This window comes from Leptosomus discolor, chromosome 4 (assembly GCF_034619465.1).
Source record: "Leptosomus discolor isolate bLepDis1 chromosome 4, bLepDis1.hap2, whole genome shotgun sequence".
NCBI lineage: Eukaryota > Metazoa > Chordata > Aves > Leptosomiformes > Leptosomidae > Leptosomus > Leptosomus discolor.
In genome coordinates, this window is record NC_141394.1 from 48,275,166 (window position 1) to 48,347,254 (window position 72,089).

At 38.8% G+C, this 72,089-nt stretch overlaps 1 protein-coding gene across 1 annotated transcript; it reads right to left on the reverse strand.

The window, feature by feature from the left end:
- Window positions 1-662: 662 nt before the first annotated feature.
- Window positions 663-59,497, reverse strand: MTNR1A (melatonin receptor 1A). The gene is made up of 2 exons (XM_086464071.1): window positions 59,305-59,497; window positions 663-1,531 (listed from the first exon to the last, which is right to left on the reverse strand). Exons 1-2 carry the CDS (start codon window positions 59,495-59,497, stop codon window positions 663-665), a joined length of 1,062 nt encoding a protein of 353 aa, XP_086320197.1.
- Between the last annotated feature and the right edge of the window lie 12,592 nt (window positions 59,498-72,089).

Consider the following 72,089-nt stretch of genomic DNA (forward strand, 5'->3'; position numbering starts at 1 on the left):
TCATGCCCAAACAGCTTCAGCTGATGAATCATGGCTCTTTTCTTTCCTTGCTGTTTATCCTCCTGCCCTCGTAGCTTTGAAGAATATCAGTCAGGTATATTTCTCCTCCCAAAAGCTATTTTAAAATTGAGAAGTCAATCGAGAATGCCATTCCTAGGAAGGCTGATGAGATTTAATCTCAAAAAAATGAATAATCGTGTCCATGTTATGAGCAAAGCAATATAGGTAGAGGTACTTATCAAAAATTCTAATGAATTTTCAATTACCTTGATTTCTCACTTTACATTTCCTAACATATTTCATAAAGGTCAGGTTTCATCTTTCAAAAGAAGTTCTCAGAAATTTTAGAATCAGGACCATAATGTTGCCAGAAGCAGCAGGCAGAAAGTGGTAGGAATAGTTTTGTGATTTCTTTCATTGAGCCAGGCAATGTGGATACTTCTGTTTCAATCTCTTTCTAGTTTTTTATCTCCATTTAAGGAAAAAAAAAAAAAAAAAGGTATCCATGAATAACTTTTAATTGTGTTCTCAAATACCATGCAAGGAATTTAATCAAAGTGCTTTCAGTGTAGAAGAGATATTTCACTATACTATTTAACAGTAGGACTAATAAAACAGATACTTTATTTGGATGCTGTTGAGTGACAATAAGATTCCCATTGTCAGACAGAGTCCACCTTCACTTGATTGTTGTTTGTAATCAATGGTGAAGGTTTACTTTTCATCCTGTCTCCTGCATCATTAGAACTATCCTGGAAAAAAACCTTTGCGGTACAAAAAGTGACAATAATTCTCTTGTATTCTCTTCTGAAGTTCTGGTTCAGGAGTCCATATATGATAGCATTAAGGCAGCTGTTGAAATATGCCATGTAATAACTGGATACAAACAACCACTCTGGAATCCTAGGGATCACAGTTTCTGGATTGACAGCCACAGCCAGGCCTATAAAGTTCAAAGGTGCCCAGCAGACTGCAAACAGCACAAATACCACAAACATGGTTACAAAGTTTCTGAAGTCATGTGGTTTCAGCCTGGGGTTGTTATCTGGTTTAACCCTTCGCCTTACCTGAATAACCAGGATCCATATTCTCAAGTAACAGAAAGTGACTATGGCTATAGGAAGCAGGAAATGGAAAAACACAACTGCTATTGTATATGCTGAGCTCACAGACTGTGCAAACGTACATGAGTAAATCCTGGGGTCATACTGTAGTGATCCCACAAACAGGTTGGGCACAATAGCAACAAATGTTAGGACCCAGATAAGAACAACATAGCACAATGAATTCTTGTCACTGTACAACTTGTCATATTTGAGACTGTGGCAGATATAGCAGTAACGATTGATAGCGATGCCTGTAATATTGAAGATTGATCCAATGACACTCAGGCCCATCAAGAAGCCACTAATCTGGCAGTGAAGGTATCCCAGATTCCATCCGTTGTGAAATACAGATGTGAGGACCAGTGGATATGGGTAGATTGCTACAACCAAGTCTGCAACTGCCAGGCTTACAACAAATACATTTCCTGAAAAATAAATATAAAAAGGCAAGTATTAGTTTTTCTTTTGCTCTTTCCTGTCACTGCTACTTCAATATATTAATGAGTGGCCTTAGTGCAACACTTTAAATATAATCAGTTTCTACTTTCTAGATCACAATTCATTGTCATATATCAGAAATAAGACATTCATTTTTAATCAAAGAAAGAAGTAGCTTAACTTAAAGATGCACCTTTTAAAAGAAAACAGTCTTTGCGTTTAATTAACATGACTTAATATTTTCACCATCTCATTTATTTGGCTTCTTCCAATCACACAGACTCAGAATTCATATCAAATTCAAATATTCATAACTTTAAGCCTTGCTTCTTTGATTTTAAATAGTCTCTCTTGAAAAATCAGCAGAAATAATATGATTACTAACAAATTTCAAAATTCACATTTACCTTCCATATTTAATTTAATTACCTTTCCTTACATTACCCCTCAAATTTTCCAGTCCTGAAATAAAAATCTTTTTTTTCCCATTCGTATTTCAAGTTTCCATGACTTCAACGTGACTTTTAAAGTGACTCTTTTTTAATCTACTGCCTAGCACTTAACTAAACTTCTAAGAGTCTAGCTGAACACAAACTTAGTTGTCTTTCCTAAATTGAGAGACATACTCTTCAGTAAAAGAAGTGGTGCTGGGCAATGACCTAGACAATTCCCAGACACTATTGATGCCACAGTCTTCTCTGCGTCCAAACTGCAAAATTAAGCAATGATCCATTCTCTTGGTTCATGTTCTAATTAAAACAAAGTGAGGTTATTTTAGACCATGTTAGTTCTTGATAGAAACCCTCTCTGTTCTTGAAAGACAGTAAAACCCATCATAACTACATGTTCTGAATTAATCTTTTGAGCATCGATTATATATTCTTTTAGTTGCTTAAACGATAACTCATCTGAATGCCTCCCAACTATTCTAGCTTCTAAGAAGGTCACAAGATACATTGATATAGCTTTTATTAATTTTTTAAAAATAACTACTACGTGTATTGGTCTAGTTATTCATGTCCATATTCAGAGAAAGCTATAAATGTGTGTACATATATAAATGCATGTGTATGCATATATACATAGGTATGTGTGTGTTGGAGATTATATTTTGGAATTTTGAGATTATTCACTCAAGATGAAATATGAGCTCCTATTGTAACCTGGACAAAAATGCATTGCTAGTTTTAGATAACGCAGAATTTTGTTATTAATCCAAAGTGGGCTTGGTGAACTATTTTATGCATTTATTTTGAGCAGAAAAAATACAAATAGATAAAAGGTTAAAATAGGTTAAACGAAAAGATAAAAGTATCTATGGACCAGTAGGGCATTTTGGCTCCTATAATTCTCAGAACTATTTTTTTAATGTATTATCTCAAACATTTTAAAATGCATATTCGCTCACTAATCTTATGCTTTAAATGGCCAAGTAGAAATATTAAATCTGCAAACACTTACAGAGAAAAACATAGAAATTATCTGGCTCAGGATGCTACTTACTCTTTTTTGTTGAACTTCTTCTACATGCACAAAGTACCACATTGATATTTATACTAATGGCAGCTGGGGCAAATGGCCTCAGCTAAAACATTGCTACACTAGTTTTCATAGATTTTGTATCTAGATTTATAAACAACATTCTCTTGATAGTGTCTGCAGTTGATTCTTCTTTTGTCTGGGAATTCACTGCCAGACTGAAATATGCTTATCCTGAAGCCTTTAGCACAATTCCAGATCATTTCAGCACAAACAGCAAAGCTCCTTTAAGCAGGAGAATAGTGAAAAACCCACTGCTTTCAGAATTTACCTTTGATATAGTGGCAAGCAATACAAGAATGGATAAAGACACTATAAGAAACTCAGAGCTCTGTGTTTATCTTATGAATTAAGAAGTGGAAAGTGAACGAGAAGTTGCTGCTGGCAGGGTATTTTTCCCTGCCCAGAATGTTGCAGGTTTGATGAAATGGCACCATATAAACTCCAGATGAGACAAAGAACTGGGACACTTATTTAAATGTAATACTTAGAAGAATCCTGTTTATAATTGCTTATAAATTTTCTGCTGACTTGGAGACTGCCCATCTCAAGCTTCTCCCTGTCATCCATTGAAACTTCTGCTGGTGCTTTCCATTAATATTGCTGATATCATTATTTACCTGCTTGAGCCAAAAGATTCAAATATAAGAACAAAGCTAAAAGCATGTGGGGATTTTCCCTTTGTTGAAAGAAGACAGATGATATACTTTTCTCTGAACATTTTTAGCAGCTCTGTGCTTTGGAAGCAACTGAAGCTAGGAAGAGTAGGCACTCTGTCTCTGAACCAGCCAAATTTCAGGCTTCCATAAACTGGTATGCCATGCTTGTCCCAGCTTATCTTCTCAGTTGGCTGCCGTAGAGCAACAAACTGAAATTCTTGGAAATATAAGCTTTTTCATATGGAAATTGGAGGCTAGCAGGATATCCTGGAAGCCTGCCTTTTAAAAAAAATCATGAGCTTGGGAACCAAGTCCCAGACTGACAACTCATGGTTAGCATCTCACCTGGATGACCAAAGCATTGGGCTAGGAACTGCCTGGAAACCAGATACCTGCTTACAGAGAGGACTTTTAACCTGCCTTCCAGGAAGGGTTATCTTCAAACTTGAGTTCAGACACATTTTTCTTGTGAGCACAGAAACTTTGTTGATAAGATAGAATAGAAAATTCAAGTAAAAATTTATTTGGGATTAGTATGTCTGTTGTATATTTTGAGGTTCATTGTTTCAGACTGAAGTTGGATCTGAAATGATGTTGAGCTTTCATATGTTATATAATATACAATTTAAAAATACGATCCTAGATTTAGGAACCCACTATTAGTGGAAAATATTGATATTTTATGAAATTCCCATATATTTGATGGCATATTGTGAAATTAAACACCTGTGTTTGTGGAACACTTGGTATTGTAGAGGTAAATACCATCAAAAAAGTGGGAACAATTATTTTTTATCTTCAGAGTTGGGCTTGAACAGAATGCTGTAACTGAAGCCTGAAGCTCCATATTGAATCCTTTAAAAAACCCACAAAATCAAAATCTTGAATAACTCTTCCTTGAACAAAAAGTATTAATTCTCCTTAAAGAGTGAGATCATGTTGCTGTGAAAAAATATGATTTATGTAATTAAAGAATGCATTACTGTTCATTAACACCAGTTGGCCAAACTGAGAAGGTAGAGGCTGAGTTTCTTGATTTTGACACATCAAATAAACTTTAATAAACTTAAGCAGATGCTGTGCCATGGATGTATGTGTGAAGAAAGAATCTACTGGTAACCAGCTTCAGCAGGCTATGCTTTTACATGCAGTCTAAAGCAACCTTCCACTAAATAATTTCACCACCCTTACTGGAAAAAAAAGAAAGACGCCTTTCTGCTTAGCTAACACATAGCAACATCAGACCTACCTGGTGAACAAAAAACTGCATTAAAGCAACAGAAAACAAACAAGTGCTCTCCTGGACAATTTTACTTTTCCAAGAGCAAAATATGACATAAACTGAGTGTAAAAACCCTCACAGATTATGAAAAAAATGCTTATAGGATTAATTGTCATGATGTCAAAATAAATATAAGAGCAGCAAACAAGAACTGCATGATGTACTTGTATCAGTAGCAACTTGTATCTGTGTAACATATACAAATTACTATGTGTTTTGTTATTCCCTAGATTTAGTGCTAAGTATGTCCTGAAGTTACTGTGAATTAAAAGTTTCCAGAAATTTCTAGCAATTTAAATAAGCACAGAATATTAATGGAAAAAATTACAGTTACTTATTCTAAGTGGTGCTGAATGTCTCCCATAGAGTTAGACTGGAGGGCTGAGCACTTTGCCAGCAGATCAAAAAGGACTAATTCTTTCTGCAGTTTTAGGAGAACTGAGGGAGATGTCCTCTAAAGAGCTTATTTCTCAAGTGCTGAGACTGTAAAGTATTTTAACTCTTCCAAAACTTGTAGCCTAGGAAAAAAAAAAAAAATTGTAAAAAAGGAAAACAGCTTATCTATGGAACAAAATAACAATATTTTTAAGCATTAGGGACTCCAGCTAGAATTTTACGGTACTAAGGAAATTTGAATGAATTTTAGAGAAGATCTCATTTTGCTGGCAACATTGGTAAGGCTACAATTTCTCCTCCTTTTTTTCCAAGATATTTCTGTACCTTTTAATATTGGTTGCTAGGTCACTATTTCTGTTCACCTATTTCAAATTATGTCCTGTATAAATAACGTATTGGCTTCTTACAACAAATGCTTTCCAGACACCATCGTGTTTTCATCATGTTGTTACATTTTGAAGTCTGTAGCATTATGTTTCCTGTTCCTGCATTAGTGCTTCAGGTTGCACCTAATTTAGCTAAGAGGGATTTAAAGTCTTTATGGTAACTGGAGATGCTTTTGCTTTTGGCTAAGACTAAACAGTATATGCAGCTATCATTGAAGTTCTGTACAAAGCTTTTGTTTCAGTGGCCATCAACTCAGACCTCTAATGTGTACTTCTTAAGTATATCTTTAAGAAAGAGGGTAGTGGTAACATTTGCAATCTTGGACCAGTTCTAAGATCAAACTTAATTTCTAACTACCAGGTCCATGCCATTCTTATCTACTGTCTTTTTATCACGTGTCAGATATTGCCAGTTATGCTAACAGTAATTTCTGATTGTTTCATAACTAGGCTTAACATGATGCTTTGCTATAAATTTAGATCAAGCTTACTAGAAGTTGTGATGTATTCAAATACCATATTGCCAAGGTTGTTATGTCCACAGTTTCTATATATTTAATGGCACCAAAGTTTTTATTTACATTTGAAAGCACTGATTTCTGATTATTCTAATACTTCTACTGATTTTCTTCAAGGATAGCTTACAGATTTTTTTCTGGCATTTTGAAATGTTTCTTATTAATCCAGCCCTTGCTCAGAATGTTAATTTGGGATTTTATGTTGCTAGCTGAAAATAAGATTATGTGCACACCACTGGATGCCTGCAGCAGTAGAAAATTTAAATGTGGTGCCTCATAGCTGTAACTAAACGCTGCATCATACTGACAAATTTACATCTAGCAAAAGTAACAGCATTCATAGATAGCTGGCAAAACACCTGGTTTACAAAACTAGTAACTCTCCTTCGCAACTGAATGGTAGATTCTAGAATATAAGAAATCACACGAAATAAGGCAATGGGCTAGTTTATGAAGAACTCAAAATTAGAAGGCTAAGTGTAATTTTCAATATAACATGCTTCGTTTTGCTACTAAGAGCCGAACTTTTTCCTTAGAAGGGCATTTCATTAGGCCTCTGCTTCTCTCATGGTGTCCCAAATGACAAATATTAACACTAGATTTGTTTCATATTCCATGAACATTTTTGCCCTGAATGTTGTTCCATTAGCACCAGTATTTCACTTGTAAAACATCAGAAACAACTACAAAATCAAGGAGTGAAAGCTGATTTTTGTGAGTGCCTAATGCAAATTTAATAAAATATCCTTGTTCATGTATCTGGAGACTACAGCTTAGCTCTACAGGCGTCAGTAACCCTTCTCCCTGAGACCTGAACCAGTCATAATGTTTCAAGAAAAGGAAGATCTTTCCATAATCTTTCCAGGATCAATTTAATATTGGAAAGTTGCTGTACCTAGCAGCACAGTTCGGGTTTCCACAAAGGTCTCATGCAATAAAATGATTAAATGGAAATACCTGTAAGTGGGGTCAATGACCACTGTTTCTTAGGCAAAATCCCAAAGCCATGTAAGGTTACCCAGACAAGGAAGCATGCAGACAGCCCCAGCTTGACTGAAGAAAGATTGGAAAGGTTTAAGAAACTAACAGTCCTTGTAGCTCAGCATCAAAATGGCACAAAACAGCTGAGCAAAAATGTAGGAATAAATATTACATAAGCTCCAGTCACTCCTGGGAGCTTCATTCACTTTACAGATCATAATATCAACTCCCCTAGATCTGAAAAGCCTATTTTTAAACTAAAGGCACTATTTTTAAACCTGGCCTGAATCAAGAAGTCCACGTGCACATGAAATTTGAATAGCGTGATGGGCCTGTGGGTTTTGCTTCTCATTAGCAAATTAACCCTGATGCTGCAGATGGTGATGCAGAGAAATTTGAATGGCTTAAAGCCCACAATGAGCCTTTAAGCTTTAAGCACTATTCTCATTCCTTTTAAGCTGAAAAAAGACCTTGTATTATCTCGCAATTTTCTTAAAACCTCATTCAAATGTACACCTCTGTCACATAATAGAAGGGATTTTCAGACCCTCTATCATCTAGTTGGGACACTAATGAAACCAGCTGTGTAATTACAGACATGGCAATTGCCTACAGCTGTAATGATGTCAGGCAGGTAGCCTGTTAGGTAGCACTGAGGAGAGAGTATTAAATATTTACAGTTAGAACTCATTTATAATCTTACTAAGGTAGAGATTCTGAGTGTCATAGACAAGTTCAGATACTGCAATGACCTAAGTAACCTCAACTTCTAACTGCAGTTGATAGACATTTGGGGTGCTGAATTTTACTGGTCTGGTAAAGAACTACATAACAGTGTATTTGAAAGATAGGGAAGCATAGATTCGTTAAAGACCATGTTATCAGAATAATCCATATTGTAATACTTTATTCCAGTGTGCTGCATGTTGAAGAGAATCTGACATAATCAGCACAGCATAAAGGAAAAATCATACAGATGCACTCTGAAAATGATATACTGTATTTAGATTATAATAATTATCATACAGAAACTTCCAGTGAAGCTGCAGCAACAATTTAATTTGAAATGCCTATGCCATCTTCTGGTCAAGAAAATTAGATGCATGAAAGAGTAATTGCCAGAAAATGGCTGTGAGGAATTATATAATACTCAGAATAAAGGAATGGAAGATTTTGGTGTCAGGTCCAAGTTGACTGTAGCCAAACAGTATGTAGAAGTGATTAAGTAGTTTTGCAGATATGACAAAAGGCATAGAGTTTTCTGTGACTTTATCACCTACCACCTTTTTCTGCAGTCCCATGGCACACATAGTGAGACGGATACTGTTCTCCTTCTTACAGTCTAAAAATATTTGTCAGTGCTATTCTTGGTGGTTCAGTCATGAGAGGAAAGTGATGTGAGCTTTACTGTCAGGCAGAGAAAGGAATTGTATCCACATGCTGGGTGAGTGCTACAGACTTGGGGCATAGCTTGCCTCTGGCAGTTTTGTATGACATGTCAGGGCTGCTTTGAAAATGTCTCTTGTATTGGACCTCTCACATGATAGAAGTGCTTAGTTTGTACAAGGCTGTTGATTAGTAGGTACGTGGGATATTGAACATCTCAATACTGGCAAGACTGAGGTATTTCTGGGTATGCCAAGAAGGGTAATGCTGTCCACTGGGTGAATTTATGTGACATGAAATATAAAGCATCTGAGAAAAGTAGCAGTAAAGACAAGGCCTCAACTACCATTGCACATTTAGGCAGCTAATGTGGGAGCAGATAGGAATTGACTGAAGATCTTTTGTGGATCTAAACTCAAAAATCTAGAGGTGGTCAGGGTTTGGGTCTTTTTAAAGGATTTTTAAGAAGAGCAGTTTTAAAAAGGACTATAAATAATAGCAGTTGGAGCTACCAGTGAGCTTCAACATAACTAGTCTTTCTGTTACATTATGCAGTGCCATGAAATATTTCGCTTTGAGACTACATAGTAAGTTTGTGTTCAAGATAGTTTGCTTTAGAAGCAGCAGCAAATTGAATAAGACTTCTGTTCTTTTATGGAAAACTCTAAAATTTTATCAGAGTAATATCTAGCTAATACATACTTACTTTGGTAACAAGATTGTATTAAACTGGCAGTGTCATACAATCTTGTAGATTTATAATATAGAAATAATAGATGAAAGTGACTCTTGTTAAATAAGTAGTCCTGAAAATGAGTAATTCAGTTTTTTAAACACTTCATTGACAAATCTCCAGTATATGTTGATGAAATAAATAGTTTAATTGCTGTTTGACAAAAGTTTGAAGTGCCATATGCCTATTTTCTGATACTCAGAATGAATTTTGCTGTAGTTACATGTCTCACTCAGTGTGTAAACATATGCTTTTTCAATTCTATGGGTGTTTTTCACCAAAATGCGAAGTCATGACAACTAATCCAGTCAGATGTAATTCTGTTCAAATCATTCATAACTTAGGTTTTGTTTGTCCACCCAGACAAAGGTGAACTAAGACATAACCTAAAATATCACAAACGCTTGTAATGACATTGAAGTGAATAAAGAAACCCTGCTGTCTTGCAGCTGGATGTTAGAAATCGGGGCTGGCAGACTTAGTGGTGGATGTCTCGAGTTCTGCAACCCTGGTTTTGGCTCTGGTATCTGTTCTTTCTACAGTTCACTGGGCTGGTGTGTTTTCAAGGTCAGGACATCCATTCCCTTTGAACATCAGCCCCTTCTACCATGATGACGATATTTCAGAGACCAAATGGATTTGCCTGAATAACTTATCCACTTTTACAGAAGGGAATTATATTACCGCTTCTGATTTGATCTTTTCTATCTCTAATTTCTATGATTCATTTGTGAGGAAAAAAATCCTGTGGAACAGCCTGTTTTCCAGCAAGGTGTCGCCTAGATGTTACAGAACACCAAGGTTGTCATCACAGTTCAGCAAGCTGTATGAAACCGATTAGAATAACAATACTGCTGATGTCAGAGGATCACGCTACTGAACTGCATCTCAGCAGAATCAGCATAAGACTACTTTTTCCCCCTTCAACTGTATTTGCATTAGAGACTAGGAGTAAAAGGAAGGACAAAAATGGTACTGTCACAGTAATATTACAGCTCAGATAAATAAAACTAATAATACAGTTCAGAGACTAAAACAAATGAAAGGGGAAAACCAGGAAAAGGCAGAGAGAGATGCTCGTAAAATATAATTATATTTTGTATTTATACAAAATCTCATAGTTTAGTCAGGATCAGTGCTAGAAAATGGGAAGATACAGCCTATTCCCTTCCAAGTTCTAACATGTATTTTGAGAAAACAAGTAGGAGAAAACAGGAGTGTGAAAGTGCAACCACACAACTGACAGCAGACTGTATTATACTGTATATAATATTGGAAACATGAAATCCCTTTCCTGAATCTCTCTGAAAGTCACTGTTTTATGTAACAGGATTTTGTGGCTGAATTTGTCCATAGAATTATTCATAGGAAGAAAAAGAAGTTAAATTCTCAAGATTACAAAATAATCCATTTTCTTTCTGTTATGACTAATAACAGTATAGGCGGTCATTTAGCCAATCTCACATTTAACTGCAGAATCCACAGTAGACAGCAAAGTTAATGAAATGAGTTCTTAAAACAGTCTTCCCAGTTCTTTCTCCTAAAATCAGCAATCGTAGGAAATCTGCCAGGAAAATGGAAAATATCACTTCTATATAGTTAGACACGTGTATTTACTCTCCCTTCCTCTATCCACTTTCTATTCCTTTGTTCCTTTTCTCCCTTCTTTTATTTGTTCCATCACCATGTCTTTTCTCTCTTTACCACCTTACAGCCCAAAATCTTTTGCGTTTCTGACAGAAGCCTTTTTCCTTCCTTCTTTCCCCTCCTTTCATCTCTCTGTTTGTCCCAAGTTCCTTAAAAAAGGTGATTATCACATTACACTTCCACCTTAGCAGTTCAATGATTTTTAGAGTGTATTTCATTGTGTCATTATCAAAAACCCAGCTGCCTTCAGTTCTTCCTGCCTCCCTTTCATTTCTTCATTTTCTCTGTTGTGCTACAGCAAAAAAACAGAAGTTGAATGGTCCCAGACCACAGGGGGCCAAGTGAAATGGTATCAAGGGGAATTCACTAGAATAAGTGTTATTCTAATTGCAATATTGGTGGGGTTTGTTGATGAAAGAAACCGATGGTATCAAGAGCTCTTGCTCTTCTATAGCATCAGAAATGCATTTAGCACTGGAACAAACAGTGCAACTAGGACAAAGAGCTGGAATTTGTATACGCAGGCCTGCCCTCTCTTATTTTGTCTATTCTTCTTTATGAAAAGGAATTAGGAAAACAACTCTGGATTAAAAGAGAGTGAAAGCCCCATAATGTGTAGTTCCTCTTCTCCTATAAAAGTTTTTATAAACCTTGAGCAATTTACTTCAGCTATTGGACCAGAATAGACAGTTCTAGCCCAACACTGGAACACCTACACCATCCTCCCGTATCTGTGTACATCTGCAGCCTGCCAGGAGAATCCCTTCCTTAGCATGCGCTTTCGTAAATTTGGGAGCATCCACACTAACTGCAGGGTTCTGCACCTGCCACACTGGGGTAAAAATGTGTTAAGAAATAAAAATTAAATCTAAACTGGTTACACTGAGTGCTAAGCAAATTCAAAATATGACAAAGTAATTTAGGATTCAGACAACTTTCTTAAAGCATATCAGTATGAGAAATCTATTCAGGATTACTGCAACAAGCAATTAAAATGAAAATTGAAGTGTGTCAAAAGCTTAGAAGCATTAGTGTATTTTCCCCCTTTGTATTATTTAAAATAACATGGATTTAGATATATGACACAGGATAGATTTATAAGAAATTAAAGAAGTAGTAGTTTACTCATTATTGCCCTGATTCATACAGGTAATTAATTATCACATTTCAGCACCTGTATAGTATACTGTATAGTATAACTAACTCAGAAATAATGTTTGTTTGCTTATATTAGATGTGTATTTTAAAATAACTTGCTGATAAAACCTCAGGCTACAGCTGAAATTTGATATTAGAGAAGGAATGAAGACATTGCCCTACCTTAAGTAAAATTTTAATTTGTATCAAAAATTGGCAGAAATATGTAGTTTATCTGCACCTAGACATTTTTTTGTTGTTGTTTTTCCTCCTAAAGATATAATTTCTAGTGCTCTAACAGAACTAAAATTGATCTGGAGAAAACAGTTTCTCCATTTTCTAATGCTATTCCCATTCCTAGTAGCAATAGTCTACAGAGATCTTAAGATAAACTTTAACATTTATGACATTTAAATGTCCGTACAAATATTTTCATTTATTTTAAAGCTTCTCAGGATTCTCATCTTTGTACAGCTTACTTTCTTCATTACAAAAAACAACAGGCAGTACAGATGAAATAACAGGAACAAATTGACTACAAATAATTTATAGAACTTTAAAAATATTAAGTCGTTATTCCTTTAATTCTTCAGACAAATAAAAACATGAGTTTTTTTTCAGTATTTCTTGTGGGCAGCCTAAAATACACACTGTGACTTCACTGCAGGGAAATAATGAAGATATCCTAAATTCATACCAATAACTTTACAGTACACAAAGATATGAGAAGCACTGATGCACACGTACATCAGCTAGTTATTCTGCAACAAAATTAATGATGGCATTTAAAAACATTAAAATTGTTCAAATAATTTTAAATATAATATTTAGAACAGGAATTATAACCCTACCTAAGCTTTTCATAGTACAAAATGTTTGGAATGTCCTCCATTTAGGCTTCACGACCTATGGGTCAAGTGGTAGTTACTGCTTATGACAGAATACGGAAACAGGACTCTTGGCTTGGATATACAAGTGTAGTTAATATCTCCGCTTAAATCTTAACTGAATAAACTATTTTTTGCCATCAGTCTGAATAATAAAACTTCCACAGATGTTGGCTCTAGTTTGACCAGGCTCTAGAAGGTACAATGAGGAGGGGAATTCATTTATTGTTTGTTGCTTTTTGTATTCCCTGCATGATGGAATTTTTCACACAGTACAGAATAAAATTTCCAAGCAATAATTATTTGTGAGAAACTAGTAAGAGAAATATTCAGGTATGATTGCCCTTTGACATCATAGAAGACTTTAGGTATTTCCACAATGTACCCTGATGTGTTTACATAAGTAAGGTCAATCTGTTAAAGTATTTTCCTTCTTTTTAGTAAATACTGATAGACAACTCAAAATATTTCAATATACTTTTGGTTATTTAATTAGTAAATACATGACTTTTATATTTAATGCTTCTTAGAAATGAAGCAGGGACTATGCCTTTTATCTTAACAGTATTAGTTCTTTACTAAGAGCTCACTTATATGGAGACATGTAATTTAGCATGCTGATGAATTTGCCAAACCATTACGACCTTAGAAGTAGGCTTTTGACTAGAAGCAATTGGCTAAAATAATGATTTAGCTAACTCCACTGACTTCAGACAAGTTGAAGTAGTGTAAGTGAGCAAATAAGTGACTCTGTGTATTGAATATATCTCATAAATTTATTATTGAATTATAATGTCTCTCCATCTTGTTTTAGTTACTTGCCTGTTCTCTGGGTGTTTCTTTCATGAAGGGTGATGTGGAATTCTTCAGAAATCATTTATTTTTAATTATTTTTAACTTATTGTTTAAGTCCAAACTTCCTGTCTATCAGCGAATGTAGATGAAGGACAATGAGGCTACGGCAGTAGCTAATAGGAAAGAAATATACAAATGGTGTTGACTTTCAGTACCTACATATGTCTTCCGAACTTATCACTCAAGGTTCTTACTACAACCTGTAGCACCAGAAAAATCTGTCCAGTGATGAAATAAATCAAATAAATTGCTGAAACCAATACTTGATGTCAAAAGTACTGGATTTTGTATTATGGTAATTTCAGTACGGTAGCATTTAAAAGTTGAGTTATGATATCTCATCTGAAGTATTTGTATCCATTGATTCTTGTTATGACTCAGAAACATCCTAACTGCTCACCTTGAGAATCCAAACACAGTTTGTAAAATCAAGTTCAATACCACCAGTGTAAAAAAATGTGAACCCTTTCTCTGTGCAAAAATAAAATAGATTTGGAAAACTATACCACCAATATAATCTTAGTCTCATAATATTATGTATGTAATACCTTGGCTGTTGGAGCTCCTTTACTTTTTTAGTGCCTATTTTTTGTCTTACACTCCTTTCTATCTTTGTTTAAATGTTAGAGAGAATCTTACAGAAAAAGCTTTTAAGCAAGCTGGAAAGCTAAATACAGATAGCTAAAGATAGTATCCTTTTAAATATTCAGTAAAAACTTTGCCTGTTCTCCCTCTGAACCTTACTCCTGAGGTCTTCATCTTTTTTTAGGTACAGGTTTTTAGTGTGCCAACATACTTCATTATTTAACAAAATTTAACAAACCAGAAGTCAACATTTCTGCTTAGGAAGCTAAAAATAAAGAAGGCACTCAAAGAAAGGTGGGATAATTACCTCAATGAATATTAAAAAAAAAAAATCCCTATGCTGAAAGGATGCCAGAAAGAAAAGGTTCTGTACAATAAGTGTATGTCAAAGATTCAGTGTATTTATACTGTGCTGCAAAACCTGACATGAAGTTTATTATGAAGAGGAGAGAGTGGTAAGTAAGTGGTAAGGCAGCCTCAGCTTCAGACAGTACTGAACAGTCTCTTTGCTTTTCTTTACTTTGGTCTATTAGGGAATAATCACCTTATCTTTAAAACATTATCTTCGTAAAATGTTCTACAGGTGACAATGCCAAGAAAAGGGGAGAGAAAGAGTCTTCCACATTTCAGCTAAAGCCTCCTAGATTTCCTTACTATAGTTTCAGAAACATCTGTATTTAGCTTTGTAGGTGAAAAGATTTCTTCAACAGTTCTGAAAGTGAAAGACAGCTTGAGCTCCTCAGAGAGCCACTTTAGCTGTACATGGGTATGAGCACAAAAATGTTTGCTGTAGCAGATTAAAGTATTTTGTAAAGTAACAGCAGAAAGGCTTCCCTAAAAGATGTGAAAATTCTTCACTTTCTCAAAAAATATGTAAACCTAGACTAGCTGCCTTCATTTGTGTGAAATAAAACTGGTCAGTCCATGATGCAGAAGTAACTATTTGGTAACAGTTAAAAAAACTCCTTCAAACTTTTTATTGAAATTGTGTGTGTCAGTTGCAATCACTGATGGGTAACAGTAGTATTTGCTGTCATTATATTAATTATATTATTATATTAATTTCCTGATAGACTTGAATTTATATTTTAGAAAAGTCCAAGTGGATTTCTTTTATAAATTACAATATCTGGAATAGGACAGGGTCAGTTCTTTATGACATTTTCAGGTATATTCTATTAACAAGGTCAAGCTTTCTGTAAATTTGGTGTGGCAAGATGTTTAGCTAGTCAGAGCTTTAAAATACATAAATTAACCTTCTCCTTACAGTATGCTCAACAAAGAAAACCATTTAAGATAAAGAAGAATAAAAATAAACCAGTTTCTCCCTGCCTTTTTTGTACTTTCAAGGCAGATCCCTTCTTCCAGGATTGATTTCAGTCAGTTCAAGGACTTTGATGGTCTCCTGTGGTCCTCTTCTCCCCATTTTCAGGCCTGATCTGTTTTGTGTTCTCAGCCATCTCAGTCCTTGCTGTAGCTGCAGGCTTTTTCTTCTTGATGCCTTCCTGTGCCTGGTCTTCCTCTTGGCCAGTGCTTGCTTTTATTGACCCTGCTTCTGAGGGAGAGAGTCATCTCCCCTTTTTTCTGGGGGGTAAACTGCACCCAGATATGCCTTTACTAACAGAAGGGAGCACGCAGAGTGAGAAAAAAGGAAACACATGCCTTTAGTCAGACTTAAGGGAGAGAAGAACAGTAGTTAACTTTTCATCTTCAAGACAGTTCCTGAAGATGCCTCTTTTAAGTCTGCAAGGAATGAAAACCCTATGCCAAACTAACAAGTCAAACAAATGAACAAACACATCCAACTTTTTTCTTCCAGGATAAGAAGAAACTTAGCTATATGAGATTTTCAGTGGATGTATAGAAGTTAGCAGATGTATAAAGCAGGGGCAGGTTCAGCAGTGTTGACAAAGCTGTTGGGTTGCTAGTTGTTCAGTATCTTTAGGCAGGCATAACTGAGGTTCAGTGCTTATTAATCAAGCACATAATGTGAAGGCAGGAAACAGATGTTAGCTTCTTACTATTTGCCTTTACTAAAGGGGGAATTTGTGTTCCATGGACAAAAGACACACCAGAGTCCAATATTTTGTGCCAATTCGCAGTGATTGGCTTGTTTTCTTTAATCTGTTCTAGTGCCTAAATTTTTGTGGAACTAATGCTGTGGCTCCATGTTCCATACCAAGCTCTTAATTTTCTTTGTATTTGTCAAAAAGAAGGAAAAAAAAGACAAATGTCAGCATCTTCACATAAAACTGACAAATTGCTCTAAATATATTTTTCTTTGATACAAGTCAGAGAATCTACGCCTTACCACATCTCTAGAAGGAAAAGTAGCTAATCAGTTATTTACAGTCTCAGGTGGGACCAGCACTAAATGGCACACAGAACTGGATTTTGTCCCTGCCTCATTGTACAACTTTGTAATTCCTTTTTGTCCTATGAATCTGTATTCTCGTCTGGCTTTTGTATTCCTCCTTTTTCTCAACTTTTTTCCATATTCCTCTTTTCCAGTATCTATATATTATGTATTTATAATCACTCTGTGGACAAAATCTGTATTCTCAGTGTTACATATGCTATTGCATCTAACAGTATATAGTTAAGAAAAAACGCTTTTTTGATTTATTACTATATTTCCAATGCTGTGTTCATACAGATAATTAACATTTAACATACAGAAACTAAGATTATTTGTGACAATGAAGCTTTCCTCCCTGTTCTACCTGATTCTGAGTGAGCAAAAATAGGCTAAAATGCACAGGATGATGATCACCCAAGAATGATAAAATTCTGTTATCCTTAAAGGACATAGAAATTAAGTTTCTGCAGTTTCTGGTAACAATCAGGATTGTAAAACTAATTATTTTCATGAACATTTGTTCAACATCCAGTTCACTGTTGAGAAATGCCAGACTCTAAGCATTAGAGGCTGCCTTTTCACTGTGAACCTAGCTGCTCTTGCTCTTCTCCTGTGGAGACTTTCTAAAACACAGTTATGTGGTGCGGGAGGGAAGTGGAGCAGATCTTTCTCCATCTTCCTATCACAAATGCATCCAGGAGCTAAAGCTAAGTGTGGTAGTCTAACATGTTTAACATGCTGACATTGTTTTCTGTCAATATGTATATACAGCTTGTAAGATTTTGATCTATATGTATTGCTTGTATCTGTGTGTTTTCTAATGAGTTTAGAAACAATAATTGATGCAGCTCAATGGCTATATTCATATGTAGTCTTCTAATGATGACTATTGAACAAATATGGGCCATAAAAGACTGGAACTAATCTTAGCTATGTTGTGGAAAAGAAGCATGGACTGCCATGCATTTGTGGTTCCATAAATAGGGTTACCTGAAATCACTGCTGCCTCTAGTTCATAATAAAAATTTAATTTTAAATATAAATTTGATTATAGTTAGTACGAGATTTAAGATTTAAAAATCATGCTATCCATGAGTTCAAATTACAAATCAATCTCACAGCAACTTCAGTTGAACAAATATAGAGTATTTGGACTATGGTTTGTGGTGTTAAATGACTGCATTAATATTTTAATGTGATAAGCCTATTGTTCATACATAAAATGATTCACTGAGAACATCAGTTACTATATAGTGATCTTTTAGTATTCCCTACAGCACCTTGCTCATTGAGACTATTAATCTTCATAAAAATGAAGGGAAGGAATCCTAATGTCAAAAAAACCCAATGATAGAAGTCTAGTGAAATTCTCAAACCACCACAAACACATCCTGCATTTTCTGTTTCTCATGTTCATTATTATAGCACACAATAGAGCCCTTCAAGGAAAACACCTGCAAATTTCCATTAGCAGTAATTGCATTTCATTATTTTAGTCACCTCCTCCCAAGAAAAATTAACCAGAGTGTATGATTTCAAAGTAATACTTTTCTAGAAGAAAATTCCGAGAAGCAATAGAATTAAAATATTAGCTGTTGGCTATTTAAAATGTTGCTATAGTCAACTGCTTCAGAATTTTTTTAATCAAATTCTGAAAAAGCAGCATGATTACAAAAAACTTTAATGGGACTTGAATAGCTCTATTTTTTTAATTTCAACACAGTATCTTTTTAAGTTTCAACATACTAATTCATTATGATGCAGTCTCCAAAATAAACCAGGCATAACTTGTTTCCTTGTAAAGTTAACTATTCCGCAAATTGAATTAATTTATTTGCACTCAAGTGTGTTTAAGAGTGAATAAAACCACCCCAATAGATTCACTCATATAAAATTCTGAACAAACCTTTGAAGAAGATTCGAGGGTAAACACGCCAGTATCACAACTCTTTGATTTTCCCAGCAAAGGTTGAAGAAAATAAAATAGTTCTTTATACAGGAATCAGAAATATTTCCCTTTCTAAGCTGAACTTTGTATGCAGAAACAAATTGAAATTCTATATGGAAAAAACTCACACAGTATACCAGAGAAATGGATGATGGTGACCTGTCCCTCACCCTGGAAGATGTCTTTCACACAAATTGCTGATTAAGTGCTTATTTTAAGTGTCTTTTAGACACTGTGCACTGTTGGCTGATGGATGGTGCTTTGCCTTGCTATAGTGTAAGGTCAGTGCTGGCAGCAGAACTTCACCTACTTTTCACAGCTCATTTCCTGAGCAAAGGGATTATTTTTAAAAAATTTCATGATTACTAGGCTGGATTGAGAGGTTAATTTTAAAACCCTAACATTTAGTACCGCCAACTTTGTGTCTTGTAGATTTTGCTAAAAGGTCAGAAAAGCAAGTCTTCTATTTTCAAAAGAATGGTGGCATTCATAAGCACAGAGCTGTAACAAATTCTGGGCTTCCAGTAACCTTAAGAGAGCTGCAGCATGGTCATGTCCAGCCTGGCCTGAGCCAGCAGAAAATATTGAAGACATATCACTTCTACAGACAGTATATTAATGGATTGCTTCCAAAAAAATGCTGGGGTTTTTTTCATTCTTCTGCTTCCTTCTGTGTTCTTTGATTTCTTCTCCTCTTCTTCTTCTCATAGTTTGAAGCACGAGCAGTGGAAAGTATGTTAGTTCTAGAAGATGAGCTCTGCTTCCAGAGCACAGATGCTCCAAAAACAAAAGGAATGAGGTGTTTGGAGATACCTTAATCACACTAGGAACAACTCTTTTCCTTCCTTTCTTTCTCTTACTGATAAATTGCTGGTGGACGGTATATGGGGAAAGGCAGCCTCTGAAGAAAAATGTTTCATATTCCCTAGTCTAGTAGATATGTGAAAGGATATCACAGTGTCTACCACTGAGTGACGGACAGCTTTTTGTCCTCAAGTTTTTATGTCATGCAGTTAAGAAAAAATAGGTGCCTTTGCCAATGGCATGTGTCAAGCTAAAGTAAATTTGATTTCATTTCTTATATAGCTGCTGAAAATCTTCAGAAACCATACTATAAATACCTTATACTGGTGATCTTGACATTGTAAACGCATGGCAATATCTCATGGAGGTTGTACAAGAATTACCATAAAAATTATTATAATTGTTAAATATATTAAAGAGTAAAAAAATACATATGTTCTCTAGCAAAAGTATACCATTAAACCTACTTCCAATATTTCAGGTTATTTTTTATTCTAACTGGCAAATACTTTGTATGTCATTTAATACTGGTGCAGTGTTGTGGTTTAACCTGGCAGGCAGCTAAACACCACACAGCTGTTCGCTCACTCCCCACCACCACAGTGAGATGGGGGAGAGAGTCGGAAAAAAATGTGAAATTTGTGGGTTGAGATAAAGACAGTTTAATATGACAGAAAAGAAAGGGAATTAACAACAACAACAATAATAACAATAATAATAATAATAGAATATACGAAACAAGTGATGCACAATGAAATTCCTCACCACCCGCCGACTGATGCCCAGCCAGCTCCTGAGCAGCAGCCCCTGGCCAGCTTTCTCCCCAGTTTGTATACGGAGCACGACGTCATATGGCATGGAATATCCCTTTGGCCAGTTTGGGTCAGCTGTCCCGGCTGCGTCTCCTGTCAGCTTCTTGTGCCCCACAGCCTCCTTGCTGGCAGGGCAGTATGAGAAGCTGAAGGCCACTGCTTAGCAACAACTAAAACATCAGTGTGTTATCAACATTATTCTTGTCCTAAATCCAAAACACAGCACTGCACCAGCTACTGGGAAAAAAATTAACTCTATCCCAGCTGAAACCAGGACATGCAGTCACTGAAGTCAACAAATCTGTCAAGCCTGACATCTTCTCTTGTAAAGTTAACTGTTCTGTGAATAGAACTGATTTATTTGCTCTCAGTTGTGTTTAAGAATGAATACAAGTAACACAGTAGATTCACTAGCCTGAGGGAATCTTCCACATATAGCCCTGTATTCTTAGGCACAGACCAGCCATAAAAGAGAACAAAAAGTGAAAAAGACAGTGTTTGTGCTAATATGCATTCATGTTACCATCTCTAAAAAAGACACCATGTTAGAGAGGAATTGTAACTGCAATGATCATTGCAGGAAAAGTACTGCCATTGGATATGTGTCCACCTTCTGGTACATTCAAGACAAACAGAGGTGATTCTGTTACACGCCATTTCTATATATTTTCTTACGATTTTATTGGAGGAAAACTTTCAGGTCCAATTGGGTTTGCTTGAATTAATCAACATAATCACAGTAATTTTGAGGAAACCATAAAGGTTTACAGGCACTGAGAATAAAGCTATTTTGCTGTTTCTCACACATTTGACAATGTGTCCTTATCAAGGCCTAATATCAGTCATTAGTAATCTCCCATAGACTTTCCAAAAAATAAACAGATGGGCTATGATTTTATTACATTGAAATTTATCCTACTATCTCAGCATAATGCCTGGGTCAAAATAGAAACTCTTACTAAAAATGATGTTTACGCCCTTGACAAGTTTAATTTTTAATTTTTAACTTTTATTTAACAAACAAAATCAGTTTAAATATCAAACAGCAGGAGCATTTTTAGATCCATGCATGTTGCATTTTCAGAAAGTCAAGAGAATATAAACAATCCACCAGTTCTATGGCCTATTTCTCAGCTGTGTTGTTTGTTGTATGTGCAGACACTGGATGAGAATGTTCTTTAAATCACTTCATTCATCATGATATCATATCCACATTTCTTGGTCCTCGGCAATTTAGGGACAACATGCACAAAGAAAAAAGAACTCAAAAATGAAGCACGTGTAATTCTCAATTTGTAATGATATATGCTATCTCTGTAGTAAGTATAACCTCAGAGGTATACAGTGTTTCACCACAGGAACAACTTTCTGTTCTATAACCTGAACAGATGTTCATTTTATGAAACATTGGGCTTTTAGGGGTCTGTTTATTTCTGATACTCACAAGTCCCGTGCTATTGGGAGCTGCAGCAGTTCAATATACATGAAACTTCTGGCCAGTTGTCTGAGCTACAGGTCTGTGAAATAATAATTTTTATTTATTTGCTACACACATAAAAATACAATAGTGTTTCAGAGGATATTGTAATGTCAACAGTTGGAAGTCTTTTTGTTAGCAACATTTTTATTTTGGCTCAGATCTTACTTTGTATATTTAAATTAAAATGTTTTAAAAAAGAGAGAGAGAGCTTATATTGTAATTTAGGAAAAATCTTTATTTTCTTAGCGATTATTGCTAATTCATAATACTTTTCTTGGTATATGTCTGTGAACTGGAACAAAGAGATATACACTGAAATAATAAACAGCCCTTGTAGTCAGTTATACCAGAATGACTCAGTGTAAGAAGAACTGCACAGAGGGAAGAGATACACAGTAGAGGTAAGTTGTTCAGGGTCCTCAAAGCATGCCTATTAGCCACAGTATGCCTAAATACTTGATACAGACAGGCACCAACGCTGGAGGAATTGTACTTAAGCTTCTAAACCCTTTCTTTCTCCATTAAGCTAGAAAGTGTACAGACAAAGGCTTTGGTTCAGGTCCAGATCATATCTATATGCAAAATGTGTCTCTGGAATTACTCACATCCACAGGAGACTAAATTTCAGGATCCTCAGTTAGTTTTAAGTTTTTCTGAGACAAAATTGTCAAATCAGTCTCAGTTTGCATATTTGACAGCAGAATTCTGCCCATTGTTTTTCTGAGAGCTAGGTAGCATACTACTTGTGAAAAACTGCAAAGAGCCAGCCAGAGCCATCATTAGAAACGTGTTTTCTTTAATTCAAGGATGCCATTAATTGAGTGAATAATTTCGGCACAAAGAAGATTTCTGTAGCTTCATGAAGTTTAAATTTACATTTTTAGTATGTTTTACAAAAACCCTAGATAGCTTTCAAGTGTGGATTAAAATATACGGGAAGACTTTATTCAAGGCACTTCTTTTCTCATGCAATAAATTGCACATAGTATTTACATACCTGCCAAGTTCCACTCATTTCAAGTAAGACTAATAGCCAGCATGCTCACAAAATTCAATGCTCAAAGAAAAGTCAAGTATAAAGCAGTGATGAAATCTGTAAAAAAAACCTTTGTTGGAAAAACAGTTGGGTGTCCAAGTTGAAGTCACGAATCTCTTCTGAGCCAATATTCTGTAAATTTATCATTTTAAATGTGCATCCGTGAGTGAATCCACAAAAAAATATTTTAATAAAGTAGTAACTTAATGACTTGAACACAGCGCAGCTCTCTCATAATGCTTGCATCTTTAGTTTAAATGCATTCCATCTTCAAAAGACCAGTCAGGACAGATGAGTTGTGAATATGCAGAAGTAAGTAACTCAATGTTTTCGATTTTTGGTAAGAGAAATTATATACTGGATACCAGTTGATCAAGTAGTGATTAGTATTTCGTCTCAAAAAGAAAAAAAAATTAACTTCTCTACAAAGTACTTTTTTTTTTAATAAATTACTATGGAAAACTCTTTAATAGTATTCCAAAACTGACCAAATAGGTGTACAAGCAGCAAACCAAGGTATGATAGTACTGAATCTTTACCATCACTTTTTAAAGGTATCTTAGGGTATTACGAAAGCTGTGTGTAATATTTCTCAGTGCTTAGTGTGCTATTCTAAGGAGTAAGCAAACATGCTTCCTGCACTGTGAGCTGCAGTGGAAAGATGGCTATGAGAAAAGTACTCTCCAATCTATTTGCTAGCCAGGACACAGACTTCACTATGATTCTTACTACTCTGTGGGGAAGTGGCTGAAACAGTCTGTAGTCAACTTAGCTGCATTTGAAATGGCCCTAACATACGATATAGACGTCAGAAAGGACCATCCAGCTGTGCTAGGAATGTGCATAACATAGACTTTAATTTTGTTCATATGGAACCAATTGCGTAGGCTGGCTACACAATCAACATATAACATCTGTAGAGTGGGTTTAGTAATGATTTGACAGTAGAGGCAACAGTGGTAAGAAGCCGCAGAAGATTAAATCATAGCCCTTTCTTACAACTTTAGTTAAGATTTTGAAAGCTGCATTTAATATTTTGACTTATATATGTTGTCCATCAGTTTTAACTGGAATTGGCCATCTAGCAGCTTGAAGTAGCTTTACTCACAAATTACTATTTTACTCTATCAGTAACTTGTGTTAAACAGTCCTAGCTGTTATATTAGACACTATCCTGAAGTTGCTGGGTTAGAACCAAAATGACAGCACAAGAAAAAGTAGAGGAAAAAATATTTTCCCATCTATATGAAGAAAGCAAAGTAGAAAATTTCTGGAAATTTTTCATATTTTATACCTATTGATAGTCTTTTGCTGTACAAACTATGATGAAAAATAAGGTAAAATTTATTGACAAATACATTTGCTAGCAGAAGGATCAAACTTAGGTTCTAAACATTAAGAAATCCTTTTTTTAGATAAGATCAGTAGCTATCATAAAGCCTCAAGAAAAACACTTTAAAGACACTCCTGTCTGGCTGTCCTCCTCTTCCAACATTTGAAACTTTTTTAATCAAATTTGAAAGAGGGTCTTTAAGACACTGCTGCAAAGTTTCTACAAGTTGTGTGAAAAATTGTAGCTGGCTAAAGGAATAGGGTAGGCAAGTCAAGGGCCCAAGGTGATAGGAACAGAAGGGACACAGCAATCAACAAAACAACAGTGCTAAAGTGGAATTCCTTTGAGCATAGGAATGTAAAGAAGGAAGTGCCTGCAGAACAGCCTTGTGGGGAAAGTTCTCAAGGCTGTACTGGAGAATTAGCACACTTGAGTGCCTTCTGAAATGCCTCTATGCTGATGCACACAGCATGGAGAACAAACAGGAGGAGCTGGAAGTCTGTGTGCAGCTATAGGGCTCTGACTTCATTGGGATAACGGAGACATGGTGTGATTTCTCACAGGGCTGGAGTGCTGCAGTGGAGATATATAAGCTCTTTAGAAGGTGCAGGCTGGGAAGACAAGGAGGTGGAGTTGCCCTTTATGTGACAGAGACAGCTGGAATGCATGGAGCCCTGCCTTGGGACGGGTCAGGAGTCAGTTGAGAGCTTATGGGTGAGGATTAGTGGGCAGACCAACATGGTCTGCTGTTGTAGTCAGCATCTGCTACAGACCTCCTGATCGGGAAGAAGTAAATGAGGCTTTCTTCAAATTAGATGAGGCCTTCAGACAACTGGAAGAAGACTCACATTCACAGGCCCTGATCCTCATGGAAGCCTTCAACCACCCTGATATCTACCAGGACAATACAACAGGGCTCAAGCAATCTAGGTTTCTTGAGTGCATTAAAGACAACTTGCTGGCATAGGCAATTAAGGACCCAACAAAGAAGGATGCTATCTGTATGGACAATTAGGAAAACAACCAATCATGGCAGAGACCTGCATGGGTAAGCAAGGAGCAATTAACTGAACTCAGACATAAAAAAGAAGTGTATAAGAAGTGGAAACAGGGGCAGGTCACCTAGGAGGAGTATAAAGTTGCTGTCCAGTCATGCAGGGATAGGGTTAGGAAAGCCAGCTGGAGTTGAATCTGGCAACAAGAAAGGATTCTGCAAGTACATAAACAGCAAAAGGAAGACTAGGGAAAACTTGGGCCTGCTGCTGAATGGGGCAGGGGAACTGGTGCCAAACAAAATGCCAAAGGCCAAAGTGCCTTCTTTGCCTCAGTCTTTACCAGTAAAACTGGCCTTCAGAAAGCTGAGACCCCTCAGACCAGAGGGAGCGTTCATCCTGGAGAAGAGAAGGCTCAAGGGGTAACTTACCAATGTGTATAAATACCTGATGAGAGGGAATGAAGATGAGGGAGCCAGACTCTTCTCAGTGGTGTCCCATGATATGACAAGAGGTAGTAGGCACAAATTTAAATACATAAAATTATCTCTGAACATAAGAAAACACTTTCTTACTGTAAGGGTGGTCAATCACAGGCAGAGAGGTTGTGGAGATATTCAAAACGCAACCGGATACTGTCCTAGGCAACCTACTTTAGCTGACCCTCCTTGAGCAGGGTGTCAGAATAGACGACCTCAAGAGGTCCCTTCCGACTTAAATGATTCTGTGATTCTATGAATTTCTGTACTTAACAAAAAAGCATTATCACCTTGATAGTGAACACTCAGAAAACTGATAGGAGGTGGTCTTCAGTTCCTTAAACACAGGGATCTCATGTAATTTCTGAGACCCTAGGTTGCCCTTACTAGCCTCTTGCTGCTGCCTCAGGAGACAGTGTCCCTGCAGGTCCAGTTTATATGTCCCAATCCTGTGCAGACATCTGTCTCAAATATCACATGGCACCTCAGATGGCACCTAGGTTTAAGTACGTCATTTCAAAGTATGTTAAGAAAGTAAGAAGAACGTCCAAAAAAGCTATATAACAAACAGGGAGAACTAAAAGAAATAATTTATAGAAAGGAATGGCATCTTTCTTTTTTATGTTCTTAATTGTTGGAAAATGAGTTTCATGCCTCGTCTGAGATGGCTTAAAAAAGTATGCTCCAAAAAAACTGAAAAGATAAGCATGAACTTTTAGGATTTTGGCAACCAAGTGGGTTTGTGTCATATTTACTCAAAGGTGAGACATTCCTGGAAAAATGAGATAGACTAGACTCAAAAGAAGCTTTCACAAAATATTAAGAAACACTCTTCTTTGAAGTACTTCTTTGTAGAAAGTGTTTAAAATAGACAAAGAGAAATCGATATTTCTATATAAAGTATGTATGTCACATTGCTGCATCAGAAAAGAAAGGAACACTGTAGTAGCAACATGAAACCAAGACTATGCCAGATCTTTCATTTCTGTACTGATTCTCAGCTACTGTACTACTAATTCTCTCAATAGCATTTTGTGCCATTAAGGATTATCTGTAGTACTATGAAACAGGAGGCCTAACCCTTCATACAGCAGAGTTCAATTTTGTGGAATGCAGGTTAATCCAGCTTGAATTGCACTTAATCTTTGTTAGTAGATTAACAAAATATATTTTCTTGTTTCTTCTAGATTACATGGAAATGTTTGTACAGATTAAGAACTGACATAGCTTAGAGCTGAATAACAAAAGCTGTTTTGGTTATGATTTCAATACCAGAAAAACACTGTATTTGCAATTGACAAACTCTCTAGGAAATAGGAGGACACACAAAATCAGAAGTCACAGAACAAAATGAAGGTTTTCCTGCATATATACTGGAGGCTTCTCTTTGTTCCCTTCTAGGTTAATGATTTTACCACTTCTATGTATAATTATGCAACTACAAGATAAAAATCTAAGTGTTTAATTACACACATACACAAAACCATGCTTACATACACATATATAGTATTATATACAGGTACATAATGCCAAATCGTCTCTGGTATAAATATAGCACAAGAAATACAGTGCAGGGAGCTGTGATAGATACCTCTATGAATATCAGAGAAGTTCAAGTCCATATCAAGTTTATGGCAGAAGCCTGACTCTATCACAAACTAAGTGGAACCCTGTTAATTTCTTTCGGTGCATGTATTTGATCATAAATCATAGTATAGCCAAAGTTGTTGCATAATAATGTTATAAAACAATGTGACAGAATACTACAAAATTAAGCTATTTAACATTCAGAAATGACTTTAGCAAAGCTTTTGACACTGTCTCCCACCACATCCTCATAGGTAAACTTAGGAAGCACGGGTTAGATGAGTGGACAGTGAGGTGGATTGAGAATTGGCTGAAGAACAGAGCTCAGAGGGTTGTGATCAGTGGTGCTGAGTCCAGCTGGAGGCCTGTAGCTAGTAGTGCTCCCCAGGGGTCAGTACTGGGTCCAATCTTGTTCAACATATTAATCAATGACCTGGATGAAGAGACAGAGTGCACGCTCAGCAAGTTTGCTGATGTTACTAAGCTGGGAGGAGTGGCTGACACACCAGAAGGCTGTGCTTCCATTCAGTGAGACCTGGGCAGGCTGGAGAGCTGGGTGGAGAGGAAGCTAATGAGGTTCAGCAAAGGCAAGCGTAGGGTCCTGCACCGATGGAGAAATAACCCCATGCACCAGTACAGGTTGGGGATTGACCTGCTGGAGAGCAGCTCTGCAGAGAAGGACCTGGGAGTCCTGGTGGACAACAAGTTAGCCATGAGCCAGCAATGTGCCTTTGTGGCCAAGAAGGCCAATGGTACCCTGGGGTGCATTAAGAAGAGTGTGGCCAGCAGGTCGAGGGAGGTCATGGTCCCCCTCTACTCTGCCCTGGTGAGGCCACATCTGGACTGCTGTGTCCGGTTCCAGGCTCCCCAGTTCAAGGGAGACAAGGAGCTACTGCAGAAGATTATTAGGGGGCTGGAGCATCTCTATGAGGAAAGGCTGAGAGACCTGTGGCTGTTTAGCCTGGAGAAGAGATGCCTGAGAGGGGAACTTATCAGTGCTTATAAAAATCTAAAGGGTAGGTGTCAAGAGGATGGGGCCAGGGTCTTTTCAGCGGTGCCCTGCTACAGGACAAGAGGCAACGGGCACAAAGTGGAATGCAGGAAGTTCCACCTGAACATGAGGAAAAACTTTACTCTAGAGGGCGGCAGAGCACTGGGACAGGCTGCCCAGGGAGGTTGTGGAGTCTCCCTCTCTGGAGATATGCAAAACCCACCTGGATGCAGTCCTGTGCAACCTGCTGTAGGTGAACCTGCTTTAGCAGTGGGGTTGGACTAGATGACTTCCAGAGGTCCCTTCCAACCCCTACCATTCTGTGATTCTGTGATGCTGTAAATTTCCGCAACAAGTCTCATTCATTAGGGATATATATATTCCCCTTGAGCATACATCAGTCTCATTTATATTAACTGAAGTGATTTATGCATGTTTAAAAGTGAGGACGACATTTAATAACTTCATCAGCAATTGCATGGACATGTGTTCAGACAATCCAACCACTTGTTTCTGGAAAACATTGTCTGAAACATTTCAAGCCTTGCTAAGTAGTCATGTTTGTTATACATTATGTATGAACCTATCCAAAACATATGAAGTGCTCTGTTTTATGTATCATTCCATTATAGATATATTACTTTTTTACATACGTGGTACCTTCATTTATATAATTACACATCAAGCCCTTACTTTGTGAGAGGCACTGAAATTTTACTGCTAAGAGAACTGTCAGAAAAATCTTTACATTTGTAAAAGGATAAATAAAAATAACAAATCTTCCCAATTATTTAAAGTAGCTGTATAGAATCCTGTCTAAATTCTGTATTTGGCTGTCTCTGTATAAAGTGATCTACTTCCAGATGACTAAACCAACCGATCTGTTTGTATATCTCTTTTCCTTCATGTTTGGATATATTTGCACTTTAGAATATAAACTCATCGAGAATTCAGAGACTTCTGAAAATCTTGCCATTCTTTCCTTTTTATATTTCTTCTTAAAAAAACCCAACCAATCAAACCTAAGTCATTCTGGGGAAAGGTGTCAGTCTTTTGCTTGTTATGATCATCTTTTTCTCCCCTCTGACCCCTGAATGTAGTTGCATCCCTGTCTTCTCACTTACCAAATGAGTATCAAACAAAAGTTTATATTATTCTTCACTTGTCAGTTCATCTTTTGTCACCAAGTAGGACTAGCACAGCATCATCTCGTGCTGTACTATAGCACTCAGACAAGGAGTAACCAGTTACATTGAGTGATTCTCCTGGACGACACTTCTATTTATTGTTCATCCCTTTTATTTTTCGCTTGCGTCTATCAATACAAAAAACAGATTAATATGCATCTCTGGCCTACATAGAGCATTCCTACACCTTTTCCTGAAACTAACCTACTGAGATTTGGTCAATTTAAGAAAATAAATCAAAGTAATAAGGTAGCAGATGTCTTCATAGGAGAACCTTGGACTAAGGTGCTACAATGGGCCTCAGGGACATGGGTGCCCAGATCTCACTCAAGTTCAGTGTGAAACAGAAATCTAGTTTCTTTGGGCTTCTTTAAGAATCTCAATCACATTTTTTGGCAGTACAAACAGCAGGTTGTATTAAGCAGTTGTAATAAAAACAACCACAAGGACAGTTTATAAAATTGCAGTAATCATAAGGAATGAGCAAAGAAATGATTAGCAGCTATGATTAAAAACATTATGGTTCTGAAAACTCTGGAGATAACTGAACTTTAACTGACAGTACATAGAGAAAGACAGCAGGTAACACCCCATTGCTTTTAACACTTTCCCATAATGCCATATGCCTTTTAGTATTGGAGACATTCCAACTTCTGGGTTAGGGTGGTTTTTTGTTTAGTTTGAGGAGTACACTTGCACACACCTGTTGTGCTCCATTACCCATGACTTTTACACTCTTCTACTTTGTGTTCCTGTCTGGAAGAAAACACAGAATTTTCTAAAATCTCCAGATTATTTCAAATAAAACATATTTGGATATATATCTGGATGCATATATTCAAAATATTTGGATTCTGCAAAGGTCTAAGAACACCAAATTTCCTTTTTTTTTTTTTTATTTTTTTTTTTTTTGGTGGAAAAGCAGAACATAGAGTATCGAGTTCAAGAAAAAAAGCTGGTGGACTCACTTAGAAAAAGGCAATCACAAACATAAAAGATTTCTTTATGCTCATGAAAACTATGGTATGTTTCCTAGCAAAGATGAACTGCAGTTTCTGTGAATGAACATGCAACTATAAAATGTTCATGAGAATTTTATCTGTAGATGGGAATGAAATGAACCAGCTACCATTACCTGGGCAAAATTGTTACTGTATTTTAATGGATTTTCAGCTTCTGTAAGGATTAAAAAAATCAGACTGTATCACATCTTAATATCAGCTGACTGCTTAGTAAAGAATAGTTATGAATCCCATGTTCTCTCAGACCTGAGTACTGACTCAATGACTCAGTAACAACATTACTACAGTATAACTAATCACTTCCTGCTACAACTGGAAAATCTTTAACAAATATAATTATAAGCTACTGCATTCTTATTCTGAGAAGTGATGCATAAATTGTAATATATTACCGTTTGGTTTGCATTTAATGGTCTAAAACCATGGAACATTTTTCCCCTCTAGTGTCTGGTAGTGGAAATTACAACTAGTTGAATGCATTTTTGAATAATTACAATTTTTTAGTTAATTTATAAAGTTTTTTTTGAATTATGAGCATGTTAAAGTCTTAATTAGACCTAATGGGTTATTTTGAAATTATTTCCTAGTGAAGAATTAATATCAGACCAAATTCTCATACTGAAACCAAGGAAAGTTTTATTGTTGATGTCAATGGGCTTTAAACTCCTTACTAAAATGAGAAACTGGGGAAAAGACATATCTTCAGAAATTTCAGATGAGTTAAAGTAACATCATACTACTGAGTTAGAGGCAATTATAGCAAATACAGATTGGAACTCATATTTAAAATGTGGATATTTAACTTTTGGAAAAGTTCTACACCTTCAGATCTATCACTATCATCTGCACTACAAAGCAATGGTTTCTGGGAATAGCCAACATCTCTCAGTTTGCAGTCAGAGCCTGATCTGCCCCATCCAAGCTTGCTTCTATAGGCTCTATAAATTTAGTACCATGGATTCATAGATTGATACTGGCACTTACTAGAGCAGCTAAATTCAAGAAATCAAGAAGAGCAATTCAAAGTGACTACTATCTCTATCTGTCATGTATTCAAGCCCTAGAGGGTCAACAGAGAAAAGCAGGGTAATCTAGGAACTTACAGTAGATGTTTTGCATATGGCATTTTCCTGTCCATATAGGGTGCTTTGGAGAACAGACGGTCAGAACCATTAATTGCTGCTTTGAATGTCACTATAGTGACCAGATTTTCTCACAGGGCTGAGAATCTGTTCTCTGAATACACCCAGTAAGTGGTAAATATTATTAAAAAGAAATCAGACTAAACAATGGAATGTTTCTAATCTTCTGCATGAAGCATACATTCCCACAGAATTTACAATCTATTGTACAATTATATTAAACTAAAATCCTTCGTGTGTGAATGGGACCTAGCTTGGATTTTGCTGCTGCTTGTCAGACCCCATGAGAGGCATCTACACTTGGAAGTCTTTCTGTTTTCTCCTGCCATTATTTTAGTGAAATTTATTATCCCTTTGCACAAATCTTACCTCAGATAACTGCATTTCTGTAACTTTTCCGAATTGGTGTTAATGGCAATGTTTGAATATTGTTTCTCTTGTGGGGGGTTTCTGGAGTTTGTTTGGGGTTTTTTTTTTTGGCTAAAGATGTGCTGACTGTCAGAGAGAGCAAGCTCATTCTTGCATACCCAGCCTACTCTCCAGCTGACATTTCTCAGGAAAGGCAAAAGGAAGAACATTCATGTTCATTTGGTCATTAGAACCATGTGTATGTGAGTACACACACACCATTTCTTCTCTTTTACCATTCTCAGGCAGGTAACGGGCGTAAGGTAACAGAGGGATCTTTTTTGGCTATGCAGTAGTGAGCTAAAAGCACATGCAGGACTTTGCACTTCTTCACGAACTTCATGAGGCTCCTGTCAGCCTGCTTGTCTAGCTAGATTGTCAAGAAACATGTTTTTCTCTTATTACTCCTCAACATGTACTTTTCTGCTTTTAAGCAGGGGAAAAGATCAATATAAAATATAAATGATCGTCAGTAAGGAAAAAAAAATGTGTTCATACTATTTAAGAAGTAGTAATATTTACTTGAGAGGAATATTGAATTTGAGGGGAATATTGTAAAAAAAAATCTTTATTTAAAAGTATATATTCTGCAATCAGAAACATTTCTTTATAAACAAAAAAAACTCTAGAAATCTTTATCCTGGACTCTAAAGTTTGCACACAATATTTTTTCCAGAGGTGAAAAATAAGACTACCAGCTTCAATTATTTTATTTTCTAATCAATTAAAAAAAAAAAAAAAAGGTACACGCAAGTAAGAAGTTGTATCCTTCTCTCCTTTGCCCCTCTGTACCTCTGCTCCAACTTGCATGTCTAACATTCATTGTTCTGGCTCCTGATGTCTTCATAATGGTGTCCCATATTGCTGTATATTTAGTGGGAAAAATGAAACTTCATACCTTTTCAACGAAACCTCTCACCTTCCCCTTCTCTGTTATAATTAATAGGCTTTCCTCTTCCTCTCAGTGATTCAGGCATGCCATATGTTTGTAAGAATGAGTAGTTATCCCAGTGATAAAAGTAAAAACTTACTAGCAGAATGGAAAAAATAGCAACAGATGTTTGTTTAGTGAGAAAAAGATGGCTTTTAGAAAAGTCATAATAGTGTTTATTTTTATCAACCATCTGTATGGCATTCTTATAAACCTCCAAGACTTCGTGCAAAAATACGATGGAGAATTCTGTCTCAGCAACCAGCCTTCTTGAGGTGTTTCCATTGATTTTATAGAGGCCTCTGATACTGTACTCCTAACTGAGGTACTTTGGTTGGTACTCTACAGCAGAAGACTTGAACGACACTCCAAAGAGAGATGTAACTATGATATGCACTATGATTTAAATCATAGATACAAGAAAATAAGAATGCCAAATACTACCCACCCATTCTTGTTTAAGAAGTAGAGATGTAAGCGTTTGAAATTAATAACAAACAAACGAACAAACAAAACCAGTAAACAGAGTCTAACATAAGATTTCTACACTGCTGTCTAATCTCCCAAACATATTACTGAAATTTCAAAAGTCTGTAGCTGCCACAGATCTGTAGACTTCTTGGTGCCTACTCCTTTGACACAACACTGTATTTTCCCTGTTCAGGAAATTGCCTAAGTATTTTTTGGCCTAAAAAATATTTGTGGAGGATACATTCAGGAGAAAGAACTCCTACATATGACAGATTGTTTTATTATGACTCGCCTATGAAGGCAACAAGAAAAGATGTACAATTTTTAGAGACATTTTATAAATAAACTTGAATGCAATACTGAAGTCCGTTATTGTTTAAAGTGTTTAGCATTCCAGTATAAGAATGAAATCAAATAGTTTTCAGTTAAAGAGGATGTTGGTCATCTTAATGGAGACATTCTTACAAAAGTATATCAGGCTTAACAAAAATGAAGAAATTGTAATCCAAGAGAAGAAAGTTTCAATGCCCTGTAGCAATCTCAGAAAAATATGCTTTACGTACATCAAGTAATTAATGTCTCTTACGGAACTTGCAAATTGAAAGATACTGCAACTTATTATTTTTGGTGCCCTTTAATGAAGATAATTTCCCTACAGGGAAAAAAGTTCTAAACAGTTTGATGCAGTAACACACAAGATTTTTATTGTGGTATTTACCCACTGCCAAAATCACTTCAAATGGATTATTTTCAAAATCTCGAGAAGCAAAACATCTTACCAAGCTTGGTTGACCTGTAAAAATCTGACGTTTGTTGAACCTTTGGCTAAATACTGCCAAAGGAAGTATAAATCAAATACTTTGCCTAAAATGGCTCTTTAACAAAATCCTTCAGAGTTTGCTGTAGACAAATTAACAAGCAATTGGCTGCAGAGGGAGTTCTCTGTAGATGGCAAGCTAATGAATTCTGACAGGTTGAACGGTGCAAAGATAATGGGCTGAGCTGTCCACTGACTGTAAAGCAGAAGCTGATTAAGACTTTAGGAAAACACCCCAACAAAACTGGATCAAAAGGAATGATTTATTTGATTTAGGGGTTGAACTGCAGGGGTTAAGTTTCTTTATTAAAGATTGATTTGTTAGTCCAATTCAAGCACCTGAAGTTTTACACTGGTATCATGACTTGTTGTGTAATTCATGATTGTTCTAATATTGCCGTTCACTCCTCCTTCCCAAATATGAAGGGTCACACAAAATTTACTTCATCTTAATATTGTCTTTGAAAAAATTTCAGACTCAATTAGATATAAAGAGTTACTGTTGCATAATGTGTTGGAAAACTTTTTCAAAATAGAGTACCTGACATCATATTTCAGGAGACGAATCAAGATAATAATAAATTACAAAAAGAGTTATCTATCAAAGAACAGTTAAGCAATTTTTCTTCCAGAAGTGTCATTTTGTGTCTTTAAATCATGGTTGATGAAACTAAAACTTTATGTAAGAAAGGTGGCAGGACATATGTGAAAAGGCTGGATGACTTTTGTCAGGCCTAGAATCAGTAAAATACATGTAGGGCTCACTAGGTAGAAAATAAAATTTTGCTTCTAGAGGTATTAATTTGTTTAGCTTATGCACAAAACTCATTAATTAAATCTCTCAGAAACCAGCAACAGAATAAACAATATTTGCCCTTTCTGTCATCAGCAGAATGAAAAGCAATTAAAAAGACTTATTTTCTTTCCTTTTTTTTCTGTTACTTTTTTAGATGTCATCTGCAAAAACTACACTGAACTGTTCTAGACAGTGATTTGTGTAATCAGCCAAGGTTGGATCCTGTTATCACTACTCAAGTATTAACAGACCAAGGTGCTTTTCTTGGTCATCATTACAAAAACTAAAAAAAATTCCACAAACCTAAACAAGAAAAAAAAGAAACAGAATCTGAATCTGGAGGTGAATTTGGCAAGACATCAAACTTACCAAGCTTTCATAATGAGGTTCTGAAAATTCTGGTAGAGTTATGGATTATTAACATCAGTAGGGTGCTGGAAACAACTTTCAGGGGAAAAAAAAAAAAACAAACAAAACTTCAACAAGAAGACAAAGACTATTTTCAGTGAACAAGTATGAAACCTTCACTGTTACTGCTCAAGGTTAAACCATATCTTACTGCTCTCAAACTATCAATAAAAAAACCTTACTCTTCTCAAAAAAGATGTAATAATATTATGAAATGTTAATCTCTCTCAAAACATAAAAATATAATATAGTTTGAAATTAAATATTTTGCCTTCCAAAACTGTGAACATGCCAACATATGCAGATATTTTTTGTCAAACCTCAGTAAAATGATTCACATGATCCAAAGTAGGATTCTAATTGGCAAAATTCTTTTCAGATTTTTCTTTATAGAGTTTTAAGGGAAGGATAAAGGGCAAGTTAATATTTCTCATATAATTTTATGGGAAAAGATTATTATAAGCTATTGGAAAATGATTATGTGTTTTTAATCTTTGTATGCGACAGACATGTGACAAAGGCCCCTCAGAGATTGATGATAATATTTTTGAGCTCTCTTCATCAATTCCACAAGCCATTAGAAGCAGGAAAAGAAACAACACTTCCTGAAGAGAATGAGGAGAATGAGAAAGTAGTTACTGTATGCACAGATGCAAAGTTAGTGTTTAATCCATAACCTTACTGCACAGAAATAAGCAAGAAGATTCTGAAATATAACAATAAATTGACCTAGGAAATATTTTTTCAGGGTCACTTTGGTAGAGCTGATCCTGCGTTAGGTAGGATAAGAGGCAGACTGGATGACCCCTTGAAACTCCTACAACAGCTATTTGCTCTCATCTCTATAGAATTTGACATATCTAGTACTTTGGAGAGCCACTAATGTTTCATTCGGAGTGCACGAAAGACTAAGAGATTGAAGGGAGACAGAGTGGAACAGATCAAAATCTCCAACTAGAAAAAAAGTCAATATATATTTTAAGTTCCCAAGCACCTTAAATTATTTGTTTTAAAGTCATGCATATGTGTCCCATTCAGAACTCAAGTGCCATTATAATGTCATACATGATTTTTCAGCCTTCAATCTGCCAGGTAGAAATCAGACAGCAATCACTGTGGCTATACAGTTTCCAAACTGTTGAAAGTACTTATATGAGACATTTTTCCATTCTGGATAACTACAATATAGATAGAATCTAAGAAGACTTCCTGCTTCGTGCAGGTGTTAATGATATCATTGGTAAAACATATATGACAGGAAGATTTGGCTTGACAGTTCAACAGGTAGTTAACCTCATCTCTCTTCTGAAGAGAGATGATGTTCTCTTACGACAGTCATGCTCCTGGAAATTTTGGGAGGAAAAAAATCTGCAAAAAGTGCCATTCAGCTGAAAAGACATGATTAGCGAAAGGAATCACTGGCAAAAGAAAACCAAAACCTGAAGTCATTTGCTTGCTGGAAACGGTCAAATTTGTCTTTTGCAAACCATTCATTTGCCTTTAGAAAGCAGAAAACCCATGTTAGCTTAAAAACATCAATAAGAGCTCTCATATGAAAAAATTCAAAGGTGGGGTAAAACAGATACTAAATTGTGGAATAAAATCACCTGGAAATTAACTTTAAAATAACAAAATTAAACAAATCCCAGAAAATTTAGCACTGAAAGGTCCTTCTGAACTTTGGATTGCAATTAATGTGCAGAACTTTGGTCTGTCAGTACTCAAAGAACAGCATCACAAACTTTATTTTGATGTAAAGCTGCTGCCTCTATTAATAGGACTTCTGTGACAATTCAAGCAGCTAAGGATAAGCCAAAGGGGAATGCAGTGTGTTGGAACCAATTTTGATTTTAGATAAATCCATGGATTTGAGTGACTGGAACATGGACATACTAGGCATGTAGATACAGTGACATTAGAAATCTTCCAGTTACCACTTTAAAAAACATGTCTTAGGAACCTCATTTTGAATACTTTGTTTACCAGAAGAGTCAAGTCATTTGAGCAGAAAGTGCCTTAAGCATCTGGATAGAAAATACATTTGTCTCTTCTTCTCAAGTGTAACTGGCACTAAAGCTAATTTTTTTTTCCTCTAGATGTTTAATACATCAATCATGCTCTGCTTTGTGGAGGTGTTTCAATAAGATGAAGACAGAACTATCTGAAATAACTGAAGCAGTCTTCAGACTTGTTGCAAATTCAGTGGCAGCATTTTGTGTGTCCTGAATATCTGCTGCTCTCAAAAACATTTGAATCCTAAGTTCAGTTTAGACAAAAAAAAAAGAAAACAAAAAGACAAAAAAAGATCTTTATAATGGCTTTTAGTTCCAGGCATTCCAATAGTGACACACACAGCTGAGCCCCAGACCTGCAAAACGTTTAAACAGAAGTCAGCTTCAGAGATAAGCATTGTTTGAATGGGGCATTCACATCCTTAAAATGTTTGTGTTGAAATGGAACTGCACAGAAAAAGAACGCGGTCTGAAGAAACAACAAAAAACCAGCAGTGATCACCTTCCCCCTTCTTCACTTGTACAAAAAAGGTCATATGAAAAAAAGAAAAAGAAACTTCAGCTGAGTCCCCTGTGAGGTGACTATATTTGAAAGACAGGAGGAATCAAGTTTCTAAAAAGGTCCTTAGAAAACTGTAAAGCCGTGCTAACCTACCCAGATTTTCCTGAAGTAGAGATAGGACTGTTCCCCAGACAGTAGTTCCCACAACACAAAAAAATCGCTCCATCTCAGGGACAGAAAAAGATGACACTCACTAATAATTACAGATCTTCAGAACTGTATACATGCCCATAACAGTAGAGGAGGTATGTGCACCGCACACCCTTCAGCTGGAAAGTTTATCTCAATACCACTGTAGAGTTCAACTGTCCTGCTGTTCTCTCCACATTTCTGAACTGCAGAGTCCTGGTGAGTCAGGGACTTTGGTAAGGGGATGGAGAGAGTAAAAGGTGATGCAGAGCATGCACATGGATAACAGACATTGCAAAACTCCAGTTCCTGGTATGCAACTTAGTCTTTTACCTCTAGCAGTTTCTCATGTGCATATCTTACTATGGGTGATTCTTATCCACCTTACACAGCTTGAAGCTGTAAACAAAGATGTCTAGAGGACTGCTTGGCCAATCCCAGTGTTCTCTCCAAAGCCTCTACAATGATGTGAAGCACACTGAAAGTGTATAAGGAGTTTTAAATGGCATTATATGGAAATGCTGGAAATACATACTTTTTGAAGGGAGACCACTTAATCTACTCGATAGCATCCAGTCAAGTTCTGTTTTGGCTTGAGTAGGTAGACGTCCTACTGAATAGGAAAATACATAGTTTCTTATGGCTTGAAATTTAATTAAAATAGGCATAGGTCATTACAAGAGGGTGCAACTGCAGCTGACTGTCACAGCTGTAGGAGCTGAGAACATTAACATCAGTTAAGGATCTGTTTGTTTGATTTAAAGCAGATTAAGGAGTGAACTATCAAACTCTGTGATGGCACAGACACCCCATTTTCACACAACAAAACATGGGCAATGCCACTGCTATTAAAATCTACTGTGAAACTCTCAATTCACAGTAAAAAATCAGCATAGCTGAATCAATGGGGCAGATGGCTTTGAATTTTCACAGAATCACAGAATGTTAGGGGTTGGAAGGGACCTCAAAAGATCATCTAGTCCAACCCCCCTGCCAGAGAAGGACCACCCAGAGTAGGTCACACAGGAACGCATCACACAACCTCTCTAGGCAGCCTGTTCCAGTGCTCTGTCACCCTCACAGTGAAAAAGTTTTTCCTTATGTTAATGTGGAACCTCCTGTGCTCCAGCTTGCACCTGTTGCCCCTTGTCCTATCATTGGCCATCACTGAGAAGAGCCTGGCTCCATCCTCCTGACACTTGCCCTTTATTTATAAACATTAATGAGGTCACTCCTCAGCCTCCTTTAAGCTAAAGAGACCCAGCTCCCTCAGCCTTTCATCATAAGGGAGATGTTCCACTTGTGCTGGACTCTTTCAAGCAGTTCCCTGTCCTTCTTTAACTGAGAGGGCCAAAACTGGACACACTATTCCAGATGTGGTCTCACCAGGGCAGAGGAGAGGGGGAGGAGAACCTCTCTCCACCTACTGACCACACCCCTTCTAATCCACCCCGGGATGCCATTGGCCACCTTGGCCACAAGGGCGCATTGCTGGCTCATGGCCACCCTGCTGTCCACCAGGACCCCCAGGTCCCTTTCCCCTACGCTACTCTCTAACAGCTCTGTCCCCAGCCTGTACTGGTACATGGGGTTGTTCTTTCCCAGATGCAAGACTCTACACTTGCTCTTGTTGTATTTCGTTAAGTTTCTCCCTGTCCAGCTCTCCGACCTGTCCAGGTCTCTCTGAATGGCAGCACAGCCTTCTGGTGTGTCAGCCACTCCTCCCAGTTTTGTGTCATCAGCAAACTTGCTGACAGTGCACTCTATTCCCTCATCCAGGTCATTGACGAATATATGGAATAGTACCGGTCCCAGTACCAACCCCTGAGGGACTCCACTAGATACAGGCCTCCAACTAGACTCTGTCCCATTGACCACAACTCTCTGACTCCCTTCCTTCAACCAATTCTCAATCCACCTCACTACCTGATCATCCAGACCGCACTTCCTCAGCTTAGCTGCGAGGATGTTGGGGAGACAGTGTCAAATGCTTTACTGAAATCAAGATAAACCACATCCACTGTACTACTATCATCTATCCACCTGGTTATGTCTTCATAAAAAGTTATCAGGTTGGTCAAACATGACTTCCCCTTGGTAAAGCCATACTGACTTGATATGCCTAGAGAAATTTTCATCCGGTAGATGAAATACAGCACTGAAGTGAAAAGAACAGTTTGAGTTACTCGGTCCATTCGAAATGAGGTTTGAAGACAAATACCTCAGTAAATTTATTCTCACACACTGAGAAGGCAGAAAATCTAAGCAACTGCAGCCAAAGGTATGCAGTTTATATAATTAAAAATTATATTTATATAATTAAAAATGAAATTATTATTGTAAGGGGTGCTGCTCCAAGCAATATAAAAGATGTCATGTAACAGGGATATACATTTCCCATCACATATGATATGCATAGTATATATACATACATTTATACACTGAACAGGCTTTCAGGCTGCCACATCTCTTACCCAACTGTAATACAAGTTACAGCTATGACACACTTGGAATGAATGATCAGAAGAGGATTCCAGAATACTGCTGTGATCAGACTTCAAATAATAAACAATTACATGAACGCCATTCCTAATTACTTGATTGCAATCCTTTTAATAGGGAACTCTTTTTTGGTCCTTGTGCAATGTTTACCACATAGAAGCTCAATCCAAGACAGGGGCACTATAGATAATCATGAAATTGGTAAATATTATTCCTATTGCTATGTAATTTCACTTCTGTTGTCATAAACTTAAGTCTCTTTCATCTTTTTCCTATGGTTTAGAAAATAATTTTTCAAATTAGTAGGTAAGGCTTATGGAAATGAAAACAAGAGACTGTTTCCAATTTCATTCTTTCCCCTTATACTGATCATGATTGATAGTTTCAGTATTTAAACTACTGCCTATCAATAGAGGGACCACTACAATGCCTTTTAGAAAATCTCTGTTTACAGTTTACAGCTGTATTAACAAATCTCTGTGTCACGCTAGCAGCTTGATTTGTGGTTTACTCTATGTGACCTCAGCTTTGCTATTTAGTTTCTTCAGGGACAAGATTTTTTTCAGGTGTCTGCCTGATTTGCTGTTGGTTTTATGAGAAAGAATATTTGTCTGCTAGTCCTAGACTAATATTTTAATGTAAAAAGTGTGTTAATTCTATGATGATAAGTTAAAGTCACTCATTGTCTCTTAAAATTAACATCTATTTGAAAAACATGTGTCAGCAGAACAGAAACTTTCTAGAAAGTTTTGATGTCTGCAGTTTACGTGGCAAAGACCATAACTTGTAGCAGCGAGCATTACTAGCTTTTCTTGTAGTGATTTTAAAACTATGCCATGCCTATATTTTATGACTACTCTACAGCTGTCAGTAGAATTTTCACACAAGGATAGCCACCATCAACTGGTATTTCAACTTGTTTACAAGGACATAAACAATTTTATTAGAAGTTAAAAAATTCACAAGGAGACCTGAATTTCTTACTGTAAATTTATTCACAGATAATCTGCAGTCTTCTGAACATGGTCATCAGACATGCTGGTCTTAGGAGAAAACAAAGCTGCCTGTAAATAGGAAGCACCATAGGCTTTCCCAGCAAGTACAGCAAAGTGGGTTTTGGCCAAACTGAGGGGTTGATCACTGATTTCACATATGTAGACTTCAAAACAATGTTAACTTCATTGATATGAGCAATCTTAGCAAGCAGAAAAATGCAACTCAAGGCCATCTCCTGCTTTTAGCAGAGTCCAGTATCTTCTGTGAAGCTGCTGACTTCAACAGTACGGAAAGCTATGGAAACGTGGTGGAACAGGTGACAACACTTATTTCACCTGGTAAAATGGAGATTTTAGTGACAGCTTTAGGCATTAGTGCAAGAAATTAAAGAAGGTGCACTCTGGGGCATATTAGGCATTATTTGAACTGTCATTTGAGACACAAAGAGTGGAAATATTCAAAAGCTGTATTTTCACTGAAGCTAGGCAATACGAGGCAAAAAAATCAATTAAACAGCATGGCTAAAGTGGCTGACAGAAAGCTAAAAGAATTCACATGAGCTTTTGAACCTTGTATCACTAGTGACCAACTCGTATGTTTAATTCAATGATCTTCATGATGTACCTAGATCAAATGAGAGGTAAATGGAGGTAAAAGTTTCAAATGGCATTATATGGAAATACTGGAAATAAAGACTTTTGAAGAGAGGCCACTTAATCTATTTGATGGTATCCAAAACCTGTAATCCAGTAACAAATGTTTAGTTAGAAAAGACTGTGCTGTAGCAGAACCCAGCAGATCGGGTGAATCACAATCTCATGATCTCCACTAGCTTTGCTATCTAATAATGCCTCTCAAAATGATATATTTTGGATCAATTAGAGAAACAATAAACCCAAAATTTTCTAATGTTTATCTTCATTGTATCATCTCAGCCAAAAACAGCTGTGCAAACTTAAGAAGGAAATTGCCTCAGTACATAATCATGAAAGAACATCTAACTAGACAGTTCATTTCAAGGTAACTTTTTGAAGGTGTATTGGACATATAATCTCTGAATAAAACACTTCTGTGAACAAAAGGCATTTAAAAGGAAGGATATTTGGAGAAAAACTCAAGTGTTTTCTTTTAAAGTTATCATTCTTGTAATATGCAAGGTACATTTTCAGAATTTCACAAGCTGCACTGCACTTCTTTTAAAAACGTATGGGAAGATCAAGACTGAATTGCACACTGACAGACTCGTAGACCACTCACAAAAAAGGAGGGCGAGTAACAAACTTGAAAGTCAGAAAAGAATATCTGTAATTATAATATGGGATACATACAACAGTCTGTACAACTGAGTCTATATACAGCCACACGTTTTGAAGTAATGGGTCACAAATGTAGAAAACAAAATCACAATCTGCCATATTCAGAACAGATAAATTCACAAACTTCTGCCTCAGCTCTAAAGTACTACAGAACAATGCATATATAAATTGGAATTCAGAGAGACCTAGCATCCTTTGCATCTCTATTTAAAGAATGTATTTCTCAAGCTTTTTACAGGGACTGAAGCTAATGTTTTGCATTATTATGGATACTCACTTTATAGAGAAACAGGTCTCCCTCACATAAGGTAGTCTGACATTGTCCTTGTAAGATGTCAAGGGATCCAAAAAGCTTGAGGTGAGATGACCTTAGTGGAAGCAACATTCCAGAATAAGAATAGTTCTTAACATTTTTTCTTGAAAAGTTCTACAGTGCCATCGAAGCTGAAAAGCTTCCTTTTGCTAAGCCTAAATATGCTAAACTGGGCATGGTCTGAACAAATGCATCCATCACTGAAAAAAAATCTAATTGTGCAGTGTCTGAAATTCTTTGAGGGGCTAGAGGCATTCCTGAGCACTGTACATTTGTAATGACTCATACACTCCTTTAAAATACACAATATGGATTTTGATTAATATACTCAGAAATACACCTAGAAAGGGAAGAACCATAAGTAGTGTGAATTTGTAGTGACAAAGGTGAATAGCGCAGCCCTAAGGTACCCTCCTACCTACCATTTGCATTGATCTTGAAGATCCTAACACAGCTATTAAGGAGTAAAAGTCTATGCACTTAACCACAAACATTTAAGATTAAATAATCAAACAGGTGGTGAAAACAAATTAACTATTCTGGATAAGGAAAATGGATATTGACAAAAAAAAGATGAAGAATCAGCTAAACTGGGCACACCAGATACATGGTATTACAATTTTTTTTCGTATTCTTTTAGGGATAAAGGCAACTATGGAATAGTGGAATACTTTGACAAAAGAACTAAGAGACTAATTCAGGGACATGACAGGCATCCATGCAATAGCTAAGGACATGATACAAACTCAGAGAGAATATGAGGAGGCACTGAAGAAAGCAGCGACAGAAAATAACAAGTTGGATCAGATGACATTGACGACAGTGAAAGAAATCAAATGCATTAACTATATGTTCTTTCCATGGAAAACCAAGCCAATTGACAGAAAAGCTACAGTCATAGTCTGGTACTAAGGCTTCTATATGGCACAGAGGTGCTGTGGAATTATATTCCCTGCACAGTTATTTCAGATAAAGAATCACTGACTGCTGAGACAAAAGACTGTTCTAGAATGAAGCTGGGAAATGTTCATGGGAACATAACAAAGTATTGGAACAAGTAAATTCAACAGCAGAAGTGGGATTCTACATACAAGTCAATATCATTCAAACAGTGAAGTTCAAAAATGGTTTAGGAACTGGGCTTTTACAATATGACAATAGTAGGTGTAATAGGAGACAGATAGTGCTAACATAAGAAAGAAATAGATTCTCAGCTGAGAAGAAATTACTTATCATTGCATATGCCTCAAAGAAATATCAACAAATATATAAACAATATGGGTCAAAATAAAGCAGACTGCAGTCAGTTCCAGATTATATTTAATTTTCCTGGAAAATACTTCCAAGGTTATGCTGAACATTACTTCAGATGAAACCAAATTGATCTTAAAGTCATATTCCTATTTCAGTTTGTATAGAAGGTCACCCTAGTCCTCCTTCAAATGCGTGATTAACTCTGCCTATTGCATTACTATACATAACTGCCTATTCCACCCGTATCTTAAATCAGTATGTGATCTAATATCTTCTTGTCCTGGACTGATTTTCTAAACTCCAAGTCTCATTTACAAAGTATTACAGACTCTTAACAGAACTTTGAAAGCTCTGAAAACTCAGCATCTATAAGATCCCTTGGCATCTGCTGCATCTTCATTTCCAAAGCCAAATGCCTCATGTCTAATCAGGCTTGGACAGAATCATCTCCAGGGAATACACAGGTCCTTAAAAGACAGTCATACAGCTGAGTCCAGATTTTTCTAATATTAGAATTTTGAAAAATCTCATGTGGTTGGAATTTTTTGTTCCATACTTAGAAAGGACTTATTCGTCTTATTTCATTATGTATAGTTTGCGTAATGTACACACTATTACTGGTCAAAGGGCTTTACAGTGTATCAAAGAAAACAGTTTAGACCCAAACAGTAGTTAGCCACATAAGTCATTGGAGACAGATGAAACTTGCAGTGATTTTTTTTTTTCTGGATTCACAAAACTAGCAAATAGGAATTTCAGGTGCCTATGAATTTCAGGTTCAAAATTATTCTACCATTTGCTCCACTTAACTGAGACTAATTTCAAGACTCATATGAATCCCTTTTTTCACAGCCCCTCCTCTCAGAACAGTGCCAGTACACCATGAAATTTTGAAGGCAATGCTGAGTCATTAAAATAAGTAATCTCTCTGCACAATTAACAAAGCATTAGATACTGGTTTAAACAGCTTAACTCCAAACAGACTTTTTTTTTCCAGTGGCCATAATCCAACGAACTTGAACCAGCAAGAAGCGAAGAACACTTGTCAGTAAATCTTTCTAAGACACTTGCAGAGTAATACTGTATTTCAGGTGATTCAAATTTTTTTTTTCTCTACTTACTATAAAATCCTTATCTTTTGAATTGTTTTGACTGAAGTTAAGTTATTGCTGCATGTTATTTTAGATACTATTAGCAGATATTAACTGGAATGCTATTAAGCCTATCTACCTATGTAGAAAAGACTTACCTTCATAGCTGAACACTCCTGGTATTTCACAATTTGTAAACTGAAAGGACTTGATATAGAGGTAGAACAAATATGAAGTGCTAAAGTGTAATTTTTAAAGTCATTGTTTCCTAAGCATTGTCACAGTTTACGATGATGTAGTGTTTGATGTAGAAAACATACGTAGAAAAAATGGCCTAGGGACTGCAAAAAGTAATGGAAGCCAATGGATTTAGCTATTTTCTACATGGACAGTTTGAAAATTATGACATAAAGCAAGATCTATGAGGGGATCTAATGGAATGTAATGAATGATAAGCTTTGGCTAGGAACAAATACAGAATGAAAGTCATGACAGATAGAAGGACAAAAAAAAAAAGAGACCAGTACTGAAAGCAAAAGTCTCAGCGAGAACAAGAAATAGAGGTCACGTACACAAGTGAACAGAAATTTAGTATTCGATATATTGACACAGACTGAAAGAAAAAGGTCACTTCTGAACTTTGAGTATGGATATAGAGTCAATGAAGTCTACAGAGGACTGGGAACATGGTTCTGTAAGACAATAAGGAAAAGGGCAACTGATGCCCTTTCATTAGAACTTCAACAGAAGATTTTTTAAGTCTAATCTTCTGAAGGAGCACAAATAACAACATTGGAGAGCTTGCTGTCACTTGTTGTTGAACAGCTGGAAAAACAACCTAAAGCTGCTTGAAAACTCCAGAGAAATAAAGGGCAAGAGAAAATGACAAAATGAATTATGTCCACTTGCATTTATTATTCAGTACTTTAGAGCATGCTGGATAACATGCAGTTTTGTTTTATTTACGAGCAGCAAAATGTTTCATTATCCTTGTCAGATAATGAACAGATAGGAGAACTGAATCAAATGGATTCCCTTAATACTGCAATCTAAAATGGTCAGAAGCCTGGTGGAATCGAGAAGTCATAAACAAAAGAGCAGGTCCTTCTGGAAAGCCTCCTTTTGACAAAGATTATGATGGGGTCTAGTACTATACATGTCCATCTCTCACGGCTGGTGCAGAGGTATCCTTGAAGTAGCTGTACTGTTCTGCATGGTGGCTGGAGAATTCCAAGTTGGAACTAAAAACTAAGTCGAATAATTAATTTCAGGGCAATTAAGTCAGAATACTTATCACATGACACTAACTGCAAAAAAACTCAACCCAAAATGTGCTGGGCTCTGAAGGGTCCAGTTTCTTTTCCAGGAACAAGAGAAATAAAAGAAAGCAAGACAGCATTTTGAGGCTGCTAGCTGAATGACACCCTGAGGACTAAAACCACTTTGAATGACTGAAAGTTTGCAGTAAGGCCCTTTCTGTCCACCGTGAGTACTGCAATTACTGCAGCTGTAATCACTGGATGGGATGTGAGGCTTTTAATCCTGAGAAATGTCTCCAGTAGGACAGACAGACTCCAGCCTTAAGTAACCACGTAGGTACACGTGCAAAGAGAGTAGTAGCTTACTTTAATAACTAACTCCACACTTACACCTGTGAGGGGAATGTTAGTTTTAGGATCACTGCCTAATTAGTGCCCTACTATAGCTGACATATTAATCTAACTTTTCCAGTTATACTGCATTCCTAACTTGGCAGCTCATCTGACTCTTTTCTTACCTTAGTAGAGGCTAAGAGTTTCTGAATATAGAAGGCATAATATTATTTTAATTTACAGATGATCATTAGACAGTCCTTTATTTCCAGTAACATCCCAATGTACTAAAAATGCCAATTTTTCAGTGTTTCTAGAAAAAGTAGTTGGTCACATGCTACATTTGTACTTATCACATGAATGTGTAGAAATGCTCCTACAAAATAAATTCTTAAAATAATGTTAATAAATACGTCTTCAGAATGGGTTTAGCTTAAATTAAACATATACTGGAGCTGCCACCCAGTGTTACTACTGGAAATTCCATTTACTTCATTGAAATACCTATGTAAGAGAGTAGACGAAAAAACAACACAAGCAAATTCATGATTTGGAGATTTATTTGCAAGACAAACAAGTTTCATGTTTCTGAGTAAAGTAAGCAAACATTCTGTCCAGCCATCACAAGGAATGGTCAGCAATTCAAAAGATAGAAACAGGTGAAATCTCTATGAAACTTTAATCTGATCAAGAAAGTTTTCTGAGTAAATATGGGGACAGGAGATAATATGAATATCTGAATATAGGCAAAAGATCTTAGAAAGCAATTCACTGCTTTGGTGGTAGTCTATGAAGTTATCTCTGCACAATAAAGATGTGCTCAGGCAGCTAGACTCCAGTAAGCATTCTGGCAGCAAAGCCCTGTCACTGCAGTAGCCTGAGAAAAGTAAAAGAGAAGACCCACTAGAAAAGGTTACAATGAAGGGATACATCACCTATTGTGATAAATGGGGTACCCCAGTACAAAACAAGCCCCGACAACAAGCATATTACAAATCCTACATCCACTAGTTTCCTTCAACTTATCTTATTTGTTTCTTTTTTTTTTCCATTCATACTTCTGTATTTACATGTTTGTCAGGTTCAGCCACATCTTTAGGGCACATTTTAGAAAATGCTTGCTGCAAGCAGTATTAACCAGGTGCAAGTGCAAGCTTCGTACACTGTAAAATTTCCCCTAGATTGTCACTAAGTATGCATTACAAATTCTTACCAGGAATAACTGCACAAGCAGCACTCAACCTTCTTTTAAAATGCTAGTATTCATAATGCCCCTAAGAGCAGTGCAGCATCTCAGTATTCTATTATTACAGAGTGTGCAAAAACCAGCTTTCACAGAATGTGTAATGGATCCCATAAGGGAGAGACACAAGTCAATAACAACTCTAAACCAAGAACCTTTCAGACAAAACCTGACAGATCTACCCTCAAGGCAAAAATGCAGGAAAAAAAAAAATAAAAAAATAAAATTCAGCAGCAAACAATTTAACAAGGATAGTGCAAAGTTATTCTTCAATACAGAAGTGGTCATCATCATGCTATCTTCAGCACAATACCCAGTGGGTATGGATTGGCCAAAGAAACAGTGCAAATGTATGATGAACAGAAGCAGGACAAATTCCTAGGAACGTCCAAAAATAATTAAACAAAAGTGGGTATGTTAGGTAGATACAAAATATTGTTGGAGGAGAGTGTCTATGAACAAGACAAGCATTATGCCACAAAAACTACGACAATTAAGGCAGGTTTCCAGCAACCAACAAAATGTTCATAATTGACAATCTTACCAGGCCATGAAGAGATTCCCAGTAGTGGGACACGTTGAATGGGCAAGAGAAAAAGGAATCAGAAGAGCTGCAAAAAACAGTAGTAGGATGTACACAAATTTGTAAGAGAAGCTGCAAAAGAAATGCCCAATTACTTGCCAAAAACAATGTTCAAAAACCTTCGCTGCAAGAAACTGCAAGAATATCTGACTGTATTTTGAGGTCTATATTAGGTATTTAATATATGCTAAGACACAAACCTGGTTCTACCATCTTCTCCGTACTTACCAGTATACAGAGGAGATGAAAAGCTGGTTTACCCAGCCTGGTGAGGATTACTCTGTTAACTCTGTAGTCCTCGACGCTTACATGCAGAATAGATAGAATGAGCTCAGCCAGTGAAAGCTATGTTTACGTGACATTCACTGATACAAAAAAATCCCTGTGGGAGCTGTCTCAATAAGCAGGAATTACAGAAACACTGAAACTGTCCAAATTTATACTGTGAACTAAACCTGTGTCTAGGCGGAGGAAAGATAAGGAAACATTACCGTCCCTTCTTCCTGTCAGACAGGCTGAATATTGTTCTACATATGAGAGATCCTCATTTCTAGAGAGAGTGTGTATATTCACAAACAACATACAAAAATGAGTCACAACGTGCCAGCCGTGCTGTATTAGGGAAAAAATAAAAAAGGAAAATTAAAAGGTACTTTTTGAAAAAAATACCCAAATAATTAGAGGAAATATTTCTAGATGCATCTGTACCTGTAAATTCATAAAACCAAAGTACATGCCAAAACAGAACACCCTTTGTTATGGATACCTTCTGCAATATGGTAAAGAACAGTAGGATTTACCTATGCATTCATATAGATATGTTTCTGCATATCCCCAAAACAAGGCACAGTCAATGCTAAGAAAATCCTTAGCAACAGGTGTGGAAAAGTGTTACGTCATCAGGAAGAGAGAATAAGATGGGTTTATCAGGCACTGCAGAGATTCTCAACAGTACGGTTCTTTAGATAAGGAAAAAAAAATCAAAAGGAAAGCTGAAAAGATAGTGGTTGGAGATAGTCAGATTGATAAAGAGAAATTTCCAAAGGAACAACATACATATGTATGATGATGTCGTATTTCGGAACAGAACCACCATACAATCTGTACAATGAGGCTGTAACAGCAAAACCGCAATTCTGAAATTTATTCTGCTTAATAAACTTAATAAAGATCTACATGTTCCTAGAAAGCAGAAGAGGATGAAGATATTATCAAGGACACACTGATGTGATCTGGCCAGACAACTCTAGTACAAGCAAACTGTCCTTGACCTCAGTAACATAATTTCCAATTGTTAAACAAAAAAACCCCCAAACCCTAGAAAGGTCAGCATTGCAGTAGTAGGTGGTCTCTTGTATTTTCCTTATTCCCAGGGGAGGTTCTTGAAGCATCAGTTCTCAGTCTTAATAGCTTGCATACCTACTATACATCAAATTGTAAGTGGCTTCCCACAATGCACCCACCTCAGGATATACAGACCAGGCACTTAGGACCCTGACCTGTAATCAGTTTTATTGCAAGGATATCAGTGATCCAATAAAAAACCCAGTTCTGACTCCAGAGTTATGGTAAAGACTTCTCTGCTTACCGCACTTGGGGTTAAGGCCGTCAGCAGTAAAGCAGCTGTCTTACTCATGGGCAAGCACTGCAGGCAAAAAAAAATGAAAGAAGACAGGCACTGACCTTGGTAAGAGGTTTGCTACTGATTTCAGTAAACCCAGAATTTTACTTTTAGGGAAGGTATTTCCAGACATGAGGCATATTTCTGGGGGTAGCACTCTCTCACAGAAGGGGAAAGGTTATTTTGTAAACAGACTAATAGAATTTGATAGCCATCATTTTTGGACTAGCAAAACGACAGCCAAGAGGTGATGTTTTTATTCTCACTCATTACAAGAATAAAGAGATGTTAAGTAATGTTAAGTAACTTTGTAGAAACAGAAAAGCATATAAACTTTCAGAAAATACATTTAGGCACTGGGAATACCCTTCTTGAGTTGGAATAAGGCGAAAAAGCTGTAACTTGCAGTGAAAGGCGATTCTGAAAGGATTTGTATGAACAACTACTACACCTGGAAATTGGAAATGATGATTGAGAAGGTCCCTTTCAATCCTTTGTTTTAAGTGAGAACTAAGTAACAGAGATTAAAGGAAGCTTTGGAGACATAATATGGCATAACGGAAACGTGGGGAAGAACCTAGGTTTTGTAAAGTTGCAATTATGTGAACCTGCATGTTAGGTGGGGGCATTATGGCACATTACAATACTAAAATTACAGAAGGCAGACCCCAGAATCACACAGCCAGAGATAATCTGGAGACATACCTTTAATGGAAATAACTACTATAATTAAGACAGAGCATATTAATGCAAAATACATATAAACTATTCAGGTTTTGGTTTTTTTTTTATAGGCCATTAAGTCTTCATCCACAATGGAATAAAAATGCAACTGAAGTAACTGATTCATTTGCATTGATGCAAACTTCATAGTATGCAAGTCCCATATTTTCAATAATATCCAGTCTCAAAATAAGTCTGTGGGTGCTGTTACTGAAGTAAAAAAAAAAATATATATCCAAAGAGTGCTGAAGGAGGACATAAAGGCATTGCAATTCTTCATTTTATGAGTGACTTTGTGATGTTTGACTGAAGGGGCAAATAGTGGCAAATAGGAAAATTCACATAAAAAGGTACCTTCCTTTCAATATCTCTAACACAAAAATGTCCTAACTGTATTGGGCTAAGAATACTCTTTCACCTCTGAAAATGAAATCACTTCTTTTCTCCCAAACATAGACAGGGAGATGAATGTGTCCTTAAAAATCAGGTAAGGCTAAATAGTAGAAAACTCAGCCTGGAAAGCAGGAACATCAAATGAAATCCATAGCTACTACCAGGGTGAAAAGAACATTTGTGATTCTTCCCTAAAACACACACAAAGACAGGTATTTGCTGAAACTTCTCTATGGTGTGACTGCATACCAATTTTCAAGGCTGATTGCTGTACTCATGCCCATTCATCACTTCGGCCAATGGCTAGAGTTGACCATCTTGTCTGGCTAAATAACGTAGTACTGACAGTTGCACTATAACCACACTAGGCTAATACCGGGGTGCAGCTGAAATGGCCGACTAACAAAAGCAATGCTACTGCTTGACCTCACACAATACTAAGCACCAGGAGGAGCTGACTTCTGTCAGCACAGGGGCAGAGTACTTCTGCTTGGTAAACTCTCCCTGAAGACCGATTAGTTTTGCTAACATCACATCTGCACCCCAAAAAAAGTCAAGGTGGTAAGATATAAATAGACCCTATATTTCAGCCTCATATGTAGAATCACATGTACACATCATGTAGAATGGGGTTTCTGTAGGCCTAAATGGAAAAATTACATACTCAGCCCACCTTACACCATAAAGGTAGCTAAATAGTCTGTCTAAAGGCGTGGACAGAAAAATAAAATATAATTAACCTGAAACCATCCATAAATCTTTCCAGTTGTTTGGTACATACTTGAATAGAGAACTGCAGTGCTTGGTCACACACAGTGGAGTCTGAAATCAGCTGCTTCTATTGTCCCTTTTGTTTTAGAGAGCAGGGGACCTTAGGAGTCTGGAGAGATTAGAAAGTCTAAATGAAGTGTTGAAGGACTTTCTTAGAACTCTAGCAATGGAAAAGATTAAGTGTTCTTCATGATCAAGAAAACTCAACCCACTCCCCTCCCCAAAACCCAGACAACCTAATTCAAGTCCCTTAATCAATTATAAGACTCTGTGAGATAACCAAAGCGCTGCATTTTTGTGATCATCAATAAGGTAATAACAATTCTTCAAAAACCATATCTAACTATATGACCTGGTAATATATTAGATCATTTATAAAATTAAAAGAATGAGCTGAAAATCTTTTACTTCTGGTGCAATGTGTTTCTACAAGGAAGGGGTATATGTCCGCCTTCTCTTTATGGAAAACAAACAATTTAAAAAAAAAACCACAAAGCACTATAGGACATGAAACTTTGGCCACTTGCTGATCAGTTATTACCACAAAACTATTTAGAAGCTACAGAAGTCACTACCTGAAAGCTGTAGACTTACTTATACCTTAGTTTCTGCTCTACTTGAAAAAAGAAAAGATTAAGAAGTTCACAGCATGTTTATCTGAATTTAAGGGTATCAGTAAAAGGTTTTTTTGTATGTTTTATCCATTCTTTAAGAAGAATATCAGACCTTTATTCTGTCATATGAGGTAGGAACCTTGATTATCCTGCTGAACTGTAATACTGCCAGTCTTTGTGACTTCAGGAGAGCTAGACTTTGAAAGAACACTTCTTTGGTAGCAGCATCTGTATTATAGTCCCAAGCACTACTTACCTACACATGTTAAGTACAGGTTTATTTGTTCATTAAATACGGAAACATTAAAACTTTATAAACTGTGTTCTGTTATCCTGAAGATTTCTTAGTAACACTTGTCTTCTTGCAACTGAGGTTGGTAATTGATTCTCAGGAGCAGAAAATGTGGAATTTGAGTCAGCTCATGGAGAAAAACTGTCAACAGCAAGGGTGACAAGGTTCTTATTGAGGTTGCAAAATTAAACTGTGATGCATAGCATTGAATTGACACCGCAATATTTTTATTGCCCTAGGAAAGCAAGCCTCATTGTACAAACAGAATGGACATTGTCATATCAGCACTGGATGGATGCTTATTGTTGGTAGCTTTTTCTGTCACTAAACTAGACTTGCTGATGATGTCTTATGCTAGAAAGACATGAAGTATCTATGTTATGACAGAAAAGTATATAGTGTAAAAAGAAATAGAAAAGAGATAAGAAAGCAGATCAGAAATTGTTAATGAAAAGATTAAAGATGAAAAAAAACTTAATGAGAAAAGGGAGAGCCCCTGAAAAAAATAAACTAAAAGAGACAGCAAATACTACAGAGTATCAGTACCATTGTCTGCTGGCAGCAGCAAACCAGAAAAAGCAGTGCCTCTAAAAACTTCAGAGTGCAGGATCTTGCAATAGCAGAGTTTGACAGACATATTTGTAATAACAGAGTATTAATTATTTTAAATACTCATCTCTGCCTTTGGTCACTGAAAGCACAGTGTCATTTAAATAGGTTTCTGAAGTAAACCTATGATTCAGTAAAATATTCAATCAAAACCAGTTTGAGGAACAGCTTTATTTAAACTGCATTTTTATGCTCAGCTCTTTTCAACAATTGGCAAACTTCAGCATCTCCACTAGACATTTTCCCTTCTCCCAAACAGCTTACCATTCTTAATACTGGAAGTTATTCATGTCTGAAATAATGTTCATTGCCATCAACATCTCAGTTTTCATCAGAACCCTGAATTTGTGCTACAACTTTATCTTCTACAAGTTAGCTCCCTTGAGTCAAATATTTGTTGGGCTGCCCATTGTCTTTCAGGGCACAAAAGGAAGTCCAGGGATCACCTGAAAAAAACAATGATTCCATTAGTCTGAATTCACAACAGGAGTTTCATTTATTAGATAAAACAATTTTTAATAGAGCATTTAACATTATCATTTTAAAACTCAAAAAACAAAACACCATCAAGAACAATCATATTCTGAAAAGTCTGGTAAGATCTCCAATCTGATTATCAAAAGATAGTTCCATTCTTATATTTAAAATTTGTATTCTAGAAAATGCACTAAGAGGAACACTCTTCAACTAGATTCTTACATTGTTCAAACCAAAACCCAGGACCAGTTTGAAAAGCCTCCAAAATGAAATTCTTCCTGGTAGATCCCATTCCCCAATTCTGCAATGGCTGTACCATTTAACAAATACTGGACTTAAAAAAACAATAAAATAACCATAAGTAGCTGTGTTCCTTACTTCTTCCATAAGTGACTTCACTGATCTTACAGATATTGGTCAGAGATTACTCTTGAGTTCATTATTCTTCTGAGCACTCACAGAGCTGTCCTTACAGACCTGTTGGGACCTAATGCACCCGAGGCAGATTTAGCAGGCAAAGATTGTTTTTCTCTTTTTCATTGCCATCTCATTCAGAAAAGTAGTTAACACACACACACTTAAGTTTAAGCATGTGGGCAGTCCTAGTGAAGTTAACTATATCTCGAGGCTCTAAGGCCCTGGGGTCTCAGCACCATTAGGCTTCCTCTCTGCCTTCTTCACTAGTAAGAAAAACAAGTTTTAGCATCAAAACATTTGGACCAAGGACATGGGAAACTGGGAAAAAGTACAAACCCCCAAATGCATCTAACACAGAACAGAGATGGGCAAGATGGATGTGAACGCAGCTTTCTGCCCTGATGCGGTAGGTGCTAGTCACCAGCTTGGCACCAGTGGCTGTGTTATGCCAGCTCGTGTCAGGCATCACAGAAGAGCGAGGGTGAGACTGCTGGGGCTCTCTCCTTGACTGCTGCAGGCTCCCTGCCAACGCAGGGGTCTGTTGGAGGGGTCTGTTGAAGGGGTAGTCAGGGCACCTTTGGACCTCAGGCAAAATAAAGCACCCAGGAAAAAGCAATACCAGGCCAAGAGAACAGTTTCAAAAGGAAGAGAAAGAAGAGCAAGAGGTAGAATAGGACTCAAGAGAGCTTTCTTCATTGACATTAAGAATGGTCCAGTCCTGCAGTCACCGAGTACCCAAATCCCCTGTCACCAAAATGACAGGTGCATGGTAACTGACATTTTAGTGGAACAAGCGGTAAACTAATCTCCATAGTCAAGGACTTACAATTGCTCCCTCACCTTGTTCTTGATGCATTGTTTTTCTTGGTGTGGGTAACAACGAAGGCATAAGGATACTAGCAATCACCGAATTTGTGTGTAATATTACATAAATAATTTTAAATGATCTCTTCAGTTTTCTGAGATGCTGTAATCCAATGTTGATAGTTTCAAGTAAAACCTCCACTTGTTGCAGAAAGTACTAGTAGTTCTTTAATAAACCTTCCCTGAGGGTAGTTATTTCATCTTTTCACGGTGGAACTGTTGAATGACCTCATTTCTGTTCTATAAATATTAGCAATGGAAAACAAGACACATTAGGATGATTTACACCAAACTTCTTTTTAAAATGAGCTATTCTTTTTAAAATCAATTATTAAAGAAAGCACATCAGTTTAAAGTTCAAGCTGCATGAATGTGCTACCAAGATATGGGCATCAAAATCCTTATGCCTTGAATGTTTCCCTTGAACTTTGTTTCAAAGTTAAAAGATCACAGACATCATAAACCAAATTCAGTCTTTGTGTAGGCCAGCATTAAATTGCAGCTGTTCCCATCAGGACTGAATTGGTGTCAGGCACCTGTTAGATTACAAAGCCACCATTAAAAAAAAACCAGACCAGAACTATGAAATTTATTACAAGGCAAGTACATGAAATAAAAGAGGATCCTACCAGTTGCATCATCAGCTTCTGTGTCTAGAAGAGCATCTACTGAAGCCATGCTTGTGACTATGAAGGAGTCTGTAGTATCAGACACTCCTCGCTTGCTGAGACAAACTTCTTTGAGATACTGACTTCTCTGCTTTGATCAGTGTCTTTTACTAACCTTCTGACTGTCAGGAAGGTTACACCACTTGTTGAGAAGATTTTCTAGGCCTTCCTACTATTCCCCAAAGCACTTTTTTTAGTCATAAGTCCACAGATTCAATTTGTAGTTATCTTCCAAAAATATTTATACAATAGAGAGTGGGACAGATGCAAGATGTTTTCCCTCACCAAATCCACCTTTTTGGTAAAGTGTTAAATACTCCTTATTTCTGTTAGTGCTCTCTTGCAAAGGAGGAAGAAAGTCTTCAGTGAAATACATTCTCTTCAGGAGGTATCTTCTGTTCCTCCCTGACCTTTTTCCGGTGGAATTTTCATTCTGTGTCCTTTTTCCTCAACAAATGTGCCAGCCAAAGACTTAGTAATATAGGCGGTCGTAAAATCAGAAGTGTCTTATTAGAGCTTTGTAAACAGTTGTAATTGTCTTTATTAAACAAGGCTGAGGAAACTTTCTTCTTCATACTCACAAATGTTAGGCCAGAGTTTTCTAAATACTTATGCCTCATCATAAATTTACACGCCTGAGTAACACCTTCTTAATTCATTGCCAAGTTTAATAGCAGCACTCATATAAGTAAACTTATGCCTAGGCATAGGTTTTTGCAGGATTAGTCAAAGCCACTCTGCACATCTTTTTGAAGCTTATTAATGATGTTTTTTCCAAAGCTTCCTTTTATCCATGTACTAAAAAAAATCACTACTTTGAAGGAAAAAAACTTTAAAACTTCAAAAACTTGTTACTTTTTTTTTTCCTAAAACAGACTATAAACTATTTCCTGCCTTGCACCAAGTATCTGCTTGCTTTAATTAATCCTTAATTTCAGAGAGTAAAGCAGTATTTACTTCATGTTCTAGTCTAAAATAATCTATGTTCAGAAGAATGCTCTATTCTCCTAGCTGTAGGAGGTTACTGTTGCCAGTTTGCTGCAGTTCTTAACAGCCGCTATGACAGAAAAGGCAAGAACAAGAAATGCAGTAAGAGTGAACAAGTGAGCACATGTCGGGATTCAAGAGGGATTACATGAGATCTACAGTAGAGAATATGTGCACGCACAGAGCCCAATGATTCAGTTAGGTTTCCAGAAAACAGGTACCGCGTTTATTTCAGACTTATTACCAGACATGTCTGTATTGCAAACTCCCCACAGAAGTGTTGAAGTATATATTTAGTAATTAAGGGGGAGGAGAATACCACCCGTTCCCCTGGAGTAACCCCAGTAATATGCCTATCTCAACATTTCTCCCTCCATCTGAAAATCTCCCAGGGAACAAGGGCATTCAAGCACTGACTTGGACTTCTGGAGCCTGATTGTCCTCTCAAATATGTAGTATTGCAGTGTGTAACCCTGCCAGCTCCAGTGAATGAAATTTCTGTCAATGAAAGCAAGAAGAGAACATAGCTTTTAGAGCTCACATCAGTGCCAACCATAAGGAGAGAAAAAAAACCTGCCAGTCTTCATTTTGATCCTGTATGTTGGCATTCCTCTACGGCTGAATAAAACCAAAACATGCAACCCATTTGAATTACCTGACTTAACCTTAGAAAGTTAAGTATGCTGGCCAGAGTCCAATATTAGCTACCTTTATTAGGCTAGCTTATAGCAAAACCCAGGCTCAAACTCCCCCCCAGATGGCTTTCAAACCACTAGCCAATGAACTTAGTGGAGCTATGATAAAGAACCTGACAGCCAGTTGTGAAGAATATAAAAGCAGCATCTCAGTTATCATGGAGTGAAATTCTGCTTTCATCAACAACACAGCTCTCTTCACACACTCCTGTATTTTTTCAATGAAAGATGCATAGGGTTTTGAGTGCACAGATTTTAGTACACGTGCACAGCAGCTGGTCTGACATGATAAAGCAGAATGAATCTGAAGAAGTTCCTGCCTGTCTGACCAATAATCCATGAACTAAGAGGGATTTACTCAATAGACCATCACAGTTTCTAGCCTGTCAAAAGTAGAGATTTATTTTTTTAAGAATGTGCCTAAATCTGTTTTCTGTCAGATGCTTCCTATTCCCCAAAGACCTAAATAGCAAGTAGGAGGTGAACAAAGAAAACGGAACCACTGTCTTGGGGTTTTGGTGTTGTTTTTTTTTCTGAATCCTGCAATGTCTGTAACTTAATATGTGCTTGATTTGAAGCTCCAGCCACAGTATTTGTTACAGGAGACATGTCTGTAACTCAAAGAAAATCAATCAGAAGACTAGCATCCAGCATGGACAAACACACGGCATATGCCAGAGCAGCACCCCTAGTACCACGTCTAATTCCATTCTTAAGTGAGGCTCACTTGCCTTTCTTTTTTGCTAGGTGGGAACTGTCGAGAGCTAAAAATAGCACCGCGACTCGGTGGCGGGCGCTAAAAATACCCTTACCCGCTCGATCACCGACCCGGTAGGAAAGACGAAGCTCTTGGCACCTGTCACAGCCTATAACCGCCAGCTGGGGACGAAGTCAAAGAGCGCCCAGCCCTGGAGCTGCGCGCCCGAGCAAAGTTTGACGGGCAGACCAAGAGGCCCCGGCACTGCGCCCCGCAGCCGCGGCCATCCCCCCTCCCCTCCCCGCCCCGGGCGGCCCCCCCCCGGGCCTCCCCGCCGCCCCTTACCCGCGTTCCGCAGCTTCTTGTTGCGGTAGACGGAGAGGATGACCAGGAGGTTGCCCAGCAGGTCCACCACGATGGTGAAGATGAGGATGGCGGCCAAGGTGGAGGTCACCCAGGGCGGGCGGCGCGAAGCGCCCTCGGCCGGCGGGTCCCGCGGGAAGACGGAGCTGTTCAGCTCGCTCCCGTTCACTCTCATCCTGCCGCCGCCGCCTCCCAGGGCAGAGCCGGGTGCCGGCGGAGCAGGCGCGCCCGCCAGCGCTGCCTACCGCGGGGGCAGGTCGGGGCGGGGGTCCCGGCAGCAGCCGCCCTCCGCCGCGGGGCTGCCCGCCCTAGGGCGGAGCGGGGCTGGCGGGAAAGGGCGCTCCTCCCATGGCCGCCGCTCCGGCGAGGAAGTTTCCCCGAAGTGTGCATGTGCCACGGCGGGACACTTTTATAGCCTCCCCCGCGCCGCCCGCCCCGCCCGCCGCCGCCGCCGCCGCCACCGCTGCCGCCAGGTGACACCGAGCCGCCCCCGCGCCGGCACGTGCGCGGCCGGGGGTTCCAGCTGCCGCGCGGCAGCGGCGCAGCGCCACAGCGCCCCCCCGCGGCGCCCGCCCGCCCCGGCGCGGCGGCCCCATTCAGTCCCGCGTTCCCATTCATGCTCCCGGCCGCCCATTCAGCGCCCGCCGCTCCATTCAGATCGATGGGCTCCGCTGGCTGCGGCTCTGTGGTTTGCAGCGCTCGGGGCTATTTTTAGCCCTGCTGGTTAACGCCGTCTCTTAATTAGGCGCGCGCTGAACTCCCTTCCCCTCCTCCCCCGCCTTGATTTAACGCCGCACTCGCACGGTAACGTGAGCGCGGCGAGAAACCCCCGTCGGGGAGCGGGTCGGTGCTGCTATAAAAAGCTCCTCGCGAAGCTGCGCTCGCAGCGGGCGGGGGGAGGGCGCCTGAGGACCCGCGCCCCGGGAGCACCACGTGCTGCCGCTGCACGGGGGCGGCGGGGGGCAGAGACACACCGCCCCGGCAGCCCCCCACGCCCCGGGAGGGCGGGCGAGCCGCACGCCGCATCTACAAGCCCGGTGGGGTCTTGCACAGGGAGCCATTTCCCATCTGTGAGGAGGGACGGGTTGGGTGAAGGGGGTGCCCCCTCACCCCCCCATACGGTGGGTGCTCCGGTAAAAAAAAAAAAGGGGCACATTTTTCTGACCGTACCAACGGCACTGGCACTGCTCGCCTGCGTGGCATAAAGCTGTTTAAAGTGTCCGAGCACCCCGGGCGCGGCGGCCGCTCCCACCGAGGGTACCGGGCTGCCAGCGCGGGGGGCGGTTCACACCGTTCTCCGCCAAGCGCGGGGCTGTGAGCGGCGCGGGCGGGCGACCCCGCGTATCGCCGCCCCGCCCGAATCACTTAACTGGGGTGCTGTGACGGGGGATACCCGAAACCACGGGTGTAGGGGGGGCCGCAGTGGGAGCGCGGGGCTCCTCCTGGGGCGGCGCAGGCTCCACGGGGCGCTGCGGTGCTGGTAATGGCAGTCCGCGGTGATGAGTGCTTAACGCCGCCGCTGTGAGCGGTGTGACAAGAAAACCGGCGGCAGCGCGGCCGGCTGCCGCCCAAACCGCGGGGACCTCGGCGAAAGCAGCAGCGACTGCTCGTACCCCAAGGCGCTACCGATGTGTCCGTCCGTCCCCCCGCAAGACTGAACCCCCTTTTCGGGCCCGCCGGGAGCAGCCGGCCCGCAGCCGCGGAGAGGCGCGGAGAGGCGGTGGCGCCGCCCCCGCCCCGGACAGCCCTGCAGTCCCGGCCCGCACGGCTGGGCTGTAAAGGCGGTGGGTGTCGGGGAAACCCCGAGCTCCCGGTGCACCCAGGGTTTTCCTGCACCACCGCGGGCAGCGCAGCGGCGGCTTACCCTCCCGCTGCTGCAGGAGAACGGCTTTCTTTCCGTGGGGGAGCGCTGACTTGTTTGATCGCCTTTTGACTTAGAAAATGCACAATATTGCGGCAGCGTGTGTGTGCGTGCGTTTGTGTGTGTGTCCCGCCCCGATAAACAGCAGAGCTGGGGAGATGTGCCGGCACTACGGAGCCGCCCCTCCAACTGCTGTCCCGAGGCGAGCAATGCGCGTCCCCGGCGATGGAGAGCAGCAACCCGCGCTAGAGGGGAGGTTGCAGTAGGTTCCCCCTCTCACCGCGGCACCGCAGCCGCTGTGCTGGGGGTGGTGGCGAGCGCACCCTGTCACACCGCCACCCCCCCTCCCGCACACACTGCCCCCCCACGCCCCCTTGCAGGTGAGAAAGAGAGAGGAAACCGAGCGTATGTGTCCCTGTAGATGCATAACAGATAGGTTATCGAGCTGTAGAAGATTAAAATTAGGGGGAGCCAGTATGAGGGGGCCGTCAGATCAAGGGCAGGGACACGTGGAGACAGGCAGAACTGCCTGGTCCTCAGCAGACCTCATCGGGTGTTTCACCGGGCGGGGAGGGGCTGCCCGGAGAGAGTTGTGAGGTTTCACGAGGTCAGATATTTTTAACCAGAAGGTAGACTGGCAACGAGGATCAGCCCAGGATTTTGCTTCAAAGAAAGAGAATCTGGTCCATAAGGAGACTGCTGTCATTTGTCTCATGGCTGGGATGTTCAGCCACATGTTTGCAATTTAAACCCACAGGGGAATGGAGACATCACTCAGTCCCAGTTTAGTCTTTTGACGAGAGCGTACGCTGGGCACAAAGGCTGCTTGTGCTGGTGAGAGCAATGCTTAGGGAAGGGAAGGCTTCCTGACAAAGGAACCGGAGAGGTCCTATCAGAAAACCCTGTAAGAGCTAGGGGAGACCCAAGCACCAACAAGGGCCAAGGTACATTGAGAAGCCTTGTGCCACCCATGTGCCTACTTTGCTTCCTGGAGAGTGGGAACTGAACATCAGTACGAGTCAGGCTCCAGCCAGGACTATCTTCCCATTCCCCCCAGGCTGTCCTTATCTCACCTTGACAGACACACCTCATCCTAGGAAACATGCTGCTTTTTAAGGTTTCACAGGTGTTTACTCAGATTTGGGAGAGTTAGAGACTTTAAGATGCCACCCAAACAAGCAGGCTGTGAAAACTGCAGAGAAGCAGCCCTGACAAGATCGAGCTAGTTCACACCGATCAGCATTCAGAGTCAGTCAGACAGTCTTAGAGGCACTTTGTCTGGTACTGTCTGTTACATCCTCTGGGGCTGGTCTGTCTTTGCTCACATTTTCTACACTCTTTTTTTCTACAGATGCATTTTTAAAGGGTAAGTGAAGTTAAAGTAGGCTTTACATGAAGGCAGCATAGAAGTGATCAAGGCATGAGAACAAGAAAATCACTAGGGCCAGTCACCCATATTATAATTGTTTAAATTGGGATTGACTTCGCTGTAATCAGCAAAGTTTGGAGAGATCCCAGCCAGCTTTTGGTGAATTTATTATGTGAAGAAACACAGAACTTGTCTGGTCTGTCTTAGAGGAGCCCTGATTCAGTCTTTGCTTGAGTGACGTTGTGGGTGTGCCTGTTGCCAGTCCTGTCTCTGGCCTTATTTCCTGGCTGGCCTTGGACTCATGTAGTCTTGATTTTGGTCCTGTCTCCTCTTGATCCTTCAGTGGGCTCCTTGGATGGGTGCTGGGCCTGACTCATCTCTCTGCCCTGTCTAGGGCTGCTGATTGAGCCTGTTGCCAGCATCTGGCTCTGCCTGCTGCTCTCATGTCCTGTGGGGCTGTGCTGTGGTTTCCCTTGGCTCCTGGCTTTTGCTGTCCCTTGTGGAGAAGTTCTTACTGCTACCCAGCAAGGGACACCAGATGCATGGGGGGAGGAAATAGATCCACACTGTCCATCTGAAAAGATAGGTGGAAATGTAGAAAACATGAGAAGAAATTGGCAATTCAGCTAGTTCTCTGAGTGAGATAATGGAGGCTGCCTGATGGGTGGGACTGGAATATGTGATGCTCAGTAGCAGGACGATCTGCTGAGTGTGCTGGTGTGGGTGCCTGGCAGAGAATGGAGTGGGAGGGCAAAAGGTGTAACACTTGTCTCCATCTGGAGAAGTCTTCATCAGGGTACTCCATCTTTTTCATCCGTCAGAGGGAACAGCTGGGGAGGCTGATGACACAGATGGCATACCTGGGAAGGGGATGACTTGGACACTAATCTGTGAGGAAGGCCTTGGAGGGCTGTACTGGGACAAGAAAGCAGGTAGGCTGTGGTGCCTGTGGCAGTGAAGCAGCAGCTTCTGATATCCTTTATGTTCTGGTGCCTTTCTCTTCTGCAGAGAAGCCCATGAGCTGCATGAAATAAATAAATGCAGACTCTGTTCTGCTCAATCCCGGTAGGTGTTTCAGTAGCGAAATGTAGAAACTATTTTAGAGTTGAGGGAGAAAGGGGTGAGGTAAACGAAGTGGCTGTGTGTTTCTGTGGCAAGCAGTAGCGTGGAGAGTAGGAGCAGCAGCTCATTTGAATGCTCAGCATTAAATTACGTGGATGCAGGTTCTGTCTGGTGCTGTTCTTTATAGTAAAGCTGATTATTTTGAGACCTTCAGAGTTCCTCTGTTATCCTGAAGAACAGCTATGATGGTTCTTGAGCACTCTTGGAAAAAAAGAAACTCGTAGCTCCTCTTTACTCTGATGCTCTGAGCCACTTACATTTGCCAGCCTCTTGGGCTGCTCTCACAGAGTGCTGACATGGTCCTTGCTCTGGGTTTGCATGGCAAGGTTTTGGTATTAGTGAGGCTACAGGGGTGGCTTCTGTGAGAAGCTGCTAGAAGCTTCCCCTATGTTCGATAGAGCCAATGCCAGTCGGCTCCAAAAGAGACCTGCTGCTGGCCAAGGCTGAGCCCATCAGCAATGGTGGTAGAAAGGGAAAAAGTTACTGCACAATGGCAACTTCAGCCGAAGAGAGGAGTGAGAATGTGAGAGACAAACAACCCTGCAGACACCAAGGTTGGTGAAGAAGGAGGGGGAGGAGGTGCTCCAGGCACTGGAGCAGCAATTCCCCTGCAGCCTGTGGTGAAGATCATTGTGAGGCAGGCTGTGCCCCTGCAGCCCATGGAGGTCCACAATGGAGCAGATATCTGCCTACACCCCGTGGAGGACCCCACGCCAGAGCAGGTGAATGCCTGAAGGAGGCTGTGACTCTGTGGGAAGTCCATGCTGGAGCAGGATCCTGGCAGGACCCGTGGATCCATGGAGAGAGGAGCCCACGCTGGAACAGGTTTGCTGGCAGGACTTGTGACCCCATGGGGGATCCACCTGGAGCAGTTCATGAAGAACTGCAGCCTGTGGGAAGGACTCACATTGTGGAGGACTGCCTCCCATGGGAGGGACCCCACGCTGGAGCAGGGGGAGGGTGTGAGGAGTCCTCCCCCTGAGGAGGAAGGAGCAACAGAAACAATGTGTGATGAACTGACCACAACCCCCATTCCCTGTCCCCCTGGGCTGCTCGGGGGGAGGAGGTAGGGAAAATGAGGAGTAGAGCTAAGCCTGGGAAAGAAGGGAGGGGTGGGGGGAAGGTGTTTCAAGATTTGGTTTTATTTTTCATTACCCTTCTCTGATTTTATTGGTAGTTGAATTAATTTTCCCCAAGTCAAGCCTGTTTTGCCCGTGATGGTAACTGGTGAATGATTTCTCCCTGTCCTTATCCCGACCCACAAGCCTTTCTCTTCCTTGTCCAGCTTAGTGGGGCGAGTAACAGAGCAGCTTTTGTGGGCACTTGGTGACGAGCCAGGGTCAACCCACCATAGTCCTTTAGTTCTCCCCACAAACTTGCCTTGGCAGCTGATGTTCAGTACACAGCTCTTGCTGATATGGCTGTGGGTAAACATGAGGGACAATCCCACTTCCTCAACAGTAAAACTGGTGTGGCAATAAGTATGCTGCATCTCACCCCATGGTAGGAGATACCTGCCCTTCATTACATCAGTCCATTGTTTATGATGCTGCACTACAAATTAACTTGGCTGTTGTTCCTTCTGTCTTTCAGAGGAATGAATTTGAGTGCTGAAATTTCGTCACGTTTTGTTTTGTGATCTGTAGCTCTCTTTCCCTGCTGCATCTGGGTGACAAGTCTTTAATTTCAGTGCTTTTTTCTCACGTACAATCTGTGGCATCTTTTACCTACGTGTTGTAAGTCCTAAAATAACTGTGTAAATTGCATCCTGTCTATGAGGCCTGTTTTTGAGCAGATGATGTAAGAGATTGATGGGAAGCATGCCAGCTCTTTAGTAGCTCTTCATTCAGTACTGCCTTAGTGCACTTTTTCCTTTTAGAGAAGGTTGTTACAACAGTTCATGTGCAGCATGGGCTGCTTCTGCCTTCGGGGTTTCTAAAGTGGGATGCCATTCACCACATGGCTAGGACAGGGAGAAATGCTCTGTAGAAATGAAACTATGTCCTAGGACTCTTTATATTATTTTCTACTGCAACATGAAATGGCCTGAAAAGGAGGCAATGGTTGCCTCTGACTGTAGAAAAGTATATTTTCTAGTTGTGAAAGCATTCTCCAGAATGAGTAGGAAATTATCTTTGAAACTTTGCAAACAGAAAAGAGAATTAATCTTGGCTCATCTGTGTTTTACAGTAGGAATGTGCAATGTTGCATATTGTAGCTGACTATTTTAAGCATGCTACCTCTTAATTTTGTTTTTAAACATTAATTGGGAGCTAACTTTGAACTTGAGGGGATGGAGGTGGGTAAGGTTTGGGGCTATAAATTCTTATTGGAAACTGATACTTTAGAAGTCTGCAGTCTGACATCAAAGTTGCTGAGATAAGTGAGTTAATAGTCAGCTTTGTCATCAGCGGCTCCAATGCTGTGTTAAATCAGCGCTTCTGGTGGTAGATCACACTAAGGGGCCTAATTCGTTACATGTAAGTATTGAGTCGAGGTCGCTTACCTCAAACTGTACCTCTTACTAGATGGCCTGTTTCCTTGCCCTGTCCATTCTTCAGGAATAGAAGAATCCCCTGTGATTCTTCAGAATATTGGTCCCTAACAACTGCTTTTGCAAGCTGATTGATGTAGCTTGTCCCAAAATGTTAGCAGTACAGTGAGTAACAAGCAAAGCTGCTAGATGAGGTACTCTGCATTACTGCATGCTTGTGCACTGAGGGGACAGAACTGTTCTATTATTTGTGACTGCCTTCTGCTTCTTCCAAGTCTGCGTTTAAAATGCTAAGAATAGAGATTTCCATGGCACTAGCTTTTTATAGTGTCATGATAATGGGTCACTCTACTGCCCTGCCTTCTGGGCTCAGTTCCTGACACTGCCTGGTACATAACATTTCCTTGCATTAACTGTAGAAGTTTAAATACTCCTGCAATTAATTAAAGTTCTGCCAAAAGCCAGAATATACCTGCACATTCAGATTGTCAACTGGTATTAATTTCTTGCAAGGCTGTTGTCTGTTTATACATGCTGTTACAGTGATTTGTTATTTAGCAAACTCTGAAGATCATACTGCTTCCAGTCCATCCATTTCTCTAGTGTTCTCACTGTGCTGATCAAATGCAGGCTGTCTACTTAATACTTACATTTCTTTTTTCTATACAAGAGTCATACTTCCTATGACAATGAGGGAAATAGCATATTCCTTTAACAAAGCATGCAAAATGGTTTAAAATAGAAAGAAAATTTGCTTTCTGGTTGCATATTTTTTATACTCACCTTTGAATATTCTGCTGCCGTGTGTTTATTTTTTTCTTTCTTGGCAACAATTTTAACACCTTTCAGTATTCCCTTGTATTCTCTTCTATGACTGTTTTCTCAGTCTGAGTGAATGTTTTCTTTGGCTTTCCTTTTGTTTAAATATGGAGAAGAGGGCGGACATGTTTTGAATTGAAATCACTGGACTGGAAAGGAGCTACAAAAAAGAATTTACTGCACTAAAGCTTCATGTATTAAAATCCAGACAGTATGGTTCTTACCAAGTGTAGAAAGGCAGAAAAATACATACAAGCTCAAAGAATGCGTAGAGAAAGTTAAAATGGAAATTGTTGAAATGAACAGGAAGAGTTGGGATTGATAGTCTTTGGCATGAAGCTAGATGAGAATGAGCCAGGGGTGGGATAGGGGAGGGTGCTGAGTGTGGGGAATAAGAGTTTAAAATGCTTACAGTGAAAAACATGATTGTTGTATGTAGTCAATATTCTACTTTTAGGCTGTTAATACTCTACTGAAATGAGTGGAATGTAACTCAATTGAAACAGTGATGACACAATTCCATGATGACCTGGTTACCTGGAATATGGAGAAGGCTGAGGTACTTAACAACTTTTTTTGCCTTAGTCTTCACCGGCAAGTGCTCCAGCCATACCACCCGAGTCACAGAAGGCAAAGGAGGGGCTGGCAGAATGAAGAACCGCTCACTGTAGGAGAGGATCAGGTTCAACACCATCTAAGGAACCTGAAAGTGCGTAAGTCCATGGGACCTGATGTGATGCATCCACGGGACTTGATGTGATGCATCTGTGGGTCCTGAGGGAACCGGCAGATGTAGTGGCTAGGCCACTATCCATGATATTAGAGAAGTCGTGGCTGTCTGGCAGAGTTCCCTCTGACTGGGAAAGGGAAACATAACCCTCATTTTTAAAAAAGAAAAAAAAAAGGAAGACCCAAGGAAGTCCAGGTCAGTAAGCCTCACCTCTGTGTCCAGCATGATCATGGAGTGGATCCTTCTGGAAAAAATGTTAGGGCACGTGGAAAATAGGGAGGTGATTGGTGGCAGCCAACAAGCCTTCACTAAAGGCAAATTGTGCCTGACAAATTTGGTGGCCTTCTACGATTGGGTTACAGTGATGGTGGATAAGAGAAGAACAACAGATGTCATCTACCTGGACTTGCACAAAGCATTTGACACTGTCCTGCATGACATTCTTGTCTCTAAATTGGAGAGACATGGAATTGTCAGATGGACCATTCAGTGGGTAAGGAATTGGCTGGATGATCACAAAGAGTCACGGTCAACGGCTCGATGTCCGAGTGCAGATCAGTGACAAGTGATGTTCCTCAAGGGTCGGTATTAGGAATGGCACTGTCAAAGTCAACAAGTGCGATGGTTCCCTCAAATGACTAAACAAGGAACACTTCAGAGGTCCTTTAGAAAGGATTCAACACATTTGGTATTGTTCAGTAATCAAAAAACACTTTCCTTTTTCGAGCAAAATCAGTGCTTTTCAAAGAGATAAGTAACAGCTCTGAGAAATGTTTCCTATACATGGACAAGATGCAGTACACCCAGGGGATAGAAATGCTGCCTCTATTACTGCTGTACCTGAATGTATACATCAAAGACAATGATGCATGAGAGGGCAATTCTGCCTCCACAAGAACTTAACATCTTTTCTGAAACTTCCAGTCAGGATACCCAGTGTGATGATGGCTATATTGAGGTAGTTAATATTATTCTGGACATGTAAGAAGAGATCGTCTCATTTCCTGTGCATGTTCAGAAAAAAGCTGGAGTGGTGAAGGGAGGCCATAAGAACATGCTGAAGTCAGTGGTCAGCACTACATCACACTGTCACACTTGGGCCAGCCTGTTCCCGGTAACATGAACTGCATCTCGTGATTCCTTGCACGTCCTGTTCAGGGTGGCTTGTATTCATTGGATCTTCTGGTTTATGCGTCCTCATGGCAAGATAAGTGTGTGGGTATGTGCTTATCTAACAAGTACCATCTTGCAGGTTTATTTAGTATTTATCTCCCTCCACACATGCCCATCCTCTTGCTTAGAAATCCGGTTTGTTTGCCCAACTTTGCCCCAGTCCTCATGCTTAGCCACAGAAGTTCTCTTCAGTTTTGAACCAGTCTCACTCTGCAATGTAATTTCTGCACTCGCAGTTTTTAATTTCACTTCCATCATCCTCAGCCTGAGATGATAAGACAGAGGTGTTTATTAACTTGTGATCTCTACTTCTTCAGAGGATGCTGTTTCATAGTAATGACTCCCCTCTTCCAACATACAACCTCTAATATCTGTACAGAAAACATGAAGAAAAATGAGAAGACAGTAAAACAGAAAAAATAAATCTGGTGAATAATCAGTCAATAAACACCACTCGCAGTACACAGAGTCACTAAAGGAATACCGTTTAAATGTATTGGCTCAGAAATTTGGGATCATTAATCCATGATTAATCCCTGAAAAAATATTCTCGCTCTGCTGAAACTGTTTTGCATTCTAAAAGAAAAAAGTGACAATGTGTAAATCCAAACTTCCTGCAAAGACAACATGCATGGTAATGAAAGTGTCAAAAGCAATCTGAAAATCTTTGCCCCTTGAGAATTGTGGTAGTTACCACAGGGTGTATTTATTCTCACTAGTTTATTAAAAATAAAAGTACCCAGTCAGTCTCTAATCATGAAAATGCTAGAGACTATTCACATGACTATAATTACTTATATGCACAAGAACTGTGCTTTTGTGTTACATATACATAACTGCCAGGCTAAGTTCTTACAAAATGTTTTATTTAAGATAAGAATTTATAATATTTGTAAGTCAACCTGTGATACAATACTTAATAATAAGTTGTGATGGAATGATTCTTTTTACAGCTATAACATTGTTTCAGAGCTCTTGAAAATATGCACGAACAGTTCCTTCATCCTCTGTGGAAAACCTCAAGTCAAAGTTATAAAAAAACTTGAGGAATTATTTAAATTCAGGGGATACACATAAACAAACTGTTAACAGATATTAATCATTTTTGGCTTTCACAGCACATATTAAAACTTATTTTGTTTCAGCAAGGTACCAGGTTTTCTCAAACCTAACAGTGGCCCCACACTCATACAGCTTCTTTGTTGCATACTATTACCACAGAGAAGAAATGTTTAGATTAAAATCTCACATAAACTTTGGGCAATTTACTTTGCAACCCACTTCTTTTTTTGATTCTGTCAAGTGTTCAGTATATGTGAATAATAAGCTTGGGCTTTGAAACTAAGTTTCTGAAGTTTGCATTACTGCATTCTTGTTACCAGGCTCATTACAGTTTGCTTGCTGTAACGTACTTTAAATTCAAACTGTTGGGATTTGATTAATTTTAAGACAATCTTCTTCATTTTCTTTGTAATGCTATTTTATTTTTGTAGGTTTTCACTTCATTTTTTCTCACCTTTTTCTTTCTAGATATATAGCAAGAGAGAAATAATTATCTTTGGAATTTATTATAACCAGAAAAAAGGAGGTGACAAATCCAGAAAGACATTCTCTGTAATCTCTGATACACTTTGTTAAACAACTGGAGGCACCATAAAAGAATGCTTACTGAACTGAGTGAGGAAGAAATCATTCTGTTTTCTTGACGTATTTAGTGCCCAAAGGATCAAGTTTTGCACTGTTTTGCATTATATATTGCTAGTGGATTTTTTTAGAATTTTTTTTTTTTAGATTAGTTGCTGTGCAAACCAGGAAATTTGGATTTTCTTCTACATTTTGAAGTTCCAGTCCCAAGTTGATTGTGTTCCTGTAGAAGCCACTGACTTCAGAGAAACAAGCCTTCGGAAAATGGTTAATCTACTGCATGCTACAGAGTGTGCCCATTGTGCTGCAAATAGTTGAGAGCAATTGTTCTTCTCTGCATATGTAACATGAAAGTTACGCATCTTTATCACTTGCATTAGCCGATGCGATGGAAACAGCAACAGTGGAAAGTTAAAGTAATTAAAAATGGCAATATGGAAATGCTAGGAATAATTAAACCCAAATTGAGCAATTAATGCCTATGTTTTGTTTCAAACTTGATATTCTTCCTCAAACCTATTACTTTTTCATGACTCAGCATTTGATTAATTGTAGTTTGATTGATTTGGTTAACTTGTAGTAAGCCTATTTTCTGTGGCAGCACTTCTGCTATTTTTAAATTAAACTTTGCTAATTTTTGCTTATTTAGGATTCTATTATATGTATTTTTCAGTTTTTACTGATAACAGTTACTATAAATGAGAATTAAAATTACTTTTCAATTAATGTTTTCAACTAAAATAGCCTAAGTTTCTCAGGGGGAGGAATCTTAGTTTGATGCTGTTATAAGAAAGAATGACAACAGGCAAAATGCATTATGAGTAACGCACAACTGGCATGTAAATTATGCAGTATCACAGTAGATTCTGGCTGTGCACTGTGTCACTGAGGAAAATAAATAGGCTTCTTATGGGACAGATTGAGAAATCAAATTAGTTCAAGGTACAGATATACACTTATGAACATGTAAGTAAAAGAAGAAAAGCCATGCCACAGTTAGGAGCAAAAGGACAGGATAAATAGAGAATATTTTGCCAAGGCGAAGGATCCAGATGCAAGAGAGGTGTGTTAGATGGAAATTATTTTAGAAGTAGAGGCCCACTTGACAAGTGTATAAGAAGTCCCTTGTCATTGCCTGTGAAGTCACAGATGCACCCTCGAGTAAAAACAACACAGTAACAATTCAGAGAAAACAACTACATGAAAGTTGTGATTTTTTTTTTCCCAGGATCTAGCCTGTGCATAAAGCACCTAATTTTTGAAAAGAAAAGTTCTTTTTTCATCATGGAGAACAGGCTTAGAAGAAATTCTAAGAAATTATCTGATGCATTCCATCACCCTGTGGTGGAGTCAACCAAATTGATTCCTGACTTATTTTCTACCTTATTCATCCATCAAGAGATGGATGCCTCAGTGTGTGCACAGGACACTGAATGAAATATTCAGTTATCCCTATAGCTGTGAAGATTTTCCTAAGATTTTCTTTGGTTTTGTTTGAATTTAAATGCAAACACTATTCAGAGGTAGTATTGAAAAATCAAGCTCTTGCATGAGC

Coding starts and splice junctions, on each gene's coding strand:
- MTNR1A (XM_086464071.1), bottom strand. CDS start 59,497: ATGAGAGTGAACGGGAGCGAGCTGAACAGCTCCGTCTTCCCGCGGGAC. Junction 1,532..59,304: donor CAAGAAGCTGCGGAACGCGG/GTAAGGGGCGGC, acceptor TTTATTTTTCAG/GAAATGTATTTGTTGTAAGC.